Source organism: Medicago truncatula, chromosome 8 (genome assembly GCF_003473485.1).
Source record: "Medicago truncatula cultivar Jemalong A17 chromosome 8, MtrunA17r5.0-ANR, whole genome shotgun sequence".
Classification (NCBI taxonomy): domain Eukaryota; kingdom Viridiplantae; phylum Streptophyta; class Magnoliopsida; order Fabales; family Fabaceae; genus Medicago; species Medicago truncatula.
Window position 1 is genome coordinate 39,762,180 of NC_053049.1, and position 62,464 is coordinate 39,824,643.

The 62,464-nt window shown below is 33.1% G+C and overlaps 6 protein-coding genes and 1 pseudogene across 8 annotated transcripts; 5 read left to right on the top strand and 2 right to left on the bottom strand.

Annotated features, from left to right (window-relative positions):
• Positions 1-1,503: 1,503 nt before the first annotated feature.
• LOC11415859 (mitogen-activated protein kinase 7-like) lies at positions 1,504-3,529 on the top strand (annotated as a pseudogene).
• An 8,635-nt stretch (positions 3,530-12,164) lies between these two features.
• Positions 12,165-13,584, top strand: LOC11417992 (bZIP transcription factor 44). The gene has a single exon (XM_003629692.4). It carries the CDS (start codon positions 12,823-12,825, stop codon positions 13,303-13,305), a length of 483 nt encoding a protein of 160 aa, XP_003629740.2. The 5' UTR covers positions 12,165-12,822; the 3' UTR covers positions 13,306-13,584.
• Positions 13,585-22,014: 8,430 nt separating this feature from the next.
• LOC11409755 (pentatricopeptide repeat-containing protein At5g44230) lies at positions 22,015-25,249 on the bottom strand. Its single transcript, XM_003629694.4, has one exon. The coding sequence runs from the start codon at positions 25,050-25,052 to the stop codon at positions 23,202-23,204; it is 1,851 nt and encodes a 616-aa protein (XP_003629742.1). The 5' UTR covers positions 25,053-25,249; the 3' UTR covers positions 22,015-23,201.
• Positions 25,250-26,621: 1,372 nt separating this feature from the next.
• LOC11413801 (probable acyl-activating enzyme 18, peroxisomal) lies at positions 26,622-33,749 on the top strand. 2 transcript variants are annotated; one of them, XM_039828817.1, is made up of 14 exons: positions 26,622-27,126; positions 27,221-27,353; positions 27,699-27,961; positions 28,037-28,238; positions 29,667-29,707; positions 30,083-30,211; positions 30,395-30,468; positions 30,587-30,807; positions 31,111-31,205; positions 31,278-31,494; positions 32,109-32,234; positions 32,606-32,707; positions 32,957-33,163; positions 33,307-33,749. In XM_039828817.1, exons 1-14 carry the CDS (start codon positions 26,858-26,860, stop codon positions 33,418-33,420), a joined length of 2,193 nt encoding a protein of 730 aa, XP_039684751.1. In that variant the 5' UTR covers positions 26,622-26,857; the 3' UTR covers positions 33,421-33,749. The 2 variants fall into 2 exon arrangements, with proteins under 2 accessions (XP_039684751.1, XP_003629743.2); XM_003629695.4 differs by having other exon boundaries at positions 32,609-32,707.
• A 2,209-nt stretch (positions 33,750-35,958) lies between these two features.
• Positions 35,959-38,637, top strand: LOC11415888 (thioredoxin-like fold domain-containing protein MRL7 homolog, chloroplastic). The gene is made up of 4 exons (XM_003629696.4): positions 35,959-37,095; positions 37,840-37,924; positions 38,176-38,287; positions 38,428-38,637. Exons 1-4 carry the CDS (start codon positions 36,338-36,340, stop codon positions 38,529-38,531), a joined length of 1,059 nt encoding a protein of 352 aa, XP_003629744.1. The 5' UTR covers positions 35,959-36,337; the 3' UTR covers positions 38,532-38,637.
• A 2,564-nt stretch (positions 38,638-41,201) lies between these two features.
• On the top strand, positions 41,202-46,090 carry LOC11406684 (mitochondrial dicarboxylate/tricarboxylate transporter DTC). Its single transcript, XM_003629697.4, has 6 exons — positions 41,202-41,524; positions 41,635-41,718; positions 42,064-42,125; positions 42,432-42,793; positions 45,382-45,596; positions 45,714-46,090. The coding sequence occupies exons 1-6, from the start codon at positions 41,399-41,401 to the stop codon at positions 45,768-45,770; spliced, it is 906 nt and encodes a 301-aa protein (XP_003629745.1). The 5' UTR covers positions 41,202-41,398; the 3' UTR covers positions 45,771-46,090.
• A 2,682-nt stretch (positions 46,091-48,772) lies between these two features.
• LOC11406148 (uncharacterized) lies at positions 48,773-51,668 on the bottom strand. 2 transcript variants are annotated; one of them, XM_024773527.2, is made up of 7 exons: positions 51,081-51,668; positions 50,690-50,771; positions 50,376-50,449; positions 50,009-50,145; positions 49,232-49,428; positions 49,097-49,143; positions 48,773-48,990 (listed from the first exon to the last, which is right to left on the bottom strand). In XM_024773527.2, coding segments are annotated over exons 1-7 (591 nt in total). In that variant the 5' UTR covers positions 51,083-51,668; the 3' UTR covers positions 48,773-48,938. The 2 variants fall into 2 exon arrangements, with proteins under 2 accessions (XP_024629295.1, XP_003629746.2); XM_003629698.4 differs by having other exon boundaries at positions 51,053-51,668.
• Positions 51,669-62,464: the final 10,796 nt, after the last annotated feature.

The window sequence follows — 62,464 nt, forward strand, 5'->3', positions numbered from 1 at the left end:
GAGTCAAAAACGGCTGGGAGGCCATAAATGCGGTCAAAAAATGCGTTTTACCATGTTTTTTTTACTTGACCACCGACAAAAACGTGTGATGCAGACCACCGCCCATGACTGATGCATCCCGGAATATAAAATCCGGAATGCACACCTGCTTTATGGAATATATTTTCCGGATTAATGCGATAATGATGGCGAACGAGAGAAAAGTTGGCACATCCTGTAGGGCTAATGACATTCCGGAATTTAAACTCCGGAAAGATTCAGAGCCATTATTGTGGGTTTGGACGGTTACAACCACTAACACGTTTTCATTGACTGTTTTAATGACCCAGTACTTGTTTTAGGCTATAAATAGGCTTCCATCTTCAACAAATACCTTCATTCTTCACTTCACCAATTTTCTTCCATTTTCTTCAAATGTTTTTTAGTTTTTTAGGGGTATCGATGGTGTCATGGTCATTGTTGACCGTTCATAGGAACTCTGCAATTGCAATGCATTGCAGCTTGTGTGGGGTTCATATAACGGTCAACAGAGACCCTTAACATCAAAGAAAAACACAAAAAATTACATAACATTTGTTCCAGATTTATGTTTCCGAAAACACTAACAATCTGATCCGGATTATGTAATCCAGACCAGGGATATTTTAGTAAATTTTGCAGGACGCAGGAGGAGGCAACCTGATGATGGGAAAAGTAATAGTCTATTAAATTTGTAACATACGGTTTTATCAATGAATACCCATGAGGCAAATTCATATTATTTTTCCTTCTGTTTCTCTTCGTCACAAATCTAATACAGTTATGCACAATACATCGCCGTCATTTTTTTAAATAAATATTGTTTCGTTCAACTTTCTTCATAGATATTTACTAGTAACTGTTAATATTGATATCTTAAAAAAAAAAAAAAACTATTAATATTGATTTGAGTGGAAACTTGGCAATTTGTTTGTGACCTAATCGAAATAAAAACGAGAAACGAAAAATCATTGCATGAACCAATTGGTTTGTGATGATGGGTTAAAGTTAACATGACAAAGAAAAATTCTCATGCATTTTCCAAAGACCGAATACGAAATCTATCGTTTTATGCATTCTCTTGCGGGCAAAGCAAAGCAAACTCAACCAATAATCATATCTTACCAAATAGAATAGCCGAATAACAGTGCAGTGTCGGTTAGGGTCGTTTATCACGACTCATGTGACACGACATTGAAACATATGATTACATTAAGTTATATTATTTCTTTAAATTATTATCGATGTGGATGTGTGTCATGTCCGATGTCCGTGTCTGAGTATGTGCTTCATTGTCTTAAGTTTTGGACTAGAACATCATCCTCAACCTAGATTTTTTTCTATCACAAAAATGCTAATGCTCCATTTCACAAGCTATGGATAATAATAACAGTAAGGATATGCTATATTATTTCTTTGTGAATACATTATGATGTAATTTCATAAGGTTTAAAAACCTAGGGTACAAGTACAATGATCTTTGACATGTCCTCTGTTTTTTCTTCTTGATAGAAAAATGTAATTTTATAAGATTACATTTGAATCGATACATTTTATTTTTTAGGTAACAAGATAAGATTAGATTTGAATTCATAAATTTTATTGTTTTCAAAATTGGATTTTGCAGAGCTTCTACTTGAAGCTACATCAGCTGAGGGATTCTTCTTCTTTGGATTTCCTTTTGGTGTCTCGAGGCAGCAGAGAAAACTTGGATCCTTTGAAAAGTTTAATTTTGTGGTATGAATGCTTTTTTATTATTACTCTTTTACAATCATTCTGATTTGGTTTCTTTGTTGTTGGAGTGTTTTTGAAGCTAAGTTCAGGGAGTATGAAAGATAAAAATGATTTTTTTTTTGAATATTTTAATAAAAAGGCTTACCCAAAATAATGGGTTAAGAGAGCATAAGCTTAATAAAGGGACAAAGTGACATCAAAAGATTAAAATCTAGATTTGGAAATAAGAACTAAGAATTGATTCCAACCTTCTCTTACATGGCAATATAAAGTTTCAATAATTCACTTTTATGCATTCAAGTAAGTGTTAATTTTGCTTAACACCTTGTGGTGATGCTAATTTGCAGGTCAAATGGCAAAATTAGTTGAACCTCCTTACAAAGTTAAGCCAAAGGGAAAGCATTATTATTCAATATCAAAAATATTGTTTGAGGTTGATATGAAGTATGTTCCAATCAAGGCTATTGGCAGAGGAGCAAATGGTTTGGTGTGTTCATCTATCAATAAGGATACTAATGAGAAAGTTGCAATTAAGAAGATTAGCAACATCTTTGATAATTGTGTTGATTCAATGAAAACTTTAAGGGAGATGATGCTGCTTAGAAATATTCGACATGAAAATGTGATCGTTTTGAAAGATTTATGATGCCGGTACATAGAACAAGTTTTAAGGATGTCTACTTGGTTTATGAACTCATGGATACAGATCTTCATCAGATTATAAAGTCCGCTCAGTCACTTTCTAATGATATTTGCAGATATTTTTTGTTTCGGGTACTAATTAGTCTTGTTATGATATTTCAAATATTTGCTTACTTTACATATCCTTGTGATTGTTACTAATCATAAACTCTTATTTTAGCTACTCCTAGGTCTCAAATATCTCCACTCTGCAAATGTTCTTCACCGAGACCTGAAGCCTGGTAATCTGCTCGTCAGTCGCAATTGTGATTTGTAGATATGTGACTTTGGCCTTGCCCGAACCAATGGATCTGATGGCGATTTTATGACAGAGTATGTTGTCACACGCTGGTATCGTGCTCCCGAGCTTCTATTAAGTTGTTACAATTACGGAACCTCCATCGATGTATGGTCCGTAGGATATGCATTTTGACTGAGATTCTTGGTAGAAAACCAATCTTCCCTGGAACCGATCGTCTAAACCAACTGAAACTAATTGTAAGTGTTCTCGGGAGCCCGTATGAATCTGAACTTGACTTTATTAATGATCTAAGAGCCAAGAGGTTTATCGAATCATTTCCTTATACAAGGGGGATACACTTCTCTCAGCTATTCCCACAAGCTGATCCATTAGCCATAGATTTGTTACAAAAAATGCTTGTGTTCGATCCAACTAGAAGAATTACTGTCTTAGAAGCACTTCAACATCATACATATATGGTTGGTCTATATGATCCAGGGTGTAATCCTCCTGCTGAAGTCCCTGTTAATCTTGACATTGATGAAATATGGGGTGAAGAGATGATAAGAGAAATGATGTTGAATGAGATGCTGCATTACCATCCTGAAGCTGCTTATGCCAATGCTTAGATGGTTCTGCGCCACATTTTTCGTCGTTAGGAGTAGCTCTATTTTTCAATTGAGAAACTGCAATCAGAAGTACTTATAGCTACCAGATTTGATTTGTTACTTGCATCAAATTGCATTATTTAATGGGTACATTTTTTTTTTATGGGACATTCCCATATTGATAATGGCATGTTGTAACTTGTATATAGCATTATAGCCATGCAACTGTTTTGTTCTTTGGCTAAGTTTGAAATATTCAATGCTTATAAACTGTTTCCTTAAATTTGATTACACTAGTTAGTTTCATTTTGCTCCACTTCCAGAATGGTGAACATTACATCCATGTTTGTGGGTGATTGGGTATTAAACTTTCAATTCCTTAGAATTGTTACACTTCTTTGTGGGTGATTGGGTAATTTGGAATTCTGTTATTTGATACTCTCTCAAATCTTGTTGCCTATTTCATTTTCCTTTGAGATAAATTTAAGGCTCTTTTTTGGAATTGATTTTTGGTGAGATGTGAGGTAAATTATGTCCTTTTCTCAATTGCGCAACAATCCTATTAGTGTGTATGGTCACAACTCACAAACACAAATGATTTGAATTTAGGCACACACAATTAATAAAAAATCTAAAAAGAAAAATTCTAATATCAATAATAAAAATTGATTTTGCTTTTGTACTTTTTATCAATTGCGTGTATACTCAAATCCAAATTATTTATACTTGTGATTAGGGGAGTTCAAAACCAAACCAACCCAATAGAAAATCCGCAAACCGAACCAACCTAAACTGAAAACTGCAAAAACCCGCATTTGACTCAGATGTATTCTGATCATATTTTTACTCAACCGCATGATTTGGTTTGATTTGCGATTTTTATTTTAGTAACCGAACCAAACCGCAACATAAAGAAAAACACTAATTAAACTTAGGATACAAACCAAGTACTCATAGAAATTCAATGAGAAATTTTATAGAATGACATGTTTTTTCTTTTTTTTTTAACTAAGACATATTGCTCCTCTTTTTAAGTTTTTTCTACACTTTTGATTTTAAAATTGTATTTATATGCTTTAATTTAATTATACTTGCACTTTTGCATATATGTTTATGTTAGATATATCATGAATATAAATTCAATGTGAACTTTTAGAGAACAATAAAATCTTAGACTTTTACATTTTTTTATCAAAGAGAATTGTTTTTTGGCCCATGTTTTTAATTTGGTCTATGTTGATGGAGGATGAAAATAAAATTGTAATATTTGATCAAGTTTAAAATATTGTTAAAAATAAGTTGTTTTTAACTTTTAACATTGAAAAAAAAAGTATTATCTCGCAAAAAACCGCAACAACCGAACAGATTCAAACCACATTGGTTTGGTTTGGTTGGGTTTTCATTTTAAAAGTCAATCGAACCAAATCAAACTGCATGATTTTTTATTGTGATTCGGATGACTTTTACGGATGACTTTTAGTCTCAAAATCAAACCAAATCCCACAGCGAACAACCACAACCTTACTTGTGACCATATAAGTCTTGCTTCACAATGATTGCATTTCTAACCAATAGTTCTCAAATGGGGAAATGTATTTCATGTCGTCATTAAGACTGCGGGAGTAATCTCCTAGATTAGAAGGTTAAAATCTCAATTTTATTAATGACTCAGTTTACTTGCTTGTGTGAACTCAGGTACAACTGGGTGGGATTCTCTTAACAGTAGGAATTATGGTTCTTGCAAATGGGTGGGATTTTACAATTATGTGTGCTGTTTTAATCCGTTAATATATCCTTTATAAATAAACTTTGTGTTGTCTTTTAAAATAATATCTATATTTTAATGAAGTTCAAACATGAAATTAAATTTGATTTTAATAATAATAATTAAATATCACCTTTTTTTGTGGTAGCGAAAGCATGTAAGGTTGGCATGAATCTGAACTTTGAAGCTTGTCACCCAAATCCAAACATGCTACATGCATCCATCTTTTCGTTGTAGACGATTTGGGCTTTGACTGTCTTATATGCTGTTCCTTTGCATACTCCTTAGGTTAGCTTTTTGTTTATGCTTTTGGTACAAATGCCTCCTAATTATCAATTTCCCTAATTCAATCATGTTTCTAATTTAACTTTAGACAGTTCTACACAATGGTACATTTGATTCATAAATCAAATAACTATTTATGGACTTTGGTATTTTAAAAAATATATATTTTTTCTTTGTTTTTTTTAATAGGCTAAATTAGTGATACGACACCGATAGGACCGTCTTGAAAACAGGTAACTTGACCCTAACCGCGACCTGTCGGTAGAACCAAAGTTATCAAACAAAGTGCGACCCTAACCGCGACCTGCCGGTAGAACCAACACTATAAAAATTCTTATCCAAGAACAAAGGAAAAGTTCTCACAAAAGAGAAAACTCAAATATATTAAGAGCAATGGTAAGAACACTCTCTTTTGAGCACTCTCTCTAGCACTCACTTTTTTATTGGATGAAATCAATGTATGTCCCACCACTTTATGTGAGTTCCATTTTCAAAGTGTAAGTCCCACATTGTTTTCACCCAATAAAAAAGTGAGTGCTAGAGAGAGTGCTCAAAAGAGAGTGCCGTTAGCATTCCTCAATATATTAATCTTCAAATTGTGTTTTGAGAAGTACATGAGCTTCTTATTTATAGCCTAGACTTGGAATACTAAAGATAAATTCCAACTACCATGCATTTACCAAATACATTGATAATTGCATGTTTATTACCTAGAAAATAGGCACTAACATGATTAAAATTCTCACTAGCCATTATAATAACTTAGAGCACTACTTTGAAACATTTGTAGAGGCTAGGAGAATACAAAAGACCATCTAAACATTCACCCAAAAATAAAAACGAAAATTGCTTATTAAAATGGAGAAAATTGGACTTTTAATGCTTCTTGTCATGTGAATTTTTTATAGGTTTCCTTCCACATGCTTAGTGAAATCTTGATCTCATCAATTAGCCTACTTAAATTGACACCAGAGAGAATCGAACCTGAGACCTTGAGGAGGAGCAAACACCCAGATCCCAAGCCAATACCACTAGGCCAACACAAATGGATTTTTCTTTGTTAATTAGCATCATACTATTTTTTTTTATATTTTATCATAAAAAATATTAAATATTCACTATTATGAGTAATAAAATTCATAAAAAGTTAAATTTAAATGATTTAATTATTATAATTCTAAATGATATGAAATTTTATATTATATTTTTTTTTTTGAGAAAAAGACCCATTTAAAGATAATGACAGATCCATAAATTTTGAAAAGTTGTGTGAGAGGCCATTTTGACATTTTATATTCTAAAAATATTGAATGATTTTTTTCATTTGGTCAAAATAAGGGAGGCCAAGAAAGAAAGGTTGTGTGAGAGGTGTGAGCCATTTTGACCATTTGGTCAAAATTTACACATGATAAAAATAGAATTGCTTTTCTCCCATCTGTTTTTGTTCATTTTTATTGAGAAATTCATTGCATGAGTTAACTCACGCTGAGAATACATCTGGGTGAGTTAATTCACGCTCGACTATTTTGATGAGAATGAGCAAAAACATATGAGAGAAGAACAGTAAGATGATAAAAAAACTTTAACTATATTATACTACTAAAAAAACAAATTCTAAATAGTTTGTGTAGTCATAAGTCCACACAAGCTAACACATAGATCAGTCCCTATTTAACGAAACCAAATGCATTGTTATATGTCAAATCGTGTGTGTACGATAGAAATTGTTCTCAATTCGTATCTACATTAATAAAATATGTTTAGAGATAGTTATAGAAAGTATAATACCAAAAACAAAACAAAAAATATAGAATGTTAGGTGTTCTAAACAGAGGCAAAATAGATTCTAAAGGGTTTAAAGGTTTTTTAACCGGTCAGAAAACTACATTGACTAAAAAATAAATCTGTAAGTAATAGATCCAAATGGAGAATAATTTTTTTTTTTGACAACAAAGATGCTACTAATATATTTCATTACTGATCAAAGAAGTAAAGCGATACGCTATGATCATGGTTAAAATCACAAAGACTAGTTATGCATTTAGATTATTAATTAGTCAAAGGAAATATATATATGAAACTGAAGCAGCCATATAACTTAGTCTAGTTAGTATAAAATTGTTATCACTCATTCTACCACGTGAAAAGTATTGCTAATTTCTTATAGCTTGGTGAATTCCGCAAGAAGTAGAAGGAGTCAAAAGTCTTTTAACAAGTGGTGTAAAATTTGGCTGGCGCTGGTGGCAATAACTTAAGCAAGAAGGTTTATATTTATAAAATATATACGTATTTTGTTTGTAACATGGACGAACGTGTGTTGTTAACATTGAAGCTTCGTAGAACCTACATAAAGATGAAAACGAGAAGACCCAAGTGACGCAAGTTGGTTAGAAAAAGGTTATTTGCATAGGTGGCTTGTACTTTTTCGTCACATATGTAATATTAAAAGTCTGCAAACAAATATCATTGAGTTGGTAGAGTATGAGAGATATAGATTCTTTTAAGCAACAAGCTAGGTTCATGGTTTAAATGTGAATATATATATTAAATTATGGTATACAATTACAAATGTATATATTCATTTAAGGAGATAAACATAAATTTCAAATAATAAAAAAAGTAAAGGGAGTATTGTTAGTTAACCTAATTAAAGAAAACAGAAACAGCAACAAATAGGTAGGCTGTAAATGACCACCGCACTGGATTTTGGTCGGGAAACTTTTTCCTTTCTTTTATCAGCAACACATACACAACTGGAACCATGTGCTTATTGCATTATAAAATTCATTCACAGTATATTAATATGTAATATTGATCTATATTGCCGGTCAAATGTCGGCTTAGGCATTGATATTTGTTTGATAGTGGATGGATCTCATTCATGAAAGGTGAGAATATGTTGTCTTTAGAATGGTTTATTAATTGATTTACTATACTAAATATTTTTGTAATTTAAATATTTATTATATTTGAAGTGTACTTTTTTTTTTTAAAAAGGCCAAAGCATTAATGTTATATATATTTTTTTTGGTACTTGCATTAATGTTATATTAAAACAACACAGTTAGAACATAAAGAGGACTGAGATTGAAAAAATGCAAAAATTTAAAGATTACATAATAGGCATTAAAACAATAACAATATCTAGTTTTGTAGTGAGAGAAACTTCAATTTTTCTCTAAGTTCTCTTTCTTTTTTACTAATCAAATATGAGTGATTTTAGATTTTTTTTTTTTATCAAAAACCACCCCTCTGCGTATTTTTCCCTCTTTCATTCATTCTAAATAAACGATTTATGATAATGTATGAAGTGTGAGGAAGAAGTACTTACATTGATGAAATATGAGATATCGTTGAACAATATATAAATGTGAGAAGATCAATATTTAAGAAATAATCAAGTATTGTGAGTCTTAGATGTATATACATTTTAAAATTTAGACAAAAATGTGACGTCGGAACTCACTTGTATGATTGCTCTTAGTCAAATGTGTTCATTCTATTGTAGACTCCCTCAAAAGTGTCTACAATTGTAAATAGTCATACTTGAAAAATTAGATAAATTATTTTATTAAATGAGTGCATCATTAAAAAAATAAGTTAATAAATATTATCTTCATATTTTAAATTTATAAAAAAAATGAGACAAATATATAAGGTAAAAAAAACCGTTTATAATACGACGGCTATTTTTCTTTTTTTGAAGGATAATTGGATGGCTATAGTGGCTTCAAAATATCTATGTAATACATCTCAAAAGAAAGGTGGGTTAATAGGTCTCTACATCTGTAACATAGGTCATTTTTTGTTTTTTTTTTGTAAAATTATTTTTTTGATTTACTTCCTTGTAAAAAAATTGTTTTGATTTATCTTTTTAATAGGTTAAACAAAAACCAATTTTACAAGAAATTTTCGTTTTTGTTTGACCAATTAGGGAGTTAAAGCAAAACAATTCTTTTTTAAGGGGGTAAATTAAAAAAATAATTTTACAAGGAGAAAATCAGAAATAACCTATATTACATGGATGGGAGGTAAAGACTTATTAACCCAAAAAAGGTAGATGCACAAAATAAAGAGTCCCATAATATAAGAATTCTTTTAGTATTTTATATATAAACTTCAATTTCTCATACATGGCAAAACAATAATCACAAAGTTGGAATTGAGGTATAGTATGTTGAATTTATTGTGAGAGACAGATAGGTCAAAAACTTTTGCCGATCTCTCATCAATCACCATTTATTTTGACAAAAAAAAAATCACAATTGGTGATTAGCCATATAACAAATTAAAATAACATAAAAAATACGGAAAATATTTAGGTGACATAATTTTTAATGATATTGATATATTTTAGAAAGGAGAGAATGATAGATGAATTAGTAAAATAAATTATTTAAATAAAAGATAATGATTAGTTAACAGAGATAGAAACAATATCAACAAAACAAATGTCACCAAAGTGATGCTTATGTACTACTAATAAAGAAGAAGAAAAATCTCAGACGTCTAGTACGTACGAGTAACAACAAATAAGAAAAAGGAGAAATGATTCTTTCTAATAAAAAACTGCAACTACCCTTCTTTACCTAAGATTCCAAGAGCATATTCTATCGATAAATAAAAATTACAAATGAAAAACTAAAAAGTGGTCCAACCTAAAGATAGCAGCAAATCAACATCATAGTGCGTTGCCATTTGGTAAGATTGCCAAATGATAATCAAGCTATGAAAAGCATCACAATGAACCTACTCAGATTTGGTACTTAAATATTTGAAGCTTAATTACACTTTTGATCCTTGCATTTTGACCAATTTACGAAAATGATTCTACCTCTTTTAAATCGAATAAAATCGTCCATAAACTATATATATTTTTTTCAGTTTTAGTCCTATCTCCCTATTTCCAACTCCAGAAACGCACATAAATGACAGTTTTAGTCCAACCACCTTTGCTCAACCATGAAATAAACAAGGAATAAATCATGTGGGTACAAGGAATCTACTTTGTTCATCACACAAACCAAGAAAAACCCTAATTTCTATGACATGTTTCGGGTATGTAACATGTCTCAGAAATTAGGTTAGTGTGCTGAATAAAGTAGATTCCTTGTACCCACATATTTTATTCCTTGTTTATTTCATGGTTGAACATAGGTGGTTGGACTAAAACTGTCATTTATGTGCGTTTCTGGAGTTGGAAATAGGGAGATAAGACTAAAACAGCAAAAAAAAAAAAAAAATATAGTTTAAGGACGATTTTGTTCGATTTAAAAAATGTAGGACCATTTTTGTGAGTTAGTCAAAATGGAAGGACCAAAAGTGTAATTAAACCATAGTTCAATATACAAATCACTTTTTCTTCTTCCCGAAATAGGTCCAAATCACTTAATTATAACTTTTAATAATAATATTTAATAAATAGTATATCTAAAATATTTATCATTTTTTAAAGAAATTTATCATTTTAACCTTTTTATTTTTTCCTTGATCTAATTTACTAATATATTTTCGGTCAATTTTTTTGCTAATTATATCTAAGCAAAGTAAGTTTTAATTATTACTTTGAACCACTCTTGTTTAAATTTCTTATTACTTGAACCACTCTATGGTGTTAAAGTAAAGGCTTTATATAGTATATCATTTATTTACGGTGCGTTTGAATTGAGGGTTTAGGAGGGGAGAATTTAGTTTTCATTTTTAAATTACAGATATTATAAAATGTTTTTTTTTAAAAAACTATGAAATATTTTTTAAAAAGTTAACATATTAAATATAATAACGATCATATAATACTTCAATCACACTTGATTTATTTTAAAAAAATATATTACTTAATTAAAAAAAGAAAAATAAATTCTTCTCTCTTTCCTTCCTAAACCTTCAATTCAAAAACACCCTTAACATTTGAATACATAATTGCTTTGTTTTTAGAGGTAACGCGTGCACGTGAATAGTAGGAATGGCCATTGTCATGCTGTCTAATGCTTTCCATGTCCCTTCCTTTCTGGCTCACGGGTTCAGGTTGTCACAATATTAAAACAATATATCATTGTCTATAGAAACACTTCTTTTTTAACATTCTTTATATAATTCTCTTAAGGGAAAAACTAACGAGGGTCTAAAAGCATTTTTTAAATAAAAAAGAAATTTTACCTTGAAATGATGCATTTAGCAAATAAAAAATTTACAAAGTAATATTTTAGCATAAAACTTATAAATTTTATTTATTTTTGAATTTTTAACAAATGCTCTTGTCACTTATTTGATTCAAGAGCTTATTTTTTTATTTTTTTTTCTTCCTATCTATGTTCCTATCACATTATCAAATCATTACATTTATTATATCACCCTCTCTTATTTCCTTCTCTCTAAAAATATATGTATACACTCGATAGGTACCCATCAGCATTAAAATTCCAATTCCAACCACACTCATTTCTATAATAAATTCAAAGGAAATGCTAACCGATGTCATAGGGGCACTGATTAAGGATATAAAAAATGAAATTATATAGTAGTCAGTTTCATTTTATGATAATAATTTTCTTTTATGATATCTTTAACCAATGCTCCGGAGACACCGGTCAGCAGGATCCTAAATTCAATTACTATAAAATATGAAAATGTTAATAACAAGCATTGGATGCAGATCCCTTAGCCCCACCCTCACCGTCTTTTTCTATATGTATTATGTATTTTTTGTTTTAATTATGCAGTACACCATTAGTAATGACCAAACCAACCACCCATTGTCCAATTTTTTATGTTATTTTAATTCAATAATTCCTATGGGCACAATGATTTTTCTCTATAAATTCAACTACTGAATCCCATCAAAACCTCTTTCCTTCTCTTCTTATCATCTCTTCTAAAAATTGGTCAAAACTCATCCCTCCTCTTCCATTTGCATATTCTTCTTTATCATCTTTTCTTCCCTAAATTAGAGTCTATCCTTCCGCCCATAGTCTTTGACACCCTTTTCAAAATTCTAGAACAAGAATTTTATTCTTCATATATATATATATATATATCCAATTAACCATCTCAATCTCATATTCACATATACCTCATAAACCATCCATAACATCCTTAAAAACCCTCTAAGCCCTTTCAAACTTTGATTTGTAATTGTTTCTCTTATAAGTCTTAACCTGCACAAATCAATTTTAATTTCTTATGTTCATATAGTTATGAATGATTGAAAAAAACACAAATGACTCCAGTTATCTGTGAGATCTCTATGATAAACTCTACTCTCAGACGCAGGACACATTTAGTTCAATCTTTCTCTGTTGTTTTCCTCTACTGGTTCTATATTTTCTCATGAATTATTAATTAATCTATATTCTTTCTTTTCAATACAAATTTAGTTTCATTAATTCTATCAACATAATCAATTAAACTACATAGTTAGAAAAATAGTACTATTACCACGATCACATCAAAGTTTTTTAGTTTTTAACAAACACATCGGAACTGCAATTGATATGGCTTCTTCTGGTGGAACTTATTCATCTGGCACAAGCTCTCTTCAAAACTCTGGATCAGAGGGAGATCATAATCACGTGCAGGTGAACATAACAGATCAAAAGAAGAGGAAGAGAATGCAATCCAACAGAGAATCAGCACGAAGATCAAGGATGAAGAAACAACAACATATGGAAGATCTAAGCAACCAAATTGAACAGCTGAAAAAAGAGAATATTCAAATAAGCACAAACGTTGGAGTAACTACTCAGATGTATCTGAACGTGGAATCTGAAAATGCTATTCTTAGGGTTCAAATGGCTGAACTTAGCCACAGGTTGCAATCACTTAATGATATTATTCATTACATTGAATCAAGTAACTCACTCTTTCAGGAGACAGATCAATTGTTCAATGATTGTGGATTCTCGGACACATGGAACACTTTTCCTGTTAATCAACAACCAATCATGGCTTCTTCGGATCATATGTTAATGTATTGATTGGTGAATAATTTTGATGACAAATTATGTATCAACGGCTTTTGGTTGCTTCTGTGTGCTAGCTAGTTGATTGTAACATGTAACAACCCCTGCTTGTCTTGTCTCTAGTATTTTTATATTTTTGTTTAGTTGTAATGTCAAATTGTCAATTGCTTTCATTTTATATTAGATTATTATTATATTATAAGTTTTATATGAGATGTATTAAGGTCTGTGTCTATGTAACTTTTTAGAAGGGTTTTTTATTTTGATGATTTATGCAATTGGAATTATTACCAATCTTGCAATTTTTTCCTTATAAGATTGTGTAGGTTTTAAGGATTAATAGCTCTTTGTTATATAATATAAATTATTTTTACACACAACATCTATTTCTACCGTGTTTGGAATCGAGTGGGGATGAAACTAGACACACGTTTGTTTTAAGCTACATTTTATAGCTTTTTGTTTACCACAACGGCAAGAGGCTATACGTGCAGCTGCGTTAGGAAGAAGTGGAGCCAAACACTCGCTTCATCTAAGAGCATCTCCAACGAAAGTCGTTAGAGAGTTCCTAAGTTTAAAAAGCGTGTTCTAACGAATTCTACGATTGGAGGAGATTGTCGCGGCGATGATTAGCTAGGACGATTATTTGCAGAAGTAACCCGTCCTTAACAATAATATGTTAAGTAAGTTGTGGAACTCGTCATAGATTAGTAAGCATTGCACCAACTACTTTAAAGTGATGTGACATTGTAGAACTCACTTTTAACTACTATCCTTAAAAAAGAAAAGGATTGCATTGCACCATTGGCTCTAACAATTTACAATTTCTTGTGACAATAGAATTTTATCAACGATAGATCTAATGTCGTTATTAAATTTGAGATTGTAAAAGCAATTAAATTGATGATAAAAATATATATAAAATTGCAGGATGTGCCATAAATAGGTGAAAAATGTTTTGAATTTTATTTGGTTTGAAAAAAAATTTGATTTGATTTTACAAAACTTTAAACCATTTTTTTTTTTTAATAAACCTTAGACTTATAGTTAAAGAAACTGTGGGTACTGGTAGTTTGCTTTTGTAATATTTCTCAAGATGCATAACACGACATATAGGTTTACTTTTGGTTTTATGCAATGTCACAGTGGATCCCACTAATGGTTGAAATACAATCACTATGTACGATATTTTTATCACTTTAATTATTTCTGTTTCTATTTGGTACTGGTTTTTGTTTCAAATGGGTATCTGTTTGTATCACTTTTGGTTATATATCACACTATGTACAGGCTCAATAATATTATTGGGGACCCAATTTCAGAGACTTTGTACTGCATTAGTAATGTTATTGTACTGGCTATATCAATTTGGTACTATTGCTATATGTTACTGCTCATAAACCCTGAAAATGATGTTCAATTTAGCCAGTAATTTTTATTTACAGCTTCTTCTGTTTATACTTGGTATTGATTTTTTCAAATTGGTGGTGATTAATATTTGGTACTTATTTTCCAACTTGGTACTGATTTACTGTTATTTTTTCCATTCCATCACCAAAATTGCATTGTAGAATATGGATGCTATCATGAATCATAAACTACAGGGAGTCCATGGATAATGCTAAAAGTAACATAACCCACCCATGGTTTATATTGACATTTGATGCTGGTTTTGAAACAGGTTTTTGCTACTGGTTCAGGTTAATACTAGTGTTGCACCAGATTTGGCTATTAGTACCTGTCATGTCACATGGTTTGGTGAATGAAACTAGTTTGTGTCGTGGATCAACATGTGAATAATGATCCGTCGATTGTTATATTTCTAAATTTTCAAGCATTTGCGAACATTGATTGATGAGTATTGAGTAATATACATGCCTAATATTTGTTCATATATAGACATTGTCACCATGTGGTTGTGATGTTTGCCACATTAACAAAACAATTAACACCTATCATAACCAGCTAATACACAAGCTTGAAGCATATCTATAAATATATTTAAAGGGGGAAACTAATTAATTAAATATGTGGCGGTTACTTCGATCTTTTCAGAAAGAAAAAAAAACCATTATTACAAATATAAATATAATATAATGATAGAATATGAACCTTCCTAAACAAATAAAGGCAAGTTATGCATGACAGGATGAGAATATAATACTCGCATTATTGGTTACGCATGCCTTCGTTGTTGAACATAATAAGGAGAAAACGATGTAGCCAAATAAAAATAAAAAAAAGGAAAAAAGGACAAAATATTCAAAGTTAGAGTTAATTAGTTAGCTAATTTAATATCATTTGAAATATGTTTTGTACTGGGCCAAGAATGCCCATAAATTCCAACAACTACATTAATGCTTAGGATCCTTGCTAGCCGTAACTCCAGCAACTAGGAGTAGGAAAAAAAAAAACAAAAAAATCGAACTAAACTACTGAACTGAACCGAATCAAACAAATAAAAAAAATTGAACTATTAGTAACAATTTTAAAATTAAACTGAAACAGTTTGAAACAGTTCGATAACTAAAATTCGATTTCGTTTGTTTTTTTTTTATATTTTTTTTTCAATGGTACTAATAATAACAGTTCAGTTCAGTTTGCAACAGTTCGGTTCAGTTCGAAATGCAAACAATTCAATCCAGTTCAATTATTTTAAATTTATCAAACAATTCAGTTCGGTTCAGTTTTCATCCCGAACCGAACCATGCCCACCCCTACCTACAACATCAACGATCTCTAACAATTGTCGGTTTCCTCCATTGAAACTATCTATTCGTAATGACTTTGTTGATGCTCCCCAGACCCCAATGACTATTGCCACAACCATATAAATACATGATTTCACTATAAAGTAAGGTACACAATCTTTGGATAAAAGGAAGGATCAAGTGGAAATAATAGAGTTTTGAGAGAGAAGACTTTAAGGAGTTTAAGTTTTTTCATAATGCAAAATCCCCTTAATTTCAAGAACTCAAAGCAAAATCCCTCTATAACTCAACAATTTTATTGCAATAGAGTTTTGGAGAATTTACATGAATTAATAATATAAAATCCCACCAATCTCAATAACTCAATTTATGTTATCATATATCAATATAACATTTGCTTTGTTGATTAAAAATATTTTTTTGAAAATTTTCTTATGACAAGAGGACATAGTATTATAAAAATGATAGTTTAAATGAAGGGGTAAAATTGAAATCCTCAAAATATGTATCACTTTATATATTGTTTTTGATAAATTTTATTCCAATATAACAAGCATACAAGCAGTGGCGTTGCCAGGACCCTGGACCAGGGGGTTCAAGCGACGAATCTAAATGTATTTTTTTTTGTGGTGGTCGGAGTTTGAACCCCGAATTTTGCATATATTATGCATTGTCTCTACCAACTGATTTAAAATTGTAATCCTTCTAAAAAAAAAATTGTAATCAAAATTAAAAACATATTATACAATTTTTCATTATGTGGTTTATCGATTTTTTTTGTTGGTCCAAAATGCGGTTTATCAACCTATTATATTCATGTTATCAAACACATCTCTCAGTCATGAGATAATAATCGCTCCTCCATTGCCTCCATATATTTTTTTGGTGGTGTAATACATCCCATTGCCTCCATTTGATTACGCAACATAGTCTTCGCAATATTCATAATATAAAAACGATCATGGCTAACTTCAAAAGTTGTTATATTAACATTTAAATTTTGTAAATTTCTTACACTACCCGTAAATTCTAATATTTACCATTTGACATTAGAAAAGTAATATCATCAATCACCAATAATATAGATAAGTAATATCATCAATACTTTAGAAAAGAAAAAGTTTTTTAACAAGGTAATAAAAATGAGATTGGTATAAGATTTTTTTTATGAAATATGAGTTATAAATAACACTTGCGCGCATCAACCAATATGATTCGTATGGGCTTAGTGGTATATCTTGTTAAATTCGATAGCAGGAGATTCATTCTTGGTATTTTAGTAAATAATTATTATAATATAATAATAAGAAGAAGGTAAATATAATCAACAAGAAAAGCTGAATTGCATCGGTAATAACTAATGATGGGCTCCGGCAAGTCAGCACATAAATAAATCCAATAGAAAAAAGATGTGTGTTTAAATCTACGAACAAATTTCAAAGTCAGATGCATAGGAGGTGCAAAATAGAAATCTGAGGGGATTCAACATAAAAATATAATAGCATAGTAGTGCAAAATTATAAATGTGAGGAGGTGCATGTGCATCCCCTGAGGTGAACGTGGCTCCGCCACTGCATACAAGATGTTTTGAATTATCTTACTTTTCCCTAAAAAATGTTTTGAATTAGTCTAACTGAGGTAAAATAAAAAAAGGATCATTTTGGCTTAAAAAAGAAAGATGAAGCAGGAATAATGTAAAAACATTGTAGAAGGAAAAAAACAAAAAAAACTTGAACTAGTTAATAATGTTTTGAGCTCACCTGAACAAAAATAAAACGCGCAACAATACGCTTTTAGTCTATGCTCTGCTAAACGTCCAGTTGAAAAGAATCTATTAACTCAACAAATAAACATTTTGACATTAAAATCAAGGTAGATTTCCTTCAATCCCTTGAGACCATTCAAATTGTTACTCTCTATTTCCAAGAAAATGTTCGATGTGGGACTTGTTTATTTAAAGAGTAGTGATATTTGAACAATTCTTTTGAACAATTCTTTTGGTACAACTTTTGGGACAATCTTGTTATGTTCTCTTCTTATTGGTCAAAAACAATAGAGAGAAAATAAAAAGATATCGTGAGTATGAGAGAGAAGGTTGTACAAAAGTTGTACAAAAATGGTTGTACAAATATCATTTCTCTTATTTAAAAACATACACCAAGAGTATCTGTGGTTTATACGGAAGGTGATGGCAGGGGCGGACCCACCATAAGGTATGGTGTGGCAATTGCCACACCAGATTATTTCCCCTTTTTTCATATATATTGACTTATATATAAGTTGTCTACATATCATAGGTCGAACCTGCAAGGCTGCAACATCATGGTAAAATGTTCTCACCCAAATCATTTTGCTGTAGTGTTTAAGGTGTCAATGTTTTACTTTGTTAATATATATAGTTTCTTTGAAAGTTTTGCCACACCAATATCAAATGTCTGGGTTCGCCCCTAAATGATAGTTAAAAGGGATCGATGAAAGCATGTTACAATGTTGATGATGGTTGCTGCCGATCATGGAACTGTTGATTGGGAGTGAGACTAATCATGATCTCTTGTAGGTAATTAAGCATGTTGCAAAGGAGATAAATTTGGTGAGCAATGAGTGGAGCAATCCCAAAATTAAATGATATTTCAAACAATGGCTCTCCTCGTTATGTTCCATGGATGTTAGTCAAAAATTAAATATTAAAATATAAAATATTCATTGTATAAATTATTAGATTTATTATACGATGAAATATTTTATATTTTAATATTAACCTTATAGAATATAGAATGATATAAAATCATCTATTGCTTTCTTTATCACCAGCAAAGAAGAACTTGGGAACAATCAACAATACCATTTTTCCTATTTTCAAGATTTCTTTCGATGCTAGACTTCGTTAAGTTTAAAAGCTTACACTAAATTAGAAATGAAACAAACTTGGACTTGTATAATTGTTTTGGGTTCGTAGATTTTCTAAAGAAAAATTCAATGGTATGAACAAAATAAAAAATATAGGAACATGTTTTTTAATCATTTTTGTTCAATCCATCGAACATTTTCTTAGGAGAATCTTTTAACCTATAATATTTAAACATACAGACTGAAATGCAAAAATTAACCGCTTTATAATCTGGAGAAGCTTTTTACCTTTACGGTAAAATACATTCAATACCACAAATACTTCTGGAGTATTACTGCTCGTTTATATATACAATCCTTCTTTTTATATTTATATTTTCTTTCGATGTGGGACTTATAGAAGTAGTCTCTGCACATAGATGAAAGCAGTACAGGTTATGTTACTATGTTGACGGTGGCTGATGATTGTGGAACTGTTGTTTGGTGTGAAAACACTCATGACCCGGGAATTAAGTCATGTGAAACTCCATTTTATTATATTTTCTCTCCCTCATTTAATCAAACTGACACTTATTTAAGTATATTTTTTACACCGTGTCACCAAAATTGTTATTTGAGTTTGATATCATACCAAAATAATTACAATTTACTCATCTATTGTCCAACTCCATACTACCAGCACAATTTTCTTTTGAAATCGTAGGTTTACGACAAAAAAAATGATTTATTTATATGCATTGACGTTTTTCTTTTTTGTTGTTAACCATACAGTTTCAAAGCTCCATCAGGTGGCAGTGGCTCCCTGACATTGTGGGGGCTATACAGTGCGTGGAGCCTATCAGATTTTAACTCATCAGCAGGCTCCTATGGTTGTTACAGCGGAAGAGCTAGTTTGGCATAAGCAGTTTCGCTTGAAGGTTTCGATTCTCGCGTGGCGATTGCTCTAAGACAGGTTGCCCACAAAATTAAATCTTTTCAGGCGGCTTATTATTCAGCAAGCGGATGTTACGTGCATGGCGGCTTGTGGGTTTGACGAATCGGCAACTCATTTGTTTCTTCATTGTGCATGTTTTGGCTCTATATGGCAGCATATAAGGAATTGGTTGGGCATTTCCGGAGTAGATCCGTTTATATTACATGATCACTTCTATCAGTTTACTAACTCCATTGGAATGTCTCGAAAAAGATGTTCGTTTATGCAGCTACTGTGGCTCCTGGGAGTGTGGTTAGTTTGGACTGAACGTAACAATAGGGTTTTTCAGAATGCTCAAACTACCTGATAGATCTATTAGAAAAAGTTAAATATCACTCTCTATGGTGGCTTAAAGCTCATAATGCCACTTTTGTTTATGGCAATCAAAACTGGTGGTCGAATCCGTTACTGTGTTTGGGTATCGACTGACCTCTCTGTTGTAATTATTTCTTGACTGTTTTGTTTCTTTTTGGGATGGTCTCTTTTGTACATCTTGTGCTTAAGAGGGTCTATTGCCAGTGTTAATATATCTCATTTTTTATTCTTCAAAAAAAAAAAAAAAGTTTTAAGGAGAAGAGTCATAGTAATCTAATTTGGTGATTGCTCTGTAGACCACTCAACATTACTCAACCAACCTATGGTAACACAATTTTTATAAGTATTTTTTCTACATAAAAGTGCATCAGATTCTGTTGTGCAAAAATGTGGTTAACTGAATTGTATCTATAAACTGAATCAAATTGGACCACAAAAAAAAACTGAACCATATTAAATGGTTTATGAACTGAACCACAAATTTAAACCAATTAAGTTAACGAAACTTAATTTAAAAACCAATTTTAACTTGTTTTGAACTCTTTATTATTTTCTTTTACAAAAATTTAACCATATGACAGCTTGTTTTCACGAAATTTTGAACTATTCAAATGGTCTATGTACTAATCATCATTCGATGTTAGGTCGAAAAGTAAATTTAAGTCCAACCAAAAATTGTTTCAACTAATAATTGAATATGCATTGGCAATTTAAACACAATACGATCATATCTTACGACGTTCTTTCAAAAAAAAACATATCTTACGATGTATAACGTTTTAGCATTTTTTTATAGCAAGACACAATAATTGTATATTATTGGATGGATGCCGGCATAATTTATCTAAAAATTGTTGGTGCATAATAATTAAGAGAAATAAATAGATAGAATGATTTTTTTTGTGGTGGTTGGGGTTTGAAGAGTTAAGCTCACGAGGACAAATAAATAGAATGATATGGTACATGTGATATATTAGTGAATGATTAAAAGATAATTAAAAGAGATAAAATAAAATGTTTGATGAGTAAATGAGAATTAAAAATGTTCGCTCATCTGTGTCCTAATAAATTCCTAAAATATATTATGTTATAACAAACTACCCTCGGAGTAGTCTAGCACAAGCTCATGAAATATGAGTATCCTAATTATTTGTGTTCTAAAAAACAATAATTATTTTTATTAAAAAAACAATAATTTTTTATTTTTATTTTTATTTTAAATTAAAAACTCAAACTTGTTTTAGATTTTTAAAAGAATGCGACGGGGAGATTGCTAAATTACAATATTGATTTCAGAATCTGTATTTTTTGTGGTAATTGTATTGTGTATTGCCCAATAAATTGTTTATCAATGATCGAAGAATATGAGCTTTCAACTTATGATCGTCACGAATTGAACTATAATCAAATTGCTTTGGGCCAGTAAATTGATGATTATACAATTCGAAAAATTCAAACCATAAAACTGTACCTCTCAAAAAAAAAAAACCATAAAACTGTATCTTTTAACTTTTAAAAATAATATTTGTTCCAAAAAATAAAAACTTCTAAATTATCTTGTATCATGTTACTTTTTTAATCTCGAAGTGATCGAATAGAAAAATATAATTCTAGGACAGTCTAAACACCTGTATAGTATGTTCATTTCAAACAACCTTCAATTTTGCCTTTTTTTTTTTTTTTAAATATCTTCTTTGTTTACCAGATAAAACAAAAACATTTCACCAAAAAAAAAAAAAGATGCTAGACTTTTTTTTTTTTTTTGGTTACATGCTAGACTTCTAGTATGTAGCCAAAATTTGATCTTAAATTCTAATAAAGAAGCTTCAAAATTTGATCTTAAAGAGGTAAGTGTTTTCAGCTGAGAGGAATTTAGAGTGGACTAAGAAAAAGAATCAAGCAGTACATTGTCAAATGCTAAAACACTATGAGGTTATTCATTGTGGACCAATCAATATCTCTCACTTGTAAGGAATCCACGTCATACAAAATGCTAAGTTGCTAACCCAATTTCAACAAAGAATTAAAGAAATATCATGAGGTTCACTGAGGATTCTCCTTGAAGCGAAATTTGGGGATGAGAGGCAATATGACATTAAAAAAAAGGAAGATAGATGCAATGTGAATATATGATTCCCAAATCCATCCATTATTTCTACTTTATCCTTGCTCTAACTCTTGTAAATAACAGCTATACAAGTCCATTTTTGGGTGCAGCAGGAGAGGGTACTAAGTTGTTCTTCCGACAAGATGTCGACAAATTAGCAGCCTGTGAATGAAAGTCTGTATGTGTTCTAACAACGTGAACTAGGTGCTGGCAAAAATGCAAGTACCTAGAGAAAGCACAGAATCATGCAAGCCCTTAATTCTGAAGCAAAGAGATCTTTGAGTTTATCAAGTCATAAGAACTGTAGTGTAACACCAAAAAGAAACCTGCTATATCCACTAGAAGACCAAAAACAATAAGGGATTCCTTTAGCCGGTTTCTTCATTACCTCATCATTCCTTGTTTTCAAATGTCTTATTCATTGTCACTTCCTATTTGAAGTTTTACTATTCAATCAGAATCAATATAATAGGGTTCCTTTGATTCCCCATCTCCATGTAGGATCACTTGATCTTACCTAATTATACTTGATCATATATCAGTATAACATTTGCTTTTCTATGAGAATTGTTTTTGTCTTGCAGTTACCCTTACTTGCCAATTAATTACTACATAAGGAATTCTATATACCAAAGAACCTCAAAACTAGCTCTTATAATATATAAATACATTATTGAGCTTCTGATTGGTTATACCTCTAAATATCAATGCTCACACAAGAATTGCTCCAACTTTCCTTCTCCATCTCTAACTCCCTGATGTGATAAATCAGCTTTGTTAAGTAAATTGGTGTGCAGTTGATTTAAAATTTAAATACCCTTCATCGATAGTCAATATGTAGGCAGCCACAAAGCAATTCTTTACATTTGTCAATAACAGAAAATGGTCACCCCCACTTCAAGTTATTCCTCCAACACCAAAGTATCTGTTTTAAACCTCCACATGGACCTAGTCTTGCTCACCAAAAATTATTACAAGAGCAAGCTCCATTAAGGAAGTGGTGGAATCTCATGTTATCCCTCACAATAATTTTCCTTCCTGTAAGTTTGGATGCGCCGCACATTACAATATGGCAATCCTCACATATCCTAAGGTTTTTCATAATCTTTATAGTGGAGCCAGCATCTGTACTTAACAGTCCATATGCCAAAGCGAGTTTTTCACTATGAGACACAAGTAAACACCTCTTTCCTTCATCATCAATATCATATGGCACAGAATTTAGTTTTGGTTGATATCCAGTACACTTCAGTCGCTGCAAAAGATCATCTAACGCCTTCTTTATCTCATTAATTTCTGGATGTTTCACATCACCAGCAAAGAACTCGTGAATAATACCATTCTTCGCTTCGACCCAGCTACACCCCGGATTTTTTCTCAATTGTTTCTCTCTCATCAATTTCCTGACCCTGGATACATCATCCCATTTTGCAGCCAGTGCATACGTTTTGGACAACAATAAATAATTCCCCAGGTTATCAGGTTCAAGCTCAAACAAACTGCGAGAAGCAATTTCAGCAACATCAGGGTTCCCATGGATGTGTGATGCTCCAAGAAGTGCTCCCCACACACCTCCATTGGGCTCCATAGGCATTGTCTGAACAAGCTGGAGCGCTTTTTCCAAGTGTCCTGCTCGGCCAAGAAGATCTGCCATGCAAGCATAATGATCTGCAGTTGGAGAAACACCGTAACATTCTTTCATGGCACCAAACAGCTGCTGACCCTGTTCAACCATGCCAGCATGACTACACGCCGTAAACAAACCTACAAAAGTAACATGGTTTGGTTTTATCCCATTCTCCAACATCTCATAAAACAATTTGATCGCAGAACGAGCACGACCATGTACTGCAAACCCAACAATCATAGAACTGTAAGAAAAAACATTCATTTCCTTCATTCCTTTAAACACATTATAAGCCTCCTCCACATTACCACATTTAGAGTACATATCTATCAAAGCAGACCCCACAAAAACATTACTTCCAGACCCAAATCTAGAACTCTCAGCAATCTCCCTTATCCAATCAGCATACCCAGAAACACCCAATTGAGCACAAGCAGAAATAGCACCAACCAATGTAATTTCATCAGTCACTACACCAGCCTCTCGCATTTTCCGGAAAAACTGCAACGCTTTCTTCGGCATGGCATTCTGAGAATACCCAGTAACCATAGAAGTCCAAGCAACCATATCCTTAACAGGTAACCCAACAAACAACTCACACGCGGAATCCATATCACCACTTCTTGCATACGCAACAATCAACTCAGTCCAAGTAACCACATCCCGGTGTGGCATTTCATCAAACACTTTACGTGCACAGTCCAAAACCCCAAACTTCACATACATATGAATAATAGTGTTACCAACATACAAATCATTAACAAAACCAAACAAGAATGCATGAAGATGAAGCTGTGATCCCAAGCTAGGATTCTTTAGCAACGAAAAAAGAGCTGAAAAAGTGAAAGAAACAGGAGAAACGTTATTGTTTAACATGGAAGTGTATAAACGAATGGAATGGTGGAAGGGTCCATTACGAGCGTAAGCGCGAATGAGAGCGGAGTAGAGAAAGGGGTTAGGGGAATGGACTTGTGAGAAGAGAAGGTGAGGGTAGGTGTGAACGGGAATGTGAGGGAGAGTGGTGATGAAACGGAGAAGGTTGGTGATAACGTAGGAAGATTGATGAAGATTGTTGCGGTAGATGTGAGCGTGGAGTTGTTTTGCGTGGTTGAGTGTGGTGCAATGAGATTCGATTATTCGTACGGCTTCCCATTCCAAAACACGGATTCGACCAACAACCATCTTCTACAAGATGGATTTCTTTGTTGATCAGATACAGAGGGTATAACACAAACTCACTGATTTAATAATGATTGATACATCACAATTTTCCTCGATGAACAATTCAATTCTTGAGAAATTAAATTCAAATTAAGCTATAATATTCATTATATACAGTATAAAAGATGATAAACTACTTATTCTTTTCACAATGTATCACTCCATTCACGCTATATCTAAGCAGTCGTTTCATTTCATTTTTGTTCCTAAATATACTCATAATTAATACTACTAACTAATCTTAACATATGAAAAGTCAAATTTAATACACACATATACGAAAGACAATTTGATAATATTAACACATAAACTAGACACATTAACTACACTGATTAAGAAATGTAAAAAAAGTAAAGGGGAATTACATATAAAGACGGAGGGAGTATTTAAATTATCAATTAAAAATTAGTTAAATAACGTTGAAATAAGATTCATTGGTCCTCGTGAGCTTAGCTGGTAAGAACAGTACATAATATACAAGATCCGAGGTACAAACCTCGGCCACCATAAAAATAATAATAAGAATCATTGTACTATAATAGAAACAATATTAAACCTTGTTAAAATAAAATAGAAACAATATTAAATAGTATAAAAATGATTTATTTTAATCTTATTTGAAATAAATATTTGATTATAGTATATGTCAAATCGAATATAGTTGTTGATTATCAATATCAAATTATGAAAAACATCAAATATCTTACAAAAAAAGCACATCCCCCACATCAAACATGTGTTTAGAGAGGAAAACTGTTATGTAGATTTCTTGACGAAGTTTGGGCGCTCGACAAACCATGTTCTTGGTGTTCTATTTTTTCTTTTCTTTTAAGTTATTGCCTTGCGAGAAAATTGTGAAAGATTGAATTGAGTCTTCACTCTTAAAAATAAATAAATAAATCTAAATATTTTTTTTAAACTAAATTTATTAATTGTATCTAAATACATATAAATGGAATTTCAAATTCGATGTACTTTTTCTTTCAATTTTATCTTGTATTTAAAATATTTTACTTATATTTTTTTTTCTTTTTTGACTATTTAAATAATTGATTGTCTAAAAAAATATTTAAATAATTGAATTTAACCAAATTTATCTCATCATAACTTAAGTTAACTCTAATATAATTTTATCTTTAATTCAATTTATTCAATGAAAAATATGGATAGACTTATCTATGTGAAGTTGATATCAATTAAAATAATTTTTCTTTTTTGTCAAAAATTAAAATGATTTATTTACTTTTTTATTTAGGGAAAATAATTTATTTACTTATTTATGTTATTATAGACATAATACAAGACAAATAAATATTCATTGATATCAAGTCAACATAGATAACTTCTTTCAACAAACATAGATAACTCTAGGCTTCTTAATTCCCCTTCCCTTTCTCCATTATGTACTTGTGGAAATGGTTGATGTGTTTACTGATGTCCCGGAATCGCCTTTCAGTATGTCTATAACATTGAAGTTCATTTAAAAAAAAAAAATTGACCAATAAATATTTGATTAAATTTGAAATCGTCAAAAGATAAGTAAGATAGAACCATGGATTTTCAAACATGTGAGATGCAAATCCCACCTACTCCCAAACTAGACTATGTTAGGTGGGCAGGGAGGCTGGCTGGGCTCCACCTGTTGACTCTACTAAACTCCACAACCACATGTACTACTACCAGCGAAGGCAGCCAGAATTGACAGCATTGAAGTTTTGAATAACCATTGATGTTTGCTTACAATTACATTTTTGAAGTTGGAAGAAATGGGAAAAAAGAGCATAATGGAGTTGGGTGTCGACGATTTTGTAAAAGCTGGTTTATCACCTACTGAAGCCAATGAATTGAAGGAAGTTTTGCTGTCACTGCCATTGTCCTCACTCTCCTCAGCTGACACATGGCGCCACCTCGTCAGCCGCAAAGTCCTCAAACCATCATACCCTCATCCCTTGCATCAGCTTCTCTATTATACCATCTATAATCATCATCATCACTCCTCTTCTTCTCCTCCTCCTCTTTATTGGTTTCCTTCTCTGTAAGTCACTCTATATATTATACATAGTGCTTGCTTATATGTATCATTGTTTATGTGTTTATTTACTGTTAGATTGATTGGTTTCCATATTTAGAGAGCAAGCAAGACGCGGCAACCTGGGTTGTTTCATGGAAGCTCATGGTTCAGAGCTTTTGGGAGCATCCTCCTACAAAGATCCTATTACTAGTTTTCCTCTTTTTCATAACTTCTCTGTTCAACACCCCGATGCAAGTTTCTTTTCTTTTTATATAGTTTTCAGATCAATTCTAATATGGACCACCTTCACAAATGAGATAATGACTTAATTGATAGCGGTTGGTTTGATTAAAATAATGGTAAATAAATATGTAGCCTGTATAGAATCGACATTAATCAAGTCATTGTCTTAGCCATAAATATGAGAAGGGTCATGAATTTTTATTTCTAAATAGTATTGTCGACCCTTTGGAATTTCTGATAATTTTAAGTTCTGGTCCATGGTGGACCACATATGAAGAAGGTCCACTGTAGAACTCACAATAGTTTTCATTCTATTTCTGTAATGTAGTTTCAACCTCTCTTGTATACTGCAGGTGTACTGGTCTCTTGTTCTAAAGGAACTTTCTATTTCCTTTATTGAACCTCCAAAATGCATTTTAGATACATCTTCCGACCCTTCAAAACACGGAGGAAAATGGCTTTCTGGTTCTGTTCTCAATATTGCTGATTGTTGTTTGCAACCTAGCTCCCACCCTAACAAACCAGACGACAGTATAGCCATTGTTTGGAGGGATGAAAGTTCTGATAACTCCGAGGTTAATCGTATCACTCTCAAACAGCTTCGTCAGCAAGTCATGTATGTCACTTCTCATGTCTCATGTCGTACCTCACCCTTTTGGTTTTCTTAATGTGTTTGTCATGTTATTTCCAGGTTGGTGGCGAATGCAATAGATGCCAATTTCTTGAAGGGTGATGCAATTGCAATTGACATGCAAATGACGGCCAATGCCGTGATTATATATCTGGCCATTGTTTTAGCTGGATGTGTTGTGGTATCAATAGCTGATAGCTTTGCACCAAAAGAAATTGCCACTCGACTCCGTGTTTCCAATGCAAAGGGTGTTTTCACACAGGTAATGTTCTAAATTTGGTACCATGTTTATGACTTTGGCAGGATTTGTCTTTCTCAGTATCATAGCAGTATTCATTGTGTGTTTGAAGGAATACTACAATAAGCAAATCCTTGTTGTGCCTCAGAAAGTTTCATTTTCATTCAACTCTAAATGTCTTCTGTTTCCTGTATGATAGATTCAATGCATAATGTGTTTGAGTGCCTCGTATAAAAAAAATGGTAGTACTTGACTAGGATTGTTTGGTTATGTGAGGATAAGATTCATTGGGCTTCCAGTGAGAAGAGCTGGTCATACAAAGGAAAGCTCAAAAAACAGATACAGAGAAACAGCAAAAAAGTTTTGTAAGAAGCTACTGAGAAACACCTCAATCTAATTATCGTTTCTAAATATATTGTTTTCTACTGAAAAAATAGGATTGTTGGATCCATGTGGTTCGATCCACTTACTAGAGTGAGGAAAAGCTTTTGATAGAATTGATGATTAAAAAAACACAAAAATAAGCCCAAGTTTTGGAACACTAGATTAGTTCTCCTCTTGATATTTCCCACATTGAACATCTTTGTCTAACAACATTTATTAATTTTATTAGCATTGCTTATATTTGTTTCATAATGGTTGAACCAAATTTCAGCTGGATGCATTTATGATTCCTTTAAAATCATATTGCAAGAGTGCCAGTATTTTCCATTCCTTTTTGTTTTCTAAAACTTCAGCTGTGCCTGTATTTCCAACCTATCTGTTGGAATAGATCCTATCTTCTGGAGTTCCCTTGAAAGATTAACCTTTCAAACCAAATTGTTTATGTCTAGTCTACATGGAAATTTTATCTTCAGATAACAAACATTCTATCAGATTTTTAAAACTCCTTTTGAAATTTATATTGCTTTACTTCATATTTTACCAGTACTACGTATACTTTTTTTAATAAAAAAGGGGGGAGGGGTAAAAAGGTGTTCTTGTAAAAAATCAGCCCCTCAAATGTATCTTGGTACCTTGAGGGAATAGTCTCTGTCTCCTCTCCTGTTCGGATACCCTGGTTCACCAATAAAATGACTTACAAGTGCAAAAAATGGTGAGGAAAAACTGAAAAAGGGATTACGCATAGAACATTCCATTGTTAAGTGCCTGGAAAAATTGCACCCAGGATAGGAAGAATGAAGAAGGTATGAAGTCTATTAGATTATTCAAAGTAGAGAGAGTGGGAAAAGAAAATCAAGCAAGTATACTGCGAGAAAAGTGAAACTTAGGAGGAAGCGAACCTCTCGAAGAGTTAGCCTAATTACTATAGTGCTCCATTTTTGTTTCTTTCATTCAGTTTCTGCAATTTCTGGGTTAACTCCCATTTTTCATCAATATTAGAGTGGGTTTCTATCAATTTCCAATTTTTTAACAAATTAAAATGGTATTTCACTCAGCTTTTGTTTTCAGGATTTCATATCAGGAGGTGGCAGGAAAATCCCATTGTACAGGTAAAATAAATCACTAGTACTTGTTACTACATTTTTGGCAGCAATTCAACTTTTGAATACCAGAATCATGCTTTATTTGGGTCTGGGACTCTGGGTCATTGTTATGACTTATGATGCCTTAGTCTGATTTATCTATTTAAAGATAGTTGGCATGTTAAGTGAAAATAAAGTTTACTTAAGACAGTTAGGTTATGTAATGATCATATATTGATGCATTATTTAGTTAATGTTTCAATTCTAGATGCTGATATTTAAAATACTTACTTGACTGCTTCTCGACTGCTTTACTGTTTGAATGGTTGTTAGATGGATTTACAACCGTTCTTTAAGCACATATATGATTTGAGATCTCATTCTGCATATTTGTCTTTGCAGTCGAGTCATTGAGGCAGCTGCAAGTAAAGTTATCGTGCTCCCTGTGATAGGTGATGATGTAGCTGTACAATTAAGGGAACAAGACTTATCATGGAAAGATTTTCTCTCTTCTGGAAGTCAGAACTCCAGGTATTGCATATTGCAATGAATTCATTAGACAATACCTTAATTCAATTAAGTGGTTACTTGTACATACTAAATACTCACAGCAAAATATCCCGAAAATGGGTCAAATGAGACAGATTGAGAATTTTCATGTTTTCTCTTTCGTAAGTTTTGTTTTGTCTGACCTTAACACCGGACCCTTTGCAGATCAGATCATTACTCTCCAGTCTATCAATCGATTGATTCTGTCACTAATATACTATTCTCATCTGGAACCACAGGTAAAGATTATCCCTTATTATGTATGACATATTAGGTAGATTTTCGTTGGACTCAACTTGCCCTAATATTCTCCACTCAATATACTGATTCTCTGGTTATATTTTGGCTTTTTACCAGGAGATCCAAAAGCTATTCCTTGGACTCAACTTGCCCCAATACGAAGTGCTGCTGATGGATGGGCTGCTATTGACGTTCAAGTTGGAGATGTCTATTGCTGGCCTACAAATTTGGGATGGGTGATAGGACCTACTCTGTTATATCACTGCTTTCTAAATGGTGCAACTCTTGCTTTGTACCACGGATCTCCTCAAGGCCATGGTTTTGGGAAATTTGTTCAGGCGAGTCTTCCAAGTTAATTTTTCATTACTTTTATAATTTTTCTCTGCATAAATAATTAATTTATTTAATATTTCCTTCCGTGTATGGTGGTTATCAATTATTGTTTTGGTCAACTAAAATGTTGGAACAACAAACAAAAATATAAACGCTGATTTGTAATGAGAACCATTATTACAGTTCTCCTCTCGATTACTAAAGTGTTGGGGTGTACAGATTCTATAACATGCCTATCATATATTTTCCTTCTCAGCAAGTACATCACACAAAGGCACAACTTTATTCATTGTACTATGATTGTTCAGGATGCAGGTGTTACCATTTTGGGAACCGTTCCAAGCTTAGTGAAATCTTGGAAGAGTACTCGATGTATGGAGGGCTTGGATTGGGCAAAAATTAAGTAATATCTATTGAAAGTGTAAACAATAAAATAGCTGCTAAGAAACATGAACTAAACTGCCTTTGTATGCAGATTATTTTGTTCAACTGGAGAAACATCAAATGTTGATGATGATCTATGGCTTTCTTCAAAATCTTATTACAATCCTATCATTGAATTATGCGGAGGAACTGAGCTTGCATCCAGTTACATTACGGGAAGTCCCCTGCAGCCTCAAGCTTTTGGGGCATTCAGCACAGCATCAATGACAACTGGCTTTGTCATTCTTGACGACAATGGAGTTCCGTATGTAAGAACTTATTCTGGATAATTTATATTCTTTGGTCATAATTTTATTTACTTGTGCGGCCAGTCTGCCACTTCTCACCACATTACATTGTGCCAATACATAAGTATAGTTTTGTTGTGGCAAAGGTGATGTATGTGTGCTTACTTCATCTTCCAGACTAGGGAACGGAAAGGTTACGTTGGCTATGAAGCACTGATAACGCACAAACACTGGACACTGATTACAATTTGAAAAAATGAACTAATTGAACGTCATCACATGTGTCAGTGTACACCAACACGTGCCAAACACTAAGTACACCTCTGATCAGAACTGTCGGTTCTACAGAGTATGTTGGTGTGATAATGGCTAATCAGACACCCTATCCTCAAAATCTACGACCCATAGTTCCTAATAGATACACCCTAGCCTCAAAATTTATGACCCATAGTTCCTAATAGCCGTCAATTTGAATTCTGCACATGAATCATTTTCAATACTTGTTTCTGTACAAATCTTATTTTTATGCTAGCCCTATGTTCGCAAACCTTTTCTTGTAATTTTCAGTCTCTATTGCACTCTTAAACTTATTGATAGGTTTTCTGATTTATTGCTCTCTTTGACCAATACGACAGCCAGAAAATGTTCCTTGTGTTGGTGAAGTGGGTTTATTCCCTGTCTCTCTTGGAGCATCTGATAGATTGCTGAATGGCGACCATGATGAGGTTTACTTTAAGGGAATGCCCTTGTATAAAGGAAAGGTATCCACTACTTCAATTAGTATGCTTAGAATGATTTTCCCATTTTGTCATGTAATACCAACACATTTCAATACAACTACTTTGAAATATCAGTTCTTTCATTCGGGAAGGGCAACATATACTCACCATGTGTTCTGAATGCTTTTAAGGGTTGTTTTCATGTGCAACTCTTGACGTAAAAGATAGGAAAATCTTTTATTCTGAACTTTGGATAAATCAAATGTCCAAAAGTACTGTATATTAGTTGGATATATATTAAGGATTTTCAAACAATCCATTATAAATTACATAGGCTTAATTTGTAATTTTGGCTAGTCTCGTTCTGCTATTATTGCTATAACTTGTCATGTCTATCATGATATATGTATTAGCAGGTTCTTAGGAGACATGGAGATATAATCAAGAGAATGGTTGGTGGCTATATCATCGTACAGGGGAGGGCTGATGACACCATGAATCTTGGTGGAATAAAGGTGTGACTCTTTCAGGAAGAATGCATAATAAGAAAACTACTACGAATTTCAATGAATCTGAGCGTAGTCAAAATCATAATCCAGGGAGGTCAGGAGAGAAAATGGAAAAAAAGAGGAGAATTTCTGTGTATTTAATTCTTTTATTGGGCTTAATGAAGTATGTTTAACTTAACATGAACATCGCTCTTTGGCATTATATGGACTGGATAATGTTATTTACACGTAGAATTTTCTGTTGTTGATATGCAGACAAGTTCAATAGAAATTGAGCGTGTATGTGACAGGGCTGATGAGTGCATTTTGGAGACAGCTGCAGTCGGTGTTGCAACTGCAAATAGGGGCCCAGAACAGCTTGTTATATTTGTAGTTCTAAAGGAAGGATACAATTCAAATGCGGAAAATCTAAGGATGAAATTCTCTAAAGCTATTCAAAGTAACCTAAATCCTTTGTTTAAGGTCTGCCCCTTTCGTTGAATTTGAACAATTATGAATTGATTGAAGCTTATTATTTACTATTTGAAAACTGAAAACTGAACTGACTTGGGATTAACTGATGTAACTAATGCTCACAACCAACTCTTTTCATTACATTATTTCAGGTAAGCGTTGTTAAGATAGTTCCCGAGTTTCCTCGAACATCTTCCAACAAAATCCTGAGGAGGGTGATGAGGGATCAAATGAAGCATGAACTATCGGTTCAGAGCAGACTTTAGTGACCATGAATTCTCTTGCAGACAAGGACAGGCAGTCCTTTTCATGTGGATAAATAAGTGAGGGATGAACAAGACAGTCAATCATTTGATTTGGAAGCTTGGAGATTTGAACTACAATAATATAGGATAGAATAAATTTCTGCCACGTGAAGTCCTAGGCATATAAGCAAATTTATGAAAATAAGTGACACTGGTAATGTGTGTATGAATGAATTTTAAAATTGTTTACTAAGTATCATGGAGAAAAGCAAAACTAATTATAGAATTACAAGTTACAACCATTCATACAATGTTGTTATAACAATGTTTTAGAAGGGACATTTTCTGTCTGTAGTGCAGGTGAATTTTGCATTTTTTTTGGCACATGCAAATTCAATGATAACCCCAAGCTCAAGTTGTTATTAAGAAAACTAGTAGGGCCATGCTAAGTTGCTAGCATGTCAGATACGTTTTGGACACCGACACTTCTCGGACACACCTTAAACAACTGTGTCGAACATCTTTTAGTGACGTTCAAACACTTATTTGGCATATCTTGGATATGCGCTAACAAACTAGGCCGACACTTCTTCCGCTAGTTTGTACCAATTTTTAACCGATGCTTCAATGTTGCCAAAGGAAACACGCAATCATGCTGATAACATTCATAACGTAAGTTGCTCAAGTATTTTCCTTTCTTGTCACCTTATTCTTTCAAATTAAGCATCTCTTATTATATCATTCTCTTGGAGATATCTTATGCTTTTTAATACGAGAATATAAAAACTTCCAAGTTTGTGCTCGCTTTATGGAAAAATAATAATTTTTTATGATAATTAATACATGAATATGTTGCATTGTCCCTCTTCGAAGCTTTCAAAATCCACCTCTCTGCTGCTTCTAGTTTCAAATTACACAGAAATCTTTCTCATGATATAGTTTCATGTATAAAGGTTTTATGAAACCAATTCAACCAGTAGGTTTCTTTTGCCTAAGGGAGGTTGTATACTTTCAGGGATGTAAATTATTACTTGATTAACTTCAGGGATGGAAATGTATTGTTATCTTTGATGGATAAGGGTGGCAAGCCTTAGAATCAATGTGTCAAAAATTGAACCAAACATGCCGGTTGAACCGATCCGATAACTGACCAATTTGTCCGTTGGTTTTATCCTAGTTGTACTGCAGTCTACTTGAATCGCAGTTGAACCACATTTGGTTCAACCGTTTTATCTTTGCATTTTTATTTTTATTTTTAATCGATTAATTAGTGTATGTATTTGTCATCTATTTCAACTATAGTTGAACCGATTGAACCATTGGTTTGATCTCGACCTAATTTATAAAACGTTATTTCTTTAATAAACAACTTGGGGATATTTTTTATAGCAATGTGAAGAAAAGGGAACGATTCTGATAAATTTACATTCTTGATTTCATTTTACATACAGGTATTTGATTATGTTGCATTTATGCTAGAGATCACGAAAGAGGAATTAGCTGAATTAAGCTAGCAGAATATACAGTTCGCTTATTCTCCTATAAGTTACAGGTTCTTGTAAGGAAAAAAAAGATTCAAAGATTCTTAGCTTAGCTAAGTTTTTCATGTGCATAAATAAATAAGCCAGGGATGAACAAGACAATCAATCCTTGTCTCTGGAAGCTTGGAGATTATAACTACAATAATATAGGATAGAATAAATTTCTGCCAAAGTTATGAAAATAAGTGACACTAACCAGTGATGTGTGTACGAATGAAGTATAAAAATTGTTTAACAAGTATCATTGGAAAAAACAAAACTAATTGTAGAATTACAAGTTACAACCATTCACCCTAACCATGTTTTAGAAGGGACATTTTCTGTCAGTAGTGCTAGTGATTTTGCATTTTTTTTTACACTTGCATATTTAAATTCATATCTTATTTGGAGCTAGCCAATGAAAAACCTTAGCACGGTGTTATAGAAAGTGTTCAATGGGTTGGATCTCACCCTTGAGTTTTTGGATTACTCTTCTATTTGATTCTCTATATTGTTAACAAAAACTTACTCTATATTGATTATCTATATGGTTAAGAGAAACGTCAACTTGAGTTAGTTTATATTAACATTATAGAGAATCAAAGAGAAAATTGACCTAAAAGTTAGCAAGTTTTTTGACCTGATCAATAATAACCCCGACATCAATTTGTTGTTAACAAAATTATTAGGGTCATGCTAAGATGCTTGCATGTCAAATACGTTTTGAACACCAACACTTCTCATAGATGCCTTGAACACAAGTGTCAAACATTTCTTAATAATATTCCAACATTTATTAGACATATCTCAGATATACGCCAACAAACTAAGTCTACTCTTAGCCATAAACTTAGATACTTCTTTTTAACTTTATAATAAATCTTTTACTATTTAATATAAACAATAAAACGACGACTCTTATTTTATTTTTTTTATTGCAAGACTCGTAATCATAGGATTAACTAATTATTACAAAAACACGATGCATATTCTTTTCTTAGGATATTTATGTAAGAATTCAAATTGTAAGTGATTCCTCTTTACTAATTATGGAGGTGTAAGTAGCATGGCTCAAACTATTAAGTAGTAATTACCGAAATGGATTAAAAGATGTTATACATACGCGGCGATACAGAAAACTGAGTAGTATAGCATGGTTACCTTACCAAAAAGCAACGAGCTAGGAGGAAGAGGGAAAAGAAAAGTAGAACGTTCAAATAATCACAGCTACAACAAGGTATATATTTGTTCCTTCTCTTCTCTTCTCTTCTCTTCTCAGAAGCTTCTTTTCACGACTTGTTTGAAACCCCAATTATAGTAAGTAGTTAGTTTAGTGAATATTTGTGTTCCCGCGTGTTTTGAGCACCAACTGTTTGTTAAAATTACCCAACCATAGTTTTCAATTTCTATTCAACTAAATGCTGATTCTCCAAACAGCTCTTATGCCTCGAACGTTCTCACCTTTTTCTCATTCGAGATTCTTATCTTATTCCACTTTATCTACTCATCACATTGTAAAGCCTATTTCAATATCATGTTCTGTTTCAACTAACTCTAGCTCAAAACCCGAACCCGAACCTAATCATCCCACATCCAAACAAAGACCAAAAAACAAGGGGAAAATTTTCCAAAGTGGAGATGGTGTATCCATTAATAAAGATGATAGAAATTCTGAGGATGAATTTCCAACAACAATTCCAAGGAAGCCAAGGCGTGGTCGTAAAAGTGAGGCGATGAAAGTGGAAGATTTTGTACGTGACAGACTGGAAAACACGTTTGCTGCAATTCGGCAACAAAATGCGAGTGCTTTAGAGAATCATAAAGATATAATGAAGGACAGTGTTGGTGATGATTGTGAATCAAAACCAAAACGGGGCAATGATGATAGTTATGAGGAGGAGGTGGAAGAAGAGGAAGATGGTGGTGGAGAGAAGGCGGTGATTGAGGAAGAGAGTGAGAGCTGGCCATTAGATACAGATGTCGGGTGGGGAATAAGAGCTTCAGAGTATTTTGAGAAGCATCCAATTAAGAATGTTGTAGGAGATGATGGTGCTGAAATTGATTGGGAAGGGGAGACTGAGGATAATTGGGTTCAGGAGATCAATTGTTTGGAGTGGGAGAGTTTTGCTTTCCATCCAAGCCCTTTAATCGTACTTGTTTTTGAACGCTATAACAGGTACTACTAATTCCTATTCTTATATGGTTTTGATGGAGTTAAAAATGGTAAAATTTCAGGCAATACTTCATATATAAGATATATACTTTTATGCTCACTTTTCAAAGAAAACATGCATTTGTTGGTTATATGCTTGAAGTCATGTGAACAAGTCTTGAGTGCTTCTGTCCAACTATAGACTCAGTTTAATCGGTATATAATGTCTTAAGTCTTAACGTGCTTTCATGAAATTGATTCTTCTCTATAAAAAATCCAAATTTTCAAAATATTGTGTTGACTATGATTTACTTACCTTTTGCTTTTAAGATGTCAGTTGTTCCCAAAAGATGATTGTAATTTATTCGTAGGTACTGTAATTTATAAGGCAAAAAACCAATAGGTTGAATGTAGGAATAAATAAAAAAGTGTATTAGAAATTAATTTATGTAACAATTGTGTTAGTTATATGTATTTTTTATTTTAAAATTTGAGTGTATGTAAATGCTCACATTAATATAATGTTATGTTGATAGATTTAATAATTCCTAGGTACCTATGTTGGAATTAAAATGTGAATGATTAGTCTCACATTAGTTAGGATTGGACTAAATAAATGATATATAAAAAGGTGACTTTGTATACTCAATGCTTTTTGAGTGAATATGTCATGTTCTAGTCAGCTTGCTGTTGCTCCTGATGCTTCTAGACTCCCCAACAACTTATAGCTTAATCCAGCCTTTGGTGTTTGATTTTGCTATTCCACAGGGCAAATGATAACTGGAAAAATTTGAAAGAGTTGGAGAAAGCAATAAAGGTGTACTGGAGTGCTAAAGATCGCTTACCTCCCAGGGTATGGTCAATTTCTTTTCAGTGTACTAAAACTGCATTTTTCATCTATTACATTACCTGAAATGAAAAAATTGATGACTGCTTTTCATCACTATAAACCTTACTTCATGATCACTCACTAGTCACTAGTTAGATTTATCTTTTCCTTTATTTATCAGTACACAAGTGTTATAAGCGGTAACCTCACCATATAACACCTGGAGTCTCTTATGTTTTCCATAATCACGTATTACTTTAAATTTCCTATTGTAGGCAATTAAGATTGACATTAACATCGAGAAAGACTTGGCTTATGCCCTGAAAGTTCGAGAATGTCCTCAAATTTTGTTTCTACGAGGGAATAAGATGGTGTACAGGGAGAAAGGTGAGATTGTTGTTCATTCTCTTCACCTTCAATGTGTAACAGAAGCATAGTTTTTGTTTGGTTTTGGCATCAAGGCATGCACTCTCTTCCTGTCTATGTTCTATCCTCATAATGATGCACTGTTGCTTATGTCTTTGCAGAACTCAGAACTGCGGATGAGCTGGTTCAGATGATTGCATTTTTCTATTACAATGCAAAGAAGCCTGCATGGGTTGATGATAAGGCCTTGTATTTACGTCATTAATTGTTTTTTCAATGTCACATGGTCCTTGTAGCACTGCAATTCTATATTACAATAATGATGAAATATATGAAATTAAATATATAAAACTATTCCAACCTAAAAAAAATCTTGTTGACCAGCCTCCATTCTCAATTGATCATCTAAAACGAGTATGGTAGTGATTTGTTGCCATGCCTGTCTGTGTGATGGATCAAAATTTGAAAATGCATGTGGTAGGAAAATCGAATATGAAATCTTTTCCTTGAGATTTGTCTGGCTGTAAAGTAATACAGTTTTCATTATCTTAAACCATCATAAACTTTTTAAAATCTTTTTGTTTTTGTCCATGTTAAAAAAATCAAAATAAATTCAGATACAACCAAATGCACATTCATTGAAGAACACAAGTTTAATGTAATAATCGCCATTCGTTGGCGAATCCAAAGGGAGAGATTCTTACTTTGAGAATTAAGATAGTGGGGCAGTGCTAAGCTTCCACAAGATTTATATCCTCTGCCTAAACCAACCACTTTCTACAAGTTGGCACACATGGAATCACACATCCTCGTGTGGAACACCAACATTGAACATGCCAAACCTTATTTGTCAATGCTCTAAAATGCCCTTCGTATCTTGCTTATTTTACTCTTGGTGTCCATGTGTGATAGATACATCTAGTTTAATTTACTACGATTGATCATTATATAAAAATTAAGTAGAGCCAGTGCATATTTGAATGACATTCACATTGTTTCCACACTTATCAATATTAATAGGCAATCGCTAATTTCAATAGGCTGATTAACTAATTCGACCATCACAATCAATTTTTCATAACTTTTTATGACAAGCTCTATGTGTTTTCTCAATGTCTCTAGTTTTAGTTTCATTGCAGTTCATGGTAAAAAATACTATAGAGTTCAGCTTGTTCCATTTTTTTTTTTTGTTGACAAAAGCTTGTTCCATTTGTTTTGCTTTATTTATTGTCCATTTATAAAATAGATAGACACACATGATAGCCAATTGGAATCCACTAAAATACTAATCTATTTAATGTATCTATTTTCTTCATAAATGGAGCAAAGCAATTGGAACAAAATAAATTTATAGAGGTTGACGCAATTTGTTTGGCGCCTTTCTTATTAATATTAATAGGGTATTTTTATTTTTAGGAAAATAGGTTATGTTGTTGACCACACTTCTTTTCTTACGAGACTTATTTATTCCTTATTTAGCAAGAGCAATGTAAACTTATTTAAATACAAAACATACTAAAAGTATTAAAAATTGTATTGCTTTATTATAAAAAAAAAAAAAAAAAAAAAGATATCAAGAATTGTATGCTAACATTGTCAAGCAAAGCATCAGAAATTAGCACATCGATGTAGTATGGGGAGTGGACCATACTCCACTATCATCAGGATGGGCATTGCTTGCTTTATACTCTTTTTTTTTTTTTTAGGGAATGCTTTATACTCTTGTTACTTACACTTAATTGATTAATTTAACTAAAGCTCATTCCTTCCAAGATATGAAAGCAACCCAACTCCAATGGACACTAACCTAAGGCCAGCCTTCTTTCTTTTTCTTTCAGGTTAAATATGTTGTTTTTACTCTTTTCCAAAAAAAATGATAATATAAATATATTTACCATATGTAATTAGAGTAGTTTTTTTTCTTTTCATTCTCTGAACATTCAAAAGTGACCGGAGTAATTATGATCATATAAGAATCACTTGATAAGGTCTTTGATCCAGTTGTAAAGTTCATAACTTGCTTCGTTGCCTCTAGCCGTAGAAACCAAGCCATCAATGCTCCTTTTTAACCCAATCATGCGCGAGGTGCTTTCCAGCTGACTTTAGTGTTCGTTCGTTAAACGCTTCCCTATATGCAAATCTTCAATGTTATTTTTTATTTTGTGTTCACTTCTAGCAGCGGAAGTGTCGTAGTAATCTAGAATTCGATCGATATGTAAATAAAGTTTGATAAAACATGATAATTGTCTCTTCATTGTGAAACATTCTTATTAAATGTTGCATGTGTATTTTAAAATGACAATTATTTAGAGAGTAAGATAAGAGACAATTAAAATGAAAATATCTTTTTAACTATTCATAATCTTAGAGTCTTATTTGAGGGGATTCTACAAAACCATGGACAAACTTTGTGATTTACTTAAAATATATCAGGTGTTTACAAGCGTAGAATGTTGAAGATACTTTCTCCGGAGTCCGGTGTTACAACTGCATTTATGTTGCAAGGAATAATGAAGCACAATTACTCAAAAAAATAATATGAGATTAATTTCTATGCGTAGATTTTTAAAACATCTTTCAAAAAGAAAAATAGATTTTTTGAAACATTTTGACAAATACATTTAGGCAAATCACACAACAGTCAACATATCATTTTATTATGCTAATTTTTTAAAAATTAAAAACTTCAAAAATATATGTGGATTACTGAAAATGCAAAGTCAATCCAAAAATGAATTAAACTAAATTATACAAAATGAGTAAAATCCAATCCAAAATACCTTAACTAGAGTAATTTTTTGAAAGGAAATGAAGAAGATTCATATTCCACTCCAGTGGCTGAAAACAATTTTCGTAAAATATGGAAAAGGTAAGGTCAATAAATTCAACAAAAATAAAAATATATCATTATTAATAACTCGATTCCTTTTCATTGTTTTCCTTGTTTGTTGGGCTAAGAAGAAGAGAGAGAAAGAGTGTTTGTGTGTAAGCCACAAACAAGAGCTTATAAAACTCTTCCACTAGATTCGTTCTTCACTTCTCTTAAATCAAATCAAATAAACTCTTTCTTCTCTCTCGTTCTCCCTCGTTTTCTTCGCTTCATTTCTCTCATCAACCTCGCTAATACCAACAATGGGAGATGAGAAGAAGCCTAAGCCTGTTGCTATTGGTGTCTGGCCAACAATCAAGCCTTTCGTCAATGGTGGTGCTTCTGGTATGCTCGCTACATGTGTTATTCAACCTATTGATATGATCAAGGTATCGTTTAAAAGTTTCCATTTTTCTTTAATTTTTGGAGGAATTGGTATCTGGGTCTGTTTTATTTTTCTCATTTAACTCAGATCTGTGTTTTCTTGTTTTGAATTCAGGTTAGGATTCAACTGGGTCAAGGTTCAGCTGCTAGTGTCACATCTACCATGCTTAAGAATGAGGGTGTTGGTGCTTTCTATAAGGTTTTTTTTTTTTTTTTTACTTCTTTTTTTCAGATGATGTTTCAATTTTCTTCAATCATAGATAGATCTTTGATTGCTTTGTTCTTAGTGGATAAGATTTGTGTTGATAATTTCAATGTGGGATGATTGTGATATTGATTACGATGCATTTTAATTGTTTTATTTACCTGCTTTTAGATCTGTGAGTTGAAGGGGATTTTTTATATTGTTTGTTTTGGCTTATGAATTTATTGAGTCATTGGATTTGACATTTTAGGCTTTTATTTCGGTTTTGGTTTTGTCATTCATCCTTTGTTGAGTTGAGGTATGGATTTAGTGGTGTCTAAGCTGAATCACTTCTTGCAGGGTCTATCAGCTGGGTTACTCAGGCAGGCTACTTACACCACTGCTCGTCTTGGAACGTTTAGGTGAGTTGTTATGACTTATGATCACATCATTCATCATAATTGGATCTGGAATTGGATTACCTTTTGTAATTTCTTTTAGAGCTTTCTTCAAAAATTACATATTTGTTATTTTTTAAATACCCATCCTACAATTACATTGTGTTTTTATTTAAAGTTTACTAATAAATCGGCCCTTAATCTATTCAAAAGGATATGCTTTATTGATTTTCTTTATGAGACTTTGTGTTAGTCCTTTGCATTGGTTATGGAATGCATTTTTTATGGTGTTAACGGTTGTCTTACTTATTGGTTTTTATGATATTGTAGAATCTTGACAAATAAAGCAATTGAGGCTAATGATGGAAAGCCCCTGCCACTCTACCAAAAAGCTCTATGTGGGCTGACTGCTGGTGCAATCGGTGCAACTGTTGGTAGTCCAGCTGATTTGGCACTCATTCGTATGCAGGCTGATGCAACTTTACCTCTTGCTCAGCGCCGAAACTACACAAACGCCTTCCAGGCACTTTACCGTATCGGTGCAGATGAAGGTATTCTTTCACTGTGGAAAGGTGCTGGGCCTACTGTAGTAAGAGCCATGGCATTGAACATGGGGATGCTTGCTTCTTATGATCAAAGTGTTGAGTTCTTCAAGGATACCGTTGGTCTAGGTGAAATGACTACTGTGGTTGGTAAGTAACCATTTTGATATTGTTCACTAATATTACTTGAACATATTGCCAAATCTTTTAGCAAGTGTCAATACTTTTTGCTACTATTGTTGATTACATTTTGTTCCATTGATGTTTCAAAAGTATTCCACAAACCCCTTTTATAAAAGAATAAATTAGTCAAACTTTTTATTAGGAGAGTCATCATCTTCATCTACAATTACTTTATCTGCAAAATTTGCTAGATGATATAGTCTTTGCCTGTTCTGTTTCTTTGCTGTTTAGGACTATAAAATGCCCTGTTTCATTTTTGTGGAGTTTGTGTTATATAGGCAAATAATAAAAGATATTACTCTTAGTCTATCTTTTCATCATTTGAGAATGTAGTTTATCCTTTTGAAGCTAACAACAGTATATAATGGGAAAAGTTAATTCACCAACGTACTCTAGGTTGTCAATAGCAGCACTAAGTATAAGAATTAAAACATATTTGATGAATTGAAGACTAATTTTAGTCTCTACTTTTCTAAAGGGATTGAGTGGCAATATAGAATCTTAAGGTTTTGAAATCTAATATTGGATGATAAGGGTTACTCAACAAGTGAATTGAAAATCAAATACTAAAAACATTGTTGACCTTTTTTTTTAATTTTTTATAGATAACAGAAACCATCATCTAATCTTCCTCCGTATTTCCTTTACACCACAGTAGATAAATCCCCTAGTCTCCCTTTTATTCATCATATCAAATGGACGCCCACTCTCTAGCTAGCTTTCTGGCTAACTATTGTATTTACTAGCTAATTGGTGGGATTACATAACATTCTCTCCCCTTTAATGTAGAGATGTGTTGTCAAAAAACTATATAGATCATAGGTATTATGATATGTATGTATTAAGTAAATCCTTTCTTGTGCTATAATTGTATTTTGTTTTTCCTTTAGATATATAATCCTGATTGTAATAAACTGAAATATTTCATCTTAGTTCATGTTTGGTTTTGATTATTTGCACTTTTGGAAATTGCTTTTAAGTCAAAATCTTATCTTGATTACACGTTTTTTGATATAACAATATAGTAATAGTTAAAGTAGATACCATCTTGAGTAGGGTTTGAATGAATTGAACTTTCTAAGCCAGGCCCAGTTCAATTCAAACTCAAGTGCTTAACTGAATAAGAAATCAGTCTTAATTGCATGGTCCAATTTGGCTTAATTTAAGTTCCCTGACTTTTGGAACTCAATGAGCCAATCTTGTATAAATTGAGTCTTTTATGCTCAGTGGGTTAATTTCAATTTTGTAACTTGGTTAAATTGTTTTTACATAAATTTTGTTCGAGAAACAGTTTAGCAAAACAATGGTAAAGCTGAGTTCTAATACGTATTCAGAAGCATCACTGTTATTCGAGGCGGTTCTCAAGATAATAAGTTTAATGTATGTAATCTCAAGTTTGGTTAATTTAATAATTCAAATTCTCATCTCTTTCTGAATTGAGCTGAGTAGGCACAAGAGTTGGCTCAGCTTATTTACTGCCCTAATGTCAAGTTTGCATCGCTAAAATTTCTATCCATGTAGTTTAGTAATTATTTAATAAATGCATTCCTCTCAATTTTTTGGTTTGACAATACAAGTAGTGTCATTTAAGAGATACATGAAGATAAAGGTTATATCTGGTTATTCAACTTGAACACTTTTATTACAGAACAAATTGGTCAACAATCAGATTCAGCAGTGCCCAAAATACTAGTAGATTATAACTTTTTTTTTAACTGGGCATTTCTTTCTAGTTGGATAGGATACCCTTAACAAATTACACTTAGGTCTGAAAGTTTTTTGGTCAAGTAAATTCCTATAGTGTGTGTGATTGCTACAATTTAGTTTTGGGGAGTGTCTATGTGAATTAACTCTAAACTTCGAAGAGGTTACTTATTTATTTTTGCCTATCTTATTTTATTTTTTGTTTGCTCAAACTTCCGTTTTAAGGATTGTTCACACATCAAAAGTGAACGGGAACAACCTAATAAAATTGGATGGCCCTAGCTCACTTAATTTTAGATCATGCATCAGCCTTTTAAAAGACGCTGGAAAAGTTTAACCTTGTTTTGTTGCAGTAAGTTGGTATTCAGGTTGCAAATAATTAGAACTTATCCTTAATCAAACTATCAGTTCATTGTTCTTTGAAATAGTGAATCTTGTTCTTTATCTGGCCAATATCCATTGTACTATGTTCACAAACTCTTTATGCATACCCAAGAGATGGCATATTTAGTTATTCGCCTGTCGCCGCATGTTTTTGTTTCTATCAGTGCTCTTGCAATTTGTGTCTTGAACTTCATCTGATGTTTTTTGTTTCTATTATTTGCATTCCAAGTTGTGATTATGGTACAATTGGTACTCTTGGATATTTCAGAAGCTTATATAATATAACAATTATGTATCAAAATTTCTAGTCTTAAGTTATGTTAGGGAATTCTCCTTTATTGATTACCAATTTTCTTCTAATTGGAAATATGATATTCCATGTGGATTGCATACATTAATTATGTCCTTTTTATTATACTGGAAAAAGGAGTTTATCCTCACCATTTGCTACTGAATCTCTTCTTCAGGTGCAAGTAGTGTATCTGGATTTTTCGCAGCAGCTTGCAGTTTGCCATTTGATTATGTGAAGACACAGATTCAGAAGATGCAACCTGATGCTGAAGGAAAATACCCATACACTGGTTCTCTTGACTGTGCCGTCAAAACCTTCAAAGCAGGAGGACCCTTCAAATTTTACACTGGATTCCCTGTCTACTGTGTTAGGATTGCTCCCCACGTCATGGTACTATTCTCCTTACATGGATTTTTTTGTTTGTTTTGCCTTTGTTATTTTTTCCAACTATAATTAATTAATTTATATTTGAATGTTTTTCTCATGTTTATATATTGCTTATGGCAGATGACATGGATTTTCCTCAACCAGCTCCAGAAATTGGAGAAAAGTTATGGGTTATAGGTGATGGTCAAGCATTTTGCTGTTGAATTCAAGCTTTGAGCATTGAATAATTTGTTGGCTGTGTTGTAGCCCTTTTTGGAAATTGGATATCAATGGATCTGATCATTTTTTTAAAGATTTAATTAGTCATGCAATTCAAGCGGGAAAAATTTAACTTACATTACGTTGTATTAGTAATATATAGAATATGATATGATGCGTTGGAGCATATAGTAGTAGTAGTATAAATCCCATTTTTGAATGGAGAACTTGTTGAGATATCTTGAACTAGAATAATAAGTACTCTCTACCTCACATCTTTTCAACATCATGTTTTATAATTTTCTTCTTCTTTCAAGTACATCTTATCTTATTTATTGAATGCTTTGTTTTTGATATATTTGTATTTTGTTATAATCCTGCTTTTTAACCGAAAGATGTGATTAATATGTACAATATCAATGTACCAGGATGAGGACAAGAAAAATCTCGTGAATTTGATTGATCTGTAGACATGTTTTGACAAATGATGTTGTAGAAATCAAAATAAATTTAGTGACAATAATAAAAAAAATTGTATATATAATTCAAGAACGATAAGAATGTTCAATCAATCCCTGGTCTTAAGCTGTCAATGAGTAACGTAACAATATATTTTTTTTCTTCTTTCAAACCATTCTAAATTCTGACTGGTTTTAACCGAAAATCTAAGATGGCCAAATCAAACAAGCGTTAAAACGCATGCACAACATGACCCCTCTTTGGAAATATATACAGTGTTCATAGATTTGATATCTTATGTTAGGGGGTCACATGCCACAGATGAGTTCTCTCATGACTCAGAAACTACGAAACATGCAATATTATGAGCATAGCCAGAGCATCAAAGCAGAGCATTAGCCAAAGGCTTGGAAGCCTTAGCGCTTTGATATGAGCGAACGTTGTAAAGATGTTGTAGATCTTACTTCAATTGCATGATGGAAGTCTATAAGATTAATAGATTACATTTTACATGCATGTTTGATGAGTGAGTATGTAAATGGGAACATATGCTAATAAAATTAAAGAAACCAAAATACATGGAACCAATAGTATCAATTTCATTCATTCTCATCGAATTCATTTGCATCTGCTGACGTCCTTTGCCAGGTTAAGAGAGATTCAGGATCAGGTGGAAGGTGTTGTGGAACTTCATCTCCTTTGAATAATTATATTACAGAAAAAATTTACAAGTTTATTACAGAAATTTTTTACTAGTTTATGAACAACCAACAGTGCACAAAATACTTGTAGATTATAAATTCATATTTTTTCCTAACTATGCATTTGCTTCTAGTTGGATAGGATACACTTAACATACTACACTTATGTTATGTTTGAACTTTGAAAGTTCGTATATGTGATTGCTACAATTTAGTTTTACGGAGTGTCACGGTGAACACTAATTTTCTTTAGATTGGAAATGTGATATTCCATACATTAGTAGTTGTATAAATCTTGAAATAAGAGAAAGAGGATATGCTAGAAATCTTGAAGGAAGAGAAAAATGATAGACATGAAGTGTTTCAAGGACTGAAGATAGAAGAAGAGAAGTTTAGTTTGTATGATTGCCCATCATTCAATCTGTCTAATAAAGAGGAGGCAAGATTGCAGGTGCAAGGCTATGTGAAGTTGATTTAACACATCTTCTCGTTATGTTTGAACTCAAAAGATCAGTTCTATGAAATAGAATATGAAGGTCTTTGTATGTTTTGCCTCACGTGTGAGAGAGGTTTGACCACTATATTGATCAATTGAGGAAAATTACTTAAAATAATGAAGGGACGATTTGTCAGATTTGTTTTTAGTCCTGCAAAATAAAATCACATTTTTCTTAAGCATTTTAGGGACTAAAAATGCTGATGGAAAAATTTTATAGGGACTAAAAATGCTGATGAAAAATTTTATATGAACTAAAAAATGTGATTTTATTTTGTAGGAACTAAAAACAAAATTATGAACATTTATAGGGACCATTTACTTAATTACCCCTTTAAATTTTTGTTTTAAGTTGATCTATTATATTTTAAAAGTTTTAAACTTCACTTTTATGCTTTAAAAGTTTCAATTTAAAAAAATGTTTTAAAATTTTAATTTGATCCAAAACGTTACTCACAGTTGAATAAATTAGTCCCTTCAACCACATAATATTGAGTTTAATAAAACAAAAAAATTAATAATATTTTAAAACTGATTATGTAAATAAGTTGTATTCTCAATCTAAAATTGACAATTTTTGAGACAACACTCTCCTTCCGGTACTCTCTTTATATTTTTACTCTCTTATGTTGTTTTTGTCCCAAGATACAAAGAAAAAATAAGGTTGTCCTAAAAATTGTCAACTTTTTACCGTGGAGATATCATTAATAATTTTTTTTTACGTTTGCCTATTGATACGATAAAAACCAGGGTATTGTTAACGAGTGTTTTTAAGGGCACTCTTAAGGATTACTCAATTAAGAAACTACTCCCTCCGTCTCAATAAGTCTTTTCAGAATTTTTTTCTCTGTCCCAAAATAATTATCACTTTAAAATATCAATGTAGCATTTTTTTTCCTATTATTATACTCTTATATATTGAATTTCATCTAACTTTACTACTCCACTAATTACAATTAATAGGAGTATTTTAGTAAATGATACCACTCCGTCCCATAATAACGGAGTCATTTGAAGAAAAAAAAGTGTGAAATGAGCAAATGACTCGGTTATTCCGGGACGGAGGGAGTACTAATTTTATCATTAAATTAAAAAATTAACCAAATTAATCATTTTCATTAAAAATCATGCACAAAACTTAAACAATTATTATTTTGAGATGGATGGATTATTGATTGGAAAATCATGATATTTCAATTTTCGATGCACTGAATACACAAATATTTTCCTATAAAAACTTACTATTAAAGTCTTAAAAGTACCCTTAAGATACTCATTAGCATTTTTTCTTAAAAAAATAAATAAATAACAACTCTTCAAACCGCTAATAAGAAAATAAAGCATCTTCAAATTAGCAAACGTGTAGTGAATGAAGTTAAGCTGGAAATTCAGATTATTCTGAACGGATTAAGCATTTACATGTTTCCAACCACAACCACAAATTTCTATACAGATTAGATATTTACAAGTTTCAATCAAAAACACAATTTTCTACACAAAGGGAATGTATTTCACAATACTCTTGATTACTCTGCTTGGAGACCTGCACACAAAAGAAACAAGGGGAGAAATAGAGACCCGTATAACCATTGGCTGGTATAAAATCAATATATTATTGCAAAATATAAAATAAGGGAAGGATTATATACCATGAACAACAATCATCCTCGAGAAAGAATGTCAAAATAGCAACCATCTGCCATATGATAATCAATGGTTAATAAACATGGAATACCGTTGAAATTTAATATATATATTCAAAAATTAATAAGTAGCAACAATACCGCAAGGTAAGGAGCAATCCTAGAGTAATGGTCCGCAAATCCAGTGTAAAATCTCAATACTCCTCCTTCTTGGAAGGTTTGAGTAATACAATGAAAAATACCATGATAGGGCATCCACCGTATCTGAATCCTCACATATTCTATGGGGAAAATTAACGTTGGAGCAAAAACCACAGATATAACAACTGCAATTGCACCTAAACAGGATTCAGAAAAAGTTGAATTACTAAATATGCAGTATCTTGGGTATATAAAGAGTTTATGAATATAGTATCATACCATGGATATTGTGAAGATAAAGAACCGGATTCAATGTTTTAAACAACAAGAAATTGATAGTTGGATTAAGAGTTAGTTTTACCCAATTGCATTGTCAATATCCAACTTACTCCAACAAAATAAGGTTAAACTATTCCTCCTGTCCTGTAACAAGTCAACACTTGGTCTACATTTTAATCAGGATGTATGCACAATGCACAATACGATTAAAAAGTTTGAGCAAAGAAAATAAGGTAGGATACATACAATAAAAAAGCAACCTCTCTTCAAGTTCACTGAGCCAGTAAATCACAAAGACACTCCCAAAAAAATTAAATTGTAGCAATCATACACTTTATTGGAATTTACATAAGTCATTTGTTAAGGCTAGCTACAAGTAATTTGTTAATTTCATTCTACCAAGCAGGCTGATTGTTAAAAAATTTGTAGCGATCACAAACGATGTAGGAATTTACATGACCAAAAACAGTTTAGAATAGTTTAGGAAGATCACTTTACCAACAACAATATCCATCTCTTCTTGACCAATAGTTCCCCTTAAGAAATGAAGGATTCCACAATAAGATAAAACATGGACTTCGACTCTTAATAAACCAAGAGCAGCTTGTTCGAAAAATAGGAGATCAGCCCATAAACTGAAAAAAACAAAAAAATTAAGTTAACATCAATAAAACATATTGTTTTTAATGGATTAAGGTCCCATTTGTGTGTGTTTATTTGAAGAAAAAGGGAAACTCTAAAGCCCCTACTCAAAAGCCAAAACAATGTCTGAAGAAAGCTCTAAAATGAAAGTGCATCATAAAGTCATTGTTTACAAAAAAGAATTGACATATAATTGATGAATAATGAGATCATAGCAACTCACAAGTATGGTCTAATTGTGGCAGAGATATAGCCACCCCACACCAGCCCAGCAAATGCTGCAGACATTACTAGAATCTGCAAGAAATGATTCAGATTAAACATCGACAAATTCAACCACAGCCAACAATGTTGAAGCATTTATTCATACCAATTTAGGTGCAGCAAAATTCATGGATAGGATGTATTTGAATTGGATTTGGATATGAATTATCCAATCAATCAATTATCATTTTTCTCAATGGACGAATATTCATCCAATCCATCTATTTAAAATTATACTTTTTACAAAAAGGTAAACAACAGAAGAAACAATACCATATAGAATAATGTCAAAAGAAAATTCTTCAACATGGTCATGATGGATTGCACTAGACTCTTAAGCCAACTGATTGGCGACCTAAACAAAAAAGAAACATAGATAGCAAATGTGGTGAGAAAAATCAACCTAGATAACCATTGGGGAGAGGGGGAATATAATAATCAATATAAGAGAAGGGGCATGTCTTATCAAAACAATTATTTACTTCTATAGTTAGATGATCTTATGTGGCAGCTCACACGGTTAAAAGATATATAAAAAAAAAAAAAAAAAAAAAAAAAGAGTTAGATGATCTTGAGTAAGTTTAATTCTTGTGATGAAGAAGTTGTTCTTCATCACAACTTCTTATTTAAAATTACTTGTGATGTTTTTGTCAAGCTCGCATACATCTGCTTGTACCAAATCTACTTCATCTCTTTTCCATCACAACTTCTTTTCCGACCGCCACTCTCCACCGTGTCTCACCGCCCACTCACCTCTAATTCTGACCGTCTTCCTGGGCACCACTCATTCACCCTCTATCTTTCAATCTGTATATCAAAGCACCCGGCCCTTCTCAATTCACCTACCACCGCATCTCATCATCAGCGCTCGTCGCAAAATCGAATCCATGGGGCCGTTCTTCCGTCCATGTTGTAATCGTTATTTCTCAAGCTGATTTCTGTGTCAGAACATGATTATTCATTCCTTCCACTTTAATTTAATTTTTCCCTCCGCCGGACAATCCACCGGCGAAACGGTAACGGTCTTTTCTGGGTTTGACACCGAAGGTTTTGTTCCTTTAGGTTGTTTTCCATTTCAATTAAGGTTGAATTTGATCAAAGATCGTGGGTGCGGCAACGTCGTCGGTACCAGTTGAATGACGGTAAGTGTTGTGTGGATGTGTCATTCAAGAAGGTGAAGAGGGATTGGACTTGGAAACAAAATTCAGATCCACTATTTATAAACCTGTGAGGTGAAACTCTTAAAAGAAAATTGAATTTTAATCTTATTTGCTCACTAATATGTGATCAACGGTTTAAATCATCATGTCCTGATTTTTTTTTTTGGCTTAATTGCACTTTTGGACCCTATCTTTCCAAAAGTTGCGGTTATGGACCCCTAACTAATTTAAATACAAAACAACCCCCTATGTTTTGATTCTTTGGTAGTTTTGGACCCCCAGTCCATTGTTGACTCGGTCAATGCTGATGTGGCACCCTAAGTGAGGTGCCACGTGTCAATTTTTTTTTTTTTTTGCCTTGGGGGTCCAAAACTGCCAAAAAATCAAAACATAGGGGGCTGTTTTGTATTTAAATTAGTTAGGGGTCCAAAAGTGCAATTAAGCTTTTTTTTTCCTTTTCAATTTTGATGGTTTTACGATTAAAACATAAAATAATAATAACATTGTTTAATTTTTATTTAATCAGGACACAATTGTAATAGGTAAAGATATAGTGGCACACCTTATGAGCAAATGTGCAATACACCATATAATTTAACGGGACACACATTAAATACACAAATGCTCAATGATTCGTCGTATGATTAACTTCACCAAAAAAGTCATTCTAATGACTTCACCATAGAATTTTTCCTTTAATATACCTTTTGATTTATAATTTATTTATTTGTAGGGAATGAGAGAAACCCTAATGTATATATATTTTATGTGCAATTGTAAAGACTAATATCTTCAACCATATATGACGACAATGAGTGGCAAAACTCTCCATTAAAGGATTTGATATTGTTGTATTTCGAGTGCTGAATTTGAACTCATAACCTCTAGTTAAGTTGGAAGAAAACACTTATTATCTCATAATATAACAGAGAAAAAAACCAACGTATATTGCAAGGAAAAATGTAAATCAACTAACTCCAACGTATATTGCGGGGGAAAATGTAAATCAACTACTTGAGTCTCTTCTGACTTAACCAAACTCTCAAGTTTAAACTCGAGTTTTAGCATGCATCAATATTAAAACTTTTAAAAAGAATTTTCTATTCATTTAACTCTCATAGAACTGGATGATTGATTTTGAAAGTTGCGTGCGGAAGATACACAATTTATAAAGAAAAAAATCGCTTGAATACAATATACTTTTTTTTGGTAAAACAATATACTTTTTTTTAATACAATATACCTATATATGCATGTGCACACATTTATTTATAAGTACGTGTAACTTAGGTAAGGTCTGTCCATATGGGTGGGAATAAGTCAGATTGACCGACAAGAGTCTATCGCCTGGCATGTTTAGGCCTTGTACGACTTGGTTATTAAAAAGGTTAGACTTAGATTTTTGAAAAAGCATATTTAAGTAAATAGATCAAACTTAGGCTATCAAAAAAGCATAAGAAACCTCGTAGGACGACTTGTTTATGCATATTATTAAAACTTTATTTTTATTTGTATTAAAATATAATTTATATCAAAGATAAAAAAAAAAAAAAAAAAAAACAAGAAACAACTCAAATAATGGACTGTTTAAATAGACTTTAAGATCTTACAGTGAAATAGACCTTTAAGGCCATATACTGATAGACAAATCTTACAGTAAAATAGATTTTAAGACATGTTGAGCCTATTTAAAAATAGATAAAATGAACTATTTAATGACTTTAATATAAAATAGACATATAAATAGACTTTTAGGTCAGGTCAGACTTTTAAATAGGTTATGCCAATAAAAAAAAAAAAAAAAAGACCTACGAAAGGCTATATGCCGAACTTAAGCTTACAAATTTTTCATATGTTAGGCTCAGGGTTATCGACGTCTGACCTAGTCTTGTCTATTCCCACCCTTATCTGTCCCTACACTAGTAAAAATAAAAATAAAGATCATTTAACAAAATAATAAAGAAGTATAATCTGTCAAAAGAAAAAAAATGTATAAAACTAGAAAGAAAGAAAGTTTGTTTATGATGGCCCGTAAAGAAAATCGAGGAAAGAAGTCCCACGTTGAAATATCTGAAAAATAGAGAAGGGGATTTGACTATAGTTGTGTTTGATAAAGGTTGTTGGATTAAAATGTGATATGGTTACAAGCTTGTTTTGCGAACTTATAGTATTTTAGAGATGCCATTTTAAGTAGTTTTGAACTTATAGTTTGTAGTTTTTTTTCTCCACTTTACTCCATTTTTACCTTTAACTATTTTTTTTTTTTTTTTTACGCTTTTTACAACTGCCCACTAACTTAAAAACTTCACACGTCTTTTTTTTCTTCATCTTGTAAGCATCAGTACACGTTACGCCATTGCTTGCCTCTTGTTCTTCAATTGTACTGATATAAATGCATCTTACTCTTTCTACTGATATCTAGCTATTGTTCATAGAGCTGTATAGTATTTAACTTGAAATAAAAAATATATTATAATGAAGTTAAACAACATTAGTAAAACATTGTAAAAAAACAATAGTAAAACCAAAAAATCTCAATTAAATTCATGGCGTACATTTGACATTTTGATGCTTTGCGCCTTTGCCCATACAAACGAAGTGTCAAAAGTGTTTAAAGTGATGAGTATATGGTTGTTTGCGGTTCAGTTTAGATCGATTTCGATGCAAAAACTCATCCAATCCAAAGATAAAATTAAATGTTGTTCTGTTCAGTTTTGAATGATTACTTTTAAAAAACCAATTTAATCCGATCCAATTTAATGCGGTTTAATTTGGAACGGTTTTTGGATATTCAAATTATAAATTGTAACTTTTTTATTAATAATAATCTGATAAAAATATGATAAAATAATAGGTTTGATACAGAATATAACTCATGATTTATTAAAAAATTAATATTACAAAATAAAAATGGTTGATTATCTTTGAAACATATGAAGGAGAAACAAAATTGATTAAATTAAACTCACATGTAGTATTAAAAGAATTAAAAAGAAAATAAATAATAGCTTAATATAATATATTATACTTATAAAAATGGAAATATATATTAAAATATATGTATGCGGTTCGGTTTGGTTTGATTTGGTTTTGAAAATTCAATCCAAAATCTCATCTAATTCGAGCGGTTTATATAAAATGTCATCCAAACACATTCCAATATTATTCGGTTTTGTGTGGCTTTCAATTTTTTGGATCAATTTACGGTTTTAATTTGGATCGGTTTGGATTTAAATACCCCTAATAACGAGAGTATCGAAAAATAAAAATCTGAAGGACGTAAAATGTAAATATTGATGAAAGAGACGTCATCAAAGTAGGGAGAACAACAAAGAATTACATATGAAGAACTTTGTTCAGGAAAATCATTTAATATTCTCCTTAAACGAGATGCCAAAATCCTTCAAATAGAGTCGTGGATTTTATTTAGATTAACGGCTGAAGACTTATTTTAGCACCACACACTATGTCAATCAATAACATCCATCACCCAATAACATCTAATCCTCCACTTTATTGTGTGTGAATTTATGGTGGCTTTGCCATCTCTTCTATCTAAAAGAGAAAAAAAAAAATCTAATCCTCAACTTTAGAAAAATCAGAAAGCGCATCAGCCCCCAAAATTACGCCACAACAAAAAGCCTTCCTTGACATCAACACAACATCTCGGACGACAGAGATACATCATATATTACATTCATATTTAGCAGTCGTCATTATCAAAGTTTAGGACAAAACAACTTGGCCACTTCATTTCTCAAACTCATTCTATTTCAAGATGACTACTTCCAACATTTTATGATCCTATCAAAGCATAAGAAGAAGATGAAAACAGAGTCAATATTAGCATTGAATAAACCTACACATGAAGACAACATCATAACTTACTTATTAGGGGATTGAGAAGACAATACTTCAATCTTGACCTCCAAATGCCAATCACTACCATCATTTTTTTTCTTCAGACATCAAATCAACCTTGGCTTAAATCAAAATCATTCATATTTACAAAATAAATTTATTGTTAGAAATAAAATAAAAAAACAGAGAGAACTTGGGATTAAGAAAAAAGATTTTAAAAAATGGGGCATTACCACGAAAACGGCCATTACAAAACGGTATAGGCAAGCGATGTTACCGTTTTTGCCCGATTTAATGGTGGGAAGGAAAATCACACGAAAACGCCGTGATGTAACGCCGTTACGACCGCGACCATTACAACTGCGAAAAAAGAAGACGGTTTCTAGATTTTGGTCATCACCTCTTCTTTCTTTACGGTTCATTACTCCTTCAATTCTTAGATAGAAAAAGATTGTCTTTGTGTGAATATGGTTGTGTGAGTTTGGACTTTAGAGATGAGATTTTTTATGTTTATGAATTTGTGGTTCCATGCTTCAGTTCTGTGACATTGGAAAAGAAGTTAGAAAGAATGAGGCGGGAGTATCAGTGAAGAAGGAGGTGCCTGTGAACTTTCTGACTGACCCATTTGGTAGAAGATCAACACTTAGGCATGCAGATGTTATGGTGTATGAATGGGTAGGAGGAAAACATGCATGTGTGGACTTGACTGGGGTTTCACCACTAGTGGGATTAAGGTCGGGCCTTTTACGGTAGGACAGACATCCCTAAAAGTTGTGTTAAGCAAAGTGGCCAAACATGAGAAAGCGGGTTCTGACAATCAACATGTTTTTATACAATTAGCTTTTGACACTTTCAGTTTCCTAGCACCAGAGATTGTTGACCTTCTACATAGAGTTCAAAAAGTCATGCATAACAATGTCATGTCCCCTAGGTTTGTAAATGTTGTAAATGTCCCCTACATAGAGGATTTGTTTTGCCATCTAAAAAGGCTTCGCAACGCAGCTTGTTACTCGCTTGCATAGTTTTAAAAATCGAACCGGTCATCGATTTGGTAAGGTCACTGAGTCATTGGTTCAACCACTAGATCATTGGTCTCTACAAAAAAAAATGTGTCCATGTATTTGAATTGAGTTGATCAAAATTGAACTAGATCACTCGGTCGCAAAAAGTAAAAAACTTATAAAACCTCCCAATTATTAAAACTCATTAAAATTAATCATATATATAATATATGCATTTAAATAAATATTAAATAAACTTAATATATATCATTTTATACCTACACAAAATCATACCATATTTAAATAAATATTAAAAATTTATTTTAATTTTAATATGAGCAATGACCTGGTGGTTATGCTGTTATGGTAGAATTTTTTTTATTTTTTTTATCAAAAATAAAATAAATTATAACTTTTTTTGAACCAAAATAAACAAACAATTCGAAGCATATACATATAGTCACAAGAGAATTTGTTGAGGAATTTAGTCACAAGAGAATTGAAGCATACATGTCCTTCAAAAACAATAAAAAAAATTGAAGCATACATTAATAAATAAAAAGCATACGTAAATCATAAGATACGAAGTGAAAATGTTGCATTTGAATGTTTTAAAATAATATAATCGATAGATAAAAAGTACAGCAAATATCATAAAACTGAATGCCTTAGGCTTGCTGGTAGCGTGTTCAACTCCCTCTCATGACAATTGTTGGATATATTTTTTATAAATAGGGTTTTTCTATTTGCACATGATAAAAATTTTAATGTAGTAATTTTGACTAAAAATTTGTGTTTTTTATATTAAATATGTAATATTTTGTTGTGAATCCGGCTCAACTAATGAACCTTCACACCAATGAGAATAAACCAATGATGTGTGGAGCAAGTGATAGAGATAATCTATGAGTGCAAATGGCCTCCAAGCTAACAACAACAAAACAGCCTAAGCCTAATGTATAGCAAAACCACACTAAGAGCTAACAAGCATACAAGATAAACGATAAAAGGAAAAGAACAAACACCGAGCAAGATTGTTGACCCAGTTCAGCCAATGTGGCCTAATCTGGGGGAGAGAGCAGCTCTCCAATCCAATATGTGAATGTGTTACAAAAGAGTTACAAGAATCTAGCTTTTCAAGCTTTACACATGAACAAACCCTAGACCTACCCTTTGGTATTTTCCCACCCTCACACTATGAACCCATAATCCCAAGGTGATTACAATGTTGTTTTCCCAACCTAAGAAACACTCTCATCAAAGGAACACACCCCAAAGGATCCCCATCTTTGATCTCCAAGTTTTCTCTCTTAAGCTCTCTTAAGGTTATCTCCAAAAAAGCACAAGAACACTTTAAATACTAGTCCTGCCCTGAAGAAATCGTGCCACGATTTCCCTAGATCGTGTCACGATCTGCAACGGTCCCCAGGTTGACCAGTCCTTATCATAGATACTTAACCAGCAAGTTTCTGAATCGTGTCACGATTTCCCAAGATCGTGCCACGATTTTGCTTCCAGCAAACTTGGCTCACGGCATCTCCGATCGTGTCACGATTGCCAAACCGCGACACGATTCCTCTGTTCTTCCAAACCACAAATTTGAAGCCAATTTTCAACATTTCTCCACCTTGACTTCTAATTTGGTGGTGATGTCAATTTAACCATCAACCACTATGCTGCTCTCTCCAAAAGGGAATTACTCTTCGACAAACTTGATCAAGTCCAAGCAATGCTTGAATCTTGATCGAGGCAATGACTTGGTGAACACATCCGCCGGATTCTCCTCCGATGCCACTTTCTCAACCACAATCTCTTTTGTTTCAATCATGTCTCTGACAAAGTGCAGGCGAATGTCAATGTGCTTTGTCCTTTCATGATACACTTGATGATTTGCCAAGTGAATGGCACTTTGGCTATCACAATGTATCTTCACACATTCTTGAGTAATTCCTAACTCACCAATCATCCCTTTCAACCATATGGCCTCCTTCACACCTTCAACAAGTGCGATGTACTCCGCTTGAGTTGTAGATAATGCCACCACGGATTGTTGATTTGCCTTCCAACTAATCGCCGTGCCATAAAGAGTAAACACAAAACCCGACAAGGATTTTCTAGTGTCCACGTTTCCCGCATAATCCGCATCAACATACCCCTCCAAAGCGTCTTCATCTTGAGCTGCCCTTGTGTACTTCAAACCGCCCTTCAACGACCCATTCAAATACCTCAAAACCCACTTCAAAGCTTGCCAATGCACAATTCCCGGATTTGCCATAAACCGACTCACAATGCTAACCGCATAAGCCAAGTCCGGCCTACTACAAACCATTCCATACATGATGCTTCCAACCCCACTTGCATAGGGAGTACCTTCCATCAATTGCTTCTCATCCTCGGATTGAGGACATTGTTGTATGGACAACTTTGTGTGGTGACCCAAGGGAGTGCTTACGGTTTTAGAGTTTGACATTCTAAACCGCTCCACCACCTTCTTCAAATAACCAAGTTGAGATAAGAAAAGTTCGCCTTTGTCACGATTCCTCTTGATATCAATCCCAAGAACTCTCTTTGCCGGACCAAGATCCTTCATCTCAAATTCACCATTTAGCCTCTCCTTGAGCTTCATAATCTCATCCTTGCTAGAGCTTGCCATCAAGATATCATCCACATATAGAAGAAGATAGAGAATAACTTTCTCATTCTTCTTCAACATGTACACACAAGAATCATATCCGCTTCTCACAAAACTGGTCTTCAAAAGAAACTCATCAAACCGACGATACCATTGCCTAGGGCTTTGCTTCAACCCATACAAAGATTTCTTCAAAAGACACACCTTAGACTTGTCCTCCACAAAACCTTCCGGTTGCTCCATGTAGATTGTCTCTTCAAGGTCACCATGTAAGAAAGCGGTCTTCACATCCATTTGTTCCAACTCAAGATTGAATTGATTCACAATAGCCATAAGTATCCTTATGGAACAATGCTTCACCACCGGTGAAAAGATCTCGTTGTAGTCGATCCCCTCCACTTGAGTGAAACCCTTTGCCACAAGTCTTGCTTTATACCTTGGACCTTCAACACCCAGAATGCCATCCTTTTTCTTGAAGATCCACTTGCATCCAACTACCCTTTGGTGATTAGGTAGCTTCACAAGTTTCCAAGTTTGGTTCCTTTCCAATGAATCCATTTCTTCATTCACCGCCTTCAACCAATACTTGCTTTCTTTGCTCTCAAATGCCTCCTTGAAGTTTCTAGGCTCTGAGTCTTGCACATCCTTCGCCGCATTTAGAGCAAAACACACCAAGTCCGCATAACCGAATCTCTTAGGAGCCGTAATGGTCCTTCTTTCTCTATCTCTTGCCAATAGATACTCAGGATCCACTACCGGTTGAGTTCCACTTGTATCCGATGTCGAAGCTTCATCTTCTACATCTTCTTCTTCTTCATTTGGAAGCTCCACCTCAAACTGAGTTTTCTCCACCATAGTTTCCGGTACTTGAGTCTCTAGGTCTTTACACTTCATCCCCATTCGGGTCTCATCAAAGGTAACATCCCTACTTATCAAGACTCTTGATCTTCCACTAGATTCCAATTTCCACAACTTATATCCCTTCACACCTTCCGGATAACCAATGAAGACACATTTCAAAGCTCTAGGCTCAAGCTTGTCTTGCTTGATATGCGCATATGCCAAAGCTCCGAAAACCTTCAAAGAGGAGTAATCCGCCGGTTTCCCACTCCATACCTCCATAGGTGTCTTGAAGTCTATTCCCGTTGATGGACATCTATTGATCAAATAAGCAGCCGTTGTCACGGCTTCACCCCAGAAACTCTTAGGTAACCCAGCTCCTAGAATCATACACCTCACATGCTCCAAAAGTGTCCTATTCATGCGTTCCGCAAGGCCATTTTGTTGCGGTGTTATTGGTACGGTTCTATGCCTCTTGATTCCTTTCAACCTGCAAAACTCATTAAACTGCTCTGAAACAAACTCCAGGCCATTGTCAGTTCTTAAACCTTTTAGTTTAGTTCTCATTTGATTTTCTATGAGAGTGTGCCATTCTTTGAACTTTTCAAAGGTGTCACTTTTGTTTTTCAAAACAAAGACCCACACTCTCCTAGAGTAATCATCAATGATAGAAAGAAAATAGGAACCTCCCCCATGAGTAGGAGTCTTAGAAGGACCCCAAAGATCCGAATGCACATACTCAAAAGGTCTACTAGAATGATGCATGCCACTTCCAAACTTCACCCTATGTTGTTTGCCTAGTATGCAATGTTCACAAAATTCTAGCTTATCCAATTTATCTTTCCCTAGCAAACCTTGTTTAGCTAGTTCAACTAAACCCCTCTCACTAACATGCCCCAATCTCAAATGCCACAATTCAGAATTATTATGAGATGCAACACTAGCTACCGATGCATTACCAATTACTATGGAACCATCTAAAATGTATAAACCATTCATTCTAGACCCCTTAATCGTAATCAATGCACCATGCGAAATTTTACAAACCCCATGCTCTATTCTAGTGCAATAACCTAGATTATCAAACATGCTTATGGAAATTAAATTTCGCTTAAGTTCGGGAACAAACCTCACATCCCTTAAAAGGAATTCACGGCCATCAAACATCTTTAGACGAACGTTGCCCATGCCTTGGACTTTGCAAGCTTTGTTATTTCCGAGTCGAACAACTCCTCCTTCTTTTAGAATCAAAGTCTCAAAATATTCCTTTCTAGGACACATGTGATATGAGCATCCCGAGTCCAAAACCCAACTCTTCTCCGGTTCCCAACTTGTTACCACTAGCGCACCCGCACTCTCATAACCTTCTTCATTTGAAGCCTCCGCAACTTGAACCGAAGGACTACCATCGCCCCCCTTATCCGGACAATCTTTCTTGAAATGACCTTGCTTGTGACAAAGAAAGCATTTATACTTTGATTTGTCAAAGCCCTTGGACCTAGACTTGGATCTTGATTTCCCTTTGCCTTTTCCTCTATGCTCATTCCTCCCTCTTGTAACATTCAAGCCTTCACTACCTTCATCAACCCTCATGTCCTTGAACTTGGTCAATTCTTTGGTTCTCAAAGCCGCTTGGACCTCCTCCAAAGTAGTAGTGCCCTCCTTACCATAAAGGATGGTATCCTTGAAATGCTCAAAGGACTTTGGTAATGAACAAAGTAACAACAAAGCCTTATCCTCATCTTCCATGTTAACTTCAATGTTGGCCAAATCATCAAGAATCTTGTTAAACTCCGTTAGTTGCTCCGAGATCGATTTAGACTCCACCATCTTGAATGAGTAGAGTTGTTGCTTCAAGAGTTGTCTATGAGCCAAAGATTTCGTCATATACAATGACTCCAACTTTGCCCACATCGATGCCGCGGTAGCTTCTCTCGCGACATCCCTTAAGACCTTATCTCCGAGACATAAGACAATGGCACTCTTTGCCTTGTCTACCATCTCACGCTTCTCCTCTTGTGTCAAGGTTGTCGGCATCGCCGCTTCACCCTTCAATGCTTCTACACACTTTTGTTGTGTCAATACCGCTTGCATCTTAACCTTCCATAACCTGAAATCATTGCTTCCGGTGAACTTATCGATGTCCCACTTTGACCCCATGATACCAACTATCAATCACGCCTATGCCCCACGGTGGGCGCCAATTGTTGTGAATCCGGCTCAACTAATGAACCTTCACACCAATGAGAATAAACCAATGATGTGTGGAGCAAGTGATAGAGATAATCTATGAGTGCAAATGGCCTCCAAGCTAACAACAACAAAACAGCCTAAGCCTAATGTATAGCAAAACCACACTAAGAGCTAACAAGCATACAAGATAAACGATAAAAGGAAAAGAACAAACACCGAGCAAGATTGTTGACCCAGTTCAGCCAATGTGGCCTAATCTGGGGGAGAGAGCAGCTCTCCAATCCAATATGTGAATGTGTTACAAAAGAGTTACAAGAATCTAGCTTTTCAAGCTTTACACATGAACAAACCCTAGACCTAC

What these genes read in the sequence shown, in the direction of transcription:
- LOC11409755 (XM_003629694.4), bottom strand. Translation starts at nt 25,052, where the DNA reads ATGGTTGTTGGTCGAATCCGTGTTTTGGAATGGGAAGCCGTACGAATA.
- LOC11413801 (XM_039828817.1), top strand. Translation starts at nt 26,858, where the DNA reads ATGGGAAAAAAGAGCATAATGGAGTTGGGTGTCGACGATTTTGTAAAA. An exon ending in CAAAGGGTGTTTTCACACAG is followed by an intron (nt 28,239 to 29,666) that starts GTAATGTTCTAA and finishes TTTTGTTTTCAG; the next exon opens with GATTTCATATCAGGAGGTGG. An exon ending in ATTCTCATCTGGAACCACAG is followed by an intron (nt 30,469 to 30,586) that starts GTAAAGATTATC and finishes GCTTTTTACCAG; the next exon opens with GAGATCCAAAAGCTATTCCT.
- LOC11406684 (XM_003629697.4), top strand. Translation starts at nt 41,399, where the DNA reads ATGGGAGATGAGAAGAAGCCTAAGCCTGTTGCTATTGGTGTCTGGCCA. An exon ending in AACCTATTGATATGATCAAG is followed by an intron (nt 41,525 to 41,634) that starts GTATCGTTTAAA and finishes TTTTGAATTCAG; the next exon opens with GTTAGGATTCAACTGGGTCA. An exon ending in TGAAATGACTACTGTGGTTG is followed by an intron (nt 42,794 to 45,381) that starts GTAAGTAACCAT and finishes TCTCTTCTTCAG; the next exon opens with GTGCAAGTAGTGTATCTGGA.
- LOC11417992 (XM_003629692.4), top strand. Translation starts at nt 12,823, where the DNA reads ATGGCTTCTTCTGGTGGAACTTATTCATCTGGCACAAGCTCTCTTCAA.
- LOC11406148 (XM_024773527.2), bottom strand. An exon ending in GCCACAATTAGACCATACTT is followed by an intron (nt 50,146 to 50,375) that starts GTGAGTTGCTAT and finishes TGTTTTTTTCAG; the next exon opens with TTTATGGGCTGATCTCCTAT. An exon ending in AGAGATGGATATTGTTGTTG is followed by an intron (nt 49,429 to 50,008) that starts GTAAAGTGATCT and finishes AATCCTGTTTAG; the next exon opens with GTGCAATTGCAGTTGTTATA.
- LOC11415888 (XM_003629696.4), top strand. Translation starts at nt 36,338, where the DNA reads ATGCTGATTCTCCAAACAGCTCTTATGCCTCGAACGTTCTCACCTTTT. An exon ending in AAGATCGCTTACCTCCCAGG is followed by an intron (nt 37,925 to 38,175) that starts GTATGGTCAATT and finishes TTCCTATTGTAG; the next exon opens with GCAATTAAGATTGACATTAA. An exon ending in GATGGTGTACAGGGAGAAAG is followed by an intron (nt 38,288 to 38,427) that starts GTGAGATTGTTG and finishes ATGTCTTTGCAG; the next exon opens with AACTCAGAACTGCGGATGAG.